Raw genomic sequence first — 72,089 nt, forward strand, 5'->3', positions numbered from 1 at the left:
TGAAAAGGTTTTCCATTTTTTCAAAAAAATTATGACTCCCCCACCTTAAAACGTGATTGAGATAAGAAAAACATTGAGATTTTTATTTTATCTCAACATTAACCATCGCTAGCCATGGGTTTTTTTAAAAAGAATTTAAAGTGAGGATATTTCTCCCCTTTAAAATCAAAACCATTTATCAATTCTTTTGAATACAGAGTCACAATCACATGTGATTGTGATTGCCGCCTAATAGGGGTGTGCAAAAAACCGACGAACCGAACAAACCGACCGAAACCGACCGAACTGTTGCCAAATTTTCGGTTCGGTTTCGGTTCAGTTCGGTTTCGGTTTCATTTTTTAAAAACCGAAATTTTCGGTTTCGGTTTCGGTGCTGGATTTTTTCACCCGAAACCGAACCGAAAAAACCGAATATATATATATTTATGTAATATTAATACATAACTGATCAGTGGCCTTAATGGTATGCTCCTTATGATTTAGCTAGCTGATCCCAGGTTCGAGCCTTCGCGCGGGACGTTTTGTATTTTTTGCTATTTAATTTTTTAAAACCCTAGTAGTAGCATAAATACCGAAATACCCCTGTTTAATCTTCCCTTTTCTTTCTTCAGCCGCCACTCTCTCCATTTTTTTCTCTCCATTTTTTCTCTGTTTGTCTCTTCCTTTCTCGTTTCAATTTTTTCTCTCTACCCTTCGTTCCTTCCCCAATATTCTCTCTGGTCTCTGCCCTTCTCAGTCCAGCCGCCTCATTCTTTTCTTTTCTTTTCGTTCTCTGAGTCCCATGGACCATGGCCATGCCTTTCTCTTCTCTCTAAGTCACATGTCTCTGTTCTTTCTTCAATTCACTACAGAGACATGGTGGTAGACTCAAGCATGGTGGTAGGCTCCTGCTATGGTGCAGCAACGGTAAAGTTCTGTCTGGAAATTTTTTGTTGGAATCTGTATGTAATACTGTAAATTGTTGAACAAATATTGTTGGAAATTTTTCTTTCTCTGTCATTCTGATTTGTTGAACAGCTCTCTCTCTGTTACTCTATTTGTTTTTTATATGTGATTAAATTTAGGGTTTTGAAAATCTCAATAACCCTCTCTTTGGAAAACCGAAAACCGACCGAAACCGACTGAAACCGATATACACCGAAACCGATGGTTTTCCAGCCATTTCAGTCGGTTTCGGTTGAGAATTTCACAAACCGAAATATTCGGTTTCGGTTGGCCATACCTATACAAACCGACCGAAACCGAACCGAGCACACCCCTACCGCCTAAGAAAATTCAGGGTTCCCACTAAATTATCTTTTGGTCTCCCACATGTGCTCACTTAAACAAAACACACACTCTCTCTCTCTCTCTCTCTCTCAGTCACGAAAAAAAAAAATTAGAGCTCACTCTCTCTAACTCTCCCTCTCTCTCCCTTGCCGATCAGCCTACCTTCGAATCACTGTCCATCACGCCGTCGCTTTCCTCCGATCTAAGGCTTTACACTGTCCATCTCGTCATCATCATCCTTCATCTCCACTGGGAATCGGGCCGATATAATCGGTACTACCGTCTGCCGCAGACACCAACAACCTCTACCACAGCCACCACGGCCATCCCCAGACTCTTCCCCTCCCTCAGCCGCCCAAAACGCTCCTGAAGGTATACGAATCCCAAAACTTTTTTGCATGTTTTGTGCTTTTATTTGCTTTGATTTTATTTAAGTTTGTGATATATTGATATTATACCTGAGGAATTGTGTAATTAAACCCCTGGCTCTGAAATACAATAATCAACAACATGAACGCACCCATAATCGGTGAGTCCCCACTCTCTCTCTCTCTCTCTCTAAAATATTTTTTATTTTGGCCAGAAATTTAGTCTTGAAATTATAATAATTTTTTTTGTATATACGTGTTTTTTGTGTAAAGATCCACTGCAAGGAGATTTTCCATGGGGTAATAGAAGAGTATTTGGAACATGGGGTCATGAAGTGCATTGCTTTCAATCGCCGTGGCACCCTTCCTGCTGGTATTCTTTTTTTTTTTTTTCACAAACTTTACCACTTACTACTTGTTTTTTGTTCCTAACTTGTTTGATTGTTTATTATTTTCATTGCAAATTTTGAATTTTGATAATGGGTGCTACTGAAGTTGTGATTTTGGTTACCTTGAGAAGAGTTTTGTTGTTTATGTTTCTGGGTTTATCCATATTCTTCTCCAAGTAGAACTGAAGAAAGTTTTTTAGTTTCGTTAGCTGCATTGCAAGTTTTTGCTTATGTTGTTTTGTTTTGTTGGGTTTCTTGTCTTGGGCAAAAAATTGTTGGGGAAGTTTGAATTAATTAACAGGAACCCCTTGTGTAAATTTGTTATGCACCCAGATCTTTAAACAAAGTGTGAAAGCAAATTCTGTAATTTTTTATTTTTTTGGAACATAACAAAGGGAGCTAAAATGGCACGGGCTTCCCTCGTAAGAGCTAGGTGGTGGGTGAGGTTGTGTATTCTAGACTCACTAGTGCGTCTGCAACAGTGCAACTTAACAGTAAAAAAAAAAAAAAAAAAAAAAAAAAACCTTCATTTTTTGGTAGCATTGGTAGTCACTGTTATGTTAGATTAAAGGGATGGCACTGATTAGGCCTCTTGACTGCAAAGTGGTGGTGGTGCTCTCTTCTCTCTTTAACCTCTGTCCTTGGTGAAGGAAGGCGTTGAGCCAGGTTCTTTGTGTGGCAGTAGTGCTAACAAAAATTTGACCATAGGCAATCTTGTTAAGGGGAGTATACCATTGATCACTTGGTGTTGTGTGTGTAAGGCAAGCACTCAGTGGGTCATCTTTTGCATAATTTTTATTTTGTAGACTTTTTGTACTTGTTATTTGTCACCAAGTATCTGATGCAATGAATTAGTGGGTCATCTTTTGCATGGATTTTATTTTGTAGACTATTTGTACTTGTTATTTGTCACCAAGTATCTGATTTCATCAATAGGCTATGATACTTTACAAGCTAAGTACTTTCTTTGGCAATGAATGTTGTCTGAGTCGTGTTAAGGATGTTTATACTCTACATGCTGTATTTTTTTCTAAAAAAATTTTAGGTACTCTATATGTATGTGTGACTATGGCTATGCTAGACATGACATGAAATTCTTTGAGTCAAAGGAAATGGGACCCCATAATGTGACTGGTAGCAATATAATAGAAACTTCAGGGATTAAAGGGTGGATTGTATTTGTTTATTGCAAAAAATAATATCCAATCTTAACTGTAGTCTAGCAAGTTCTCCTATCTCATTTATTTTTCTAATATTCCATTTGAGTAGATTTCATATATATATGTGCCATTAATGGCCTTAAATTACTTTCATACTTCAGTCTTATGTAGTGTACCTAGGAGGGCATTCACATAGACAAGACCTATGGATCTTGATGGTGTGACAAATTCTCGTTATGGTTTGCTAGGGTCTATCTTGGGGGAGGTAATAATTGTATACAACTCTACAAAATCTCTGGTTTTTAAAGTAGAATAGAAGTAGCAAGTTCTATTACATGTCTATTATTAAAAACATTAGGGCCTTCTATTGGATCCTTAGCTTAAATAAATGATTTGAAAATTTTGTCTTTTAACTTGCATAAGTTTGTCACATGTCTATTATTAAAAACATTAGGGCCAGTGCCACACCGTTGACAAAGGTGCTAGTCACAAGCAAGGTATTCACTTTTTCCTGATTTTTTTATTTATTTGTAATGATTTTTATATGTATTCGATTTGGTTGCGGCGCGTTTGGATTTGAGTGATAATTCAAAGTTTGTGACTTTAGCTCATGTGTATTGGATTTTTGTTGTGTGGTTTTGATCTTTTGAGATCTGTTTGGGTTGAATGAACTGTTTTTTGTTAATTATGAGGATGTAGTTGAAATGAAATTTGCTTAGATCTGACTGGTTTTGATTCGAGTGATCTGTTTGGCTACTTAGAAAGTTGAAGAAAAAAAATAAAAAAGAAGAAATTTTTATTTCTGTTATGTTATTCTCTGAATAGAAACAGTTTTTTGAGCTGGAATTTATTTTAGAAGGCTGTTTAGTGATATGGGAATTGTCAAGCAATCTTAAAAATATAATTTTGAAAGAGTTGGAGAAATAAAAATATAATTTTGAAAAAAAGAAAGAAAGTAAGATTGATTTTTGATTATTGTGTATATTATGAAGACCCAATAAAAATAGGTAGCTTAAAGGTGGCCACTTTTGCTTGTTGATGCGGGATGTTTATCGATCTTTGGATATGAGATTAATGATTAAACTCATTGTGTTTTATTGTTATACATATTTTATGTTATAACTTAAGTATATGTCACTTTATGGATGTGTAAGACTTTAGATTTGGAGTGATTCTTACCCGCAAAACTTACTCGTTGGTGGGTGTGTAAGGCTTTAGATGCTGATTTTAGAAGATATGGACTTTTCCATATTTGTTTTTATTTATAAGTAGAAATGAATTATGAAACTATTTTGTATGTTATTTGGATTTTTAAGTTGTTCTCTGATTTGTTGTTTAATGAGAAATTTCTTGTCCGAGCTAAGATTGTTGGACATTGCATTATTGGACGTTGTGATGGGTGTTGTGGAGAACATGTTTCAAGTTTGCTAAAATTCACAATATTTTGCTATTTCAAGGATTTCATTACTAGGTTGGGCACTGATTTAAATTGTACAAAAAACAAACTATCTATGGCTTTTTCTTTCTTTTGATGAATGCTCTGAGAAAAGTAACGTGTCTTATGGATATAACTACATGCAGATGCACTTGTTAGTATATTAATAAGTTTTGTAAATATGCTTTATAATTTTTTCTGCTTGCTTCTTTTTGAAAGCTATTGTGATCGCTACTCTCTTGAAAGTTTTGGAGTTGTGTATAAAACTGTTCTAAATTTTCAGGTCCCAATTTGAATGGATTGTTCGGAAGGCAATTTGGTACAACTTCGGGTACTCCTATTCAGCTGCTAACAAGAACATGGCTGTCAATTGGGAGGAAAAGACATCGTATGATTACTTGCTGAACCCCAAAAAGGTATGAATCAACTCAATATAAAAGACACTGCCATAATGTTAGAAAATGCAATGATCACCTTGCATGTGTGTGTATGCAATAGAGAGAGTAAACTGAAGATAGTTTATCTTACTTTGGGAATATCGCCTTGCATGTTTTAGAGAGCGGTTTTTCATTGGTGCAAGTATATGCATTTGTGTGTGATAAATTCTTTTGGTGTGAGTATATGCATTGAAGTGTTTTGTTGTAACTTTGATAAACCAAACATGGCCTAATTCTTTTGTTTTTTGTTTTTTGTTTTTGTTTGTGCAGTACATTCCTGGGACTAAGATGGTATTCCCCGGGCCGAAGAAGCCACAGGATCGGGCTGACCTCATTTCATATTTGAAGCAATCTACTGCATCTTAAATACTTCCAGACTTTTAGTTCCCCAATCCCATTTTGCAGTTCTTGGAGATCCATTTTGTTTTTTTGTTTTTTTTTTTTTTAAGGATGGTACTAGTAGAGATGAAGAGGACAACTCAATCAATAACATGAGGGAGGTTGAAAATAGCTTGGAGGGTAACTCAGAGGAAGACTAGTATAGATTTTGTCATAATTCTAGTTGTTTAAGTTTAAAACAAGGTTTAATTTCAGGATTTCTTTGTATATTCTATATTTTAAAGTTAGAACTTATATGAATTTTTATCTTTCAATTGATCAATTTTTAGTAACTATTGAACTATTGTAACATGATAGTTAAAAAAAATGATATAAAATAATTAAAAATAAATAAATAATAAAATATTTCAAAAATTATATAAAATATTATCATCGATGACATAAAAATTTGGTCATAAATAATTTTATAGTGACGACAAAGTCTTTCGTAATTTATAGAATAGTGATGTCACTTAATCCTTTGCAAAAACATTTTAAGCGATAGCTTAATGTCGTCACTATTATTCTTAATTAATTGCGAGGGGCTAAAAGCCCTCACAAATAAATTTTAAAGACGACATTATTTGTCTCTAAAAAGTATGTCGTTAATTTGAAATTTGCAAATAACTAATTGCGAGGGTATAAAAGTCCTCACAAATAGTTGTTAACGACAACTACTCCCCTTTGCTAAAAATAAATCGTTGACATTTTTCGTCATTTGGTAATATATTTGTGAAGGCGAATTTGTTCAATAACGACAGTAAATTGCTCTCGTAAATTATCTATTTGTGAAGGCATGGTCGCAAAATCTCGTTTAACAACAAGAGCAAATATGACGGCCTTCGAGGGTCACATGCTCTCGCTAATAGCCTTTTGCGACGATATTTGAATTTTTGCGAGGGCATTTTACCCTCGCTAGACTCTTTTTTTGTAGTGTACATGCTCATTATATATAAACGTAAACCTTTGAACTGATGGATTTTGAAAATAAAAACGACAAAAAGATTACTTAAAAAATAAGTTTTTATTACCATTAATGTCCTTAACTTTTACATTTTATACTCCCTAATGTTAAAATTGCGTTAGTTTTATCCATAACCTTTTGGTATTGTGTCAAACTAGTCTTTACCATTAAGAGATGGATAGAAAATAACGATGAGGTTAATGGTGGAAATAAAATATTATTTTATGCAACTTGGGTTTCACATAGACTACCACATTTGTTTTTTGAAAATAAAAAGACAATTTTTTTGTATATAAAATAAAAAATAACACGATGGGGGATTGAAATAACTAACCCGTTCCCCACAATGTCTAATTCATGAATTACTCCAATAATTATAAGATAAAGACACCAACCACTAGAAAATCTTAGCAATTATACCCTTGTCACTCACATCCTAACACCAATTTTACTAAGAACCAAATTGAGGTATTTCAATTTTACTAGGAAACCCAAAATCAATCAAACTCTGAGATCTCACAAATCCCATGAAAACAAATAAGGAGTATCTGATTTAACTTCAAAACATCGTTGTTATCCATCTCTCACTGTTCTTCACCTACAATAACCTCTATCAAGTTATTATTCATCTCTCACCATTCTTCACCTACAATTGTCATCCCAAAAAAAAAAAAAAAAAAAAAAAATGTATATAGCAACAACAATGGAGATGAATTAACAATTGATTGCATTCTTACTCCAACCTTTTCTAAAATTACATTTTGACCCCAAACGTGTTTTGTTGGGCTAAAATTAACATTGGTTAAATTAGTCAAATACCCAATTTAATTAATTAGTCAAATTATGCAACAGTCCAATTATATAAGTGATGAGCATAACCACATTACCAAAGTCTAAGTGAAGCGATAGTAAATTATGCTCTAAGGTGATTTGGTCATGATGGAGAAAACCTTGAAGAATCCATTACAAAAATTTGAAATAACAACTACAAGGAATATAAACCCCAATCACGAAGTAGCTACCTATTGTAGAACTTACTCATGCTATTTGAACGCAGCTCGAACCTAATTGGACTACTCTTTCATAGGATCTATTCAATGCATAAATACCTAATCCATGTATGACTTCACATAAAACACTTTTGATTGTTAAAGATGTTGATGCAGATTTTAATAGGAACACTTAATCTCCAATGCTCCAAGAACTCAACTTAGAGAAAAAACCTAGGCGAACAAATCCGTAGCTAGTTCTCCAAGTGTGTAATGTTCTCCTCTCAAATCTAATATGATGATGGCTCTTGAAAATACAAATGAAGTCAACGTAAATCCTAATGCACTGATACCTAGGTTGCCACATCATCAAATGAATTAGATAGAATTCTAAAAAACCATGTTTTTTTTTTTTTTTTTTTTTCAATCGAGTGGTATCGATACTGCTATCGAGGTTTAATGAATCTCTATCAATAAGTCGTAATTGAGTATGGTATAAAGACAACATATCTTCTATTCTTCTGAGTAGATTCTTGAGTTGTTTTCTTGTGTCTTCAATGTGAATACTTAAACCTAACAACTTAATTACAATAAAAATAAGTTTTGACTTGAATTAGCTAACACGTATAACATTTGACCTTAAAAATCCCTCTTCGGTAATCCGTTATGAAACCATAAAGAGTAGATGAATGACCTATGTACATTCTACTCAATTGCATAAAAAATCAGTCTAACTAAAACTAAAACTCTTGAAGACATTGCACAAATAGATCTCTTAGTTTTGATTGGTTTTAAATTTTCTTTCCTGAAATGCACTTAAATATGACACTTTAAAAGTACCATGTGAAATATAAGACAAGTTCCCTTAGGACATTTGTTAATATACCATTTTAAGAATGCTTTTGATACCCTTTTTTTGAGAAATATAAAAAATAAAAAAGTTAAAAAAATTAGTTACTTTTTTCATTTCCTATGAAAAATTTCTAGAATATTTCATAGATTAATGCTCTTGTGATATCTGTTAACTTTTCCCTTTAAACAATTGAGAATTTTAATGAAATATTTTTAAAATATAGGATTTAATTTAAAATTCAATTCAGTGTATTGGAAAAAATAAACTAATTTACTCCATCTTGATAGGCCAAAAACGAATTGACCCATTGTGATAAATTAATTGATCAATTAGCCAAGTTTATTAATTAATCAAATTAACATGCAAACATGTGGTAGCACAAACAAATCACCAATTAAACTAAGTATGTAGCGGAAAATAAATTAACACGGTAATTTGTTTACGAATGGGGAAAACACTCTTGATTATCACAACAAGCGGTTACAAGTAAAGGAATCCTAGTACCTTATACCAATCTACAATTGAACCTTTACCCTAATACCCAATTAGATTTGTTCTGTAGTGACAATTTCTCCTTTCGATGCACGACTCCTAGTACGTGACTAACCAATTGCGTGGATCCCAGTACGTAAGTTCAATCACCAACTAGAGAAGGTTATTGGCTACAAAGTTCTTCAGTTCATCCCAACGATGAAGATCAAGAAGATGCTTGGTCACAAAACCCTACAGTGCACAAACACAACAACTTCTTCAAGAACGATGAACTAGGACAAATTCTGTCTCCGGTCACAATTTGCTTGAACAAACTTTACTCAACATTTGTGCAACTTGTGAACACTTTGACGACCCTTAAAATAATCCTTTTATATGTCTAGGGTTGTGAGAAAAGAAAGCCCAAACACATAATCATGGATTGGAGTCAAAACAGAACTGGAATTCTGTTTTTCATAAAGCTCGACAAATACTTATCTGTCGAGATGCTGTCGAACAATTGTCGAGTCACGGGGCTAGAACAGCTTCTTAAGCTCGATGGATAGCTAGCTGTCGAGCTTTAATGACAAGCATTTCTTCAGCTTGTTTCTTGGATAGACTTGCATGTCTTCAACACTTGATCTTGAAACACAGTTTCTTAAAGTATTAAACACATCTTAGATCTACCCAAATACAAGTAAAGTACGTTTTGTCAAATGATTAGTCAATTACATAAAATAGTGACATATGTTCCTAACAAGTGAATCACATATGTCCTAACAATCTCCCCCTTTGGCAATCCATGACAAAACCACAACAAACAAATGAGATATGAGAGAAGTCATAAATCATTTAACTCATATTCACTTGTTGAATACAATAAAATATATCTTAACACAAACTCTTGAAAAACTTTGCAAGAAGAGAGTTTATGGCAAGTAGACTTTGAAAACTTGTATTTCTGAAACACTTTAAACAAAACTCATCAAGGCATTTTTGTGTGAAACAGAAATAATAGATTGCATACAAGTAATAAGAACCATGTGTATAAAGAAAGAAAAGAAATAACACATGTAAGGGTATGTGTAAGAAACATACATCAATATATAAAGAAAATAAGTACAATGTATATTAATAATGGTCACAAGACCTATGTACAAGAATAAATGTATCTAAAATAGAGAAAAGAAAAAGATACATGTAATCCTCACTACATCCCTCAAAAATATCAACACTCCCCCTAACAAAATGTCCTATACTAACTCTCTCCCTAAGAATGACTACTCTCATATCCCAAAACTACTTTCCCTTTTTGTCACGAGTGACAAAGGGTAAGAGTGTCAAGTAGACATCTCATCGGTAGAGCTAGCATCTCCTTCATCATCATCAGAAGCATCATCATCATCACCATCATTATCATCCTCATCCTTAGAATCGGAAGCCATTAGAGGAGGTGGAGGAGACGTCTCAAGAGCAAAGCCACCCATGGCCGCCTGCCGTCATGCAATACGACCAACACGAACGTTCACCTAATGCGTTGCAACTGCGACATGATATCCCCTAGTGTCACATCGCTCGAAGAAGAGGAGGGAGCAAATGTGGATGGAGCTGAAGGGGGGGGGGGGGGAGGAGTTGCTGAATCTGACTGCTATGACCTAAACTGAGCCTTGCTATGTTTAACGGTAGTGGCGTCTATGGCACACATGACAGAAAAACGGTCGGAAGAGGGAAAAGAAACAGAAAAGTGGCATAAAATCCGCGTGATAGCCAAATGAAAAATGAGCTTATCACGGGTAACTGCATCCCTATACACATCTATAATGGAAAGAATAAAATGTGAAGGAAAATCTATAGTGAAGTGCTCTAACAAAGAAAGCAAAAATCGAGCACGAGGCTCTGTGATAGAGTTATAGTGAGAGAGTGGGTGTAAAACAAAAGTCATCACTATGTTAATGAATCTAGGACCTTTAGCAAAGGCCTTACATGGTGTAAACTGATGATCACCCCAATCAGAAGGGTGCTCGCAGAAAACAGAGATCATCTCATCTTTGGACACAATCCTCAGACGATCACATCCGGGGTAGTTAGGATGCTCTACCCATGGAACATAAAGCACAACTGCAACAAGCTGCGGTGTGACACAAATGCCTGTACCTCGAACACGAGTGTGAAAGAGAGGAATTGAAGAATCAATTCCATGCATGTTGGAGTAAAACTCCTGAAGCAGCACGGAAGGACAAGTGACCAGGATGTCACATAGTGACTCCCAACTCCGACTGTGAACGACATCGGGTAGGTCAGTGTCGGCGAAGTCCGCCAAAATGACTCGGCATTCTGAATGAACACCTTGTCGAGAAAAGTTCTCCGAGAAGTCCTTTCAGGCATCCTCATCATGGAACCGAATAGAAGAAGGGGTAGGGTCAGAAGGTGAAGTGGAGGCCATAGAACGCAAAGGGTTCTGGGATGGAGCAGATTTAAGCTTTGGTGCCATAGACACGACTAACGTAAACAAGAGAGAGAGGGGGAAGAAAAAGACAATCAGAAAAGCTTTAAACAGTTCAAATATAGCAAGTATATTGAAAAGATAGTACGTATGCATGGGGAATGCATGGACATGTGACATGCAAAGGAAATTGCATCATGGGCTCAACCCAATCCAATCTTATCAGCACACAAACAGTTTAACATGTACAACACACAACTAAATGCATGAAAATACAGTTATAATGCATATGGAATGCAATTTATGAGATTTTAAACTCACATAAGCATAACCCAACCCAAAAATTTCAACAATAACTCATCAATTTTGAAAACCCCCAAAATTTTTCAAAAACCCCAAAACTTAGGTTTCAAAACATGAAATGCATGTAAAATGAGAGAAAAAGAGATCATACCAAGTGATTTGAAGCAAGGAAAGGCCAAAAATCATGTCGGTTGAAGGTTTGGAGTGAGAAGAAAGTGTTTGGAAGTTGAATAGGCACAGATAGATCGAGAGAGATCGAGAAAATAAGAACCGGATTGTGAAGAACATATATATAGATCCTCAGTAATTCTCGATAGATAAAGGTATCGAGAGGTGTCGAGCCATCTGTCGAGGAAGGTGTCGAGAAAAACAACGTTGATAGATATAGCTATCGAGGTACAAAGCAAAGACATAAGAAGAGAATCTTGATCAATCCACCAGCTATCGGGAAGCTATCGAGGGTCCAAGAACTTTCTTGATTGATCCACCTAGCTGTCGAGGATCTGTCGAGATTGTGATAAGAAAAAGCTTAAGAGCTCGACAGATAGCCAGGTGTTGAGGAGGTGTCGAGATTGCTTAAAAACCATTTTTCAAGAAGGGAAAAACACAGCATGCAACTTAACCAAGGATCCAATCAACATTTTAAGCTCTCAAAATCATCTCTCAACAACAATTTTAAGCACAATGATCCTAAAAACACACACACACACACACATTAAACACGTCTAACCAATTTTATATTTCAAAAACAAATTAAGACAGTTTAGTGAGCATACATTAACACATATAAAACCTTATGATGGCCAAATCACATTGTACCAGCACATGTATCAAGAGTAGCAAAGAATATTTCGTGTTGTGTGTGCAAAACATCGCAAGATTGCATAAGTGTATACATGTTATGACGATTTGAGATATGAGAAAATCACTTTAACTCACACACAATAATAACTGTTTGATGGGGACTATCACCTTCGAGGTACATCCTATAACTCTTACATCTCCTAGTATACATGCTTGCAATCATATTAAAAACATTTTGATTTTTTTGCTTTTTATTTTTCTTTGCATATTTTTCTTTTTAAGCAAATTATGCATGGACATATAAGAGATAGAAAAGAAATACCCAATTATGTTAAGCATTTGACATTACAATTTTCCTATGCCGAAGCACACAAATGTCATTGACATCACACTTTTGCTATGCCGAAGCATACAGATGTCATTTTATGATTGGCGGGTAACAGTGATGAGATGGTTATTTATGCTTTTCTCTTAGGATTTTCTAGTCCTTCCCGTCAAAAAGAGTGATACGAGTGTTAAGTATAAGAGATAACTTAATCTTACTCATTACAAACAAGAGCCACAAAGCTCATTTGCTTAGTTGTGTATAGAGATGCTCATCTAAGTTACAAAAGATACAAAGTTTAGAGAACTTTGTTTCAATGACCATCCAAGGTACACAAGTATCAATGTACACATAACACACACTGTTTTTGTATTTTTCTGATTTTTCAATTTTTTATTTATTTTTATTTGAAAAACAAAATAAAGCAAAACTGAAAAATAACCAAACAAAAACATGTTAAACAAAGAAAAGCATAAAACTAGACTGACAAACAAAAGCAAAACACACTGGTGTGCTGTCGTAGGCAACCAAAAATAAAACCTATACTCCTAAAAATATATGTAGTAGTGTGAGTGAGGATCGTTCTCACGGAGAATATTTAGCCTAGTTTTATGTTACGTGAACAAGGAGGGGGGAGGTGGAGTATAATGAAAAAAATTTTAAGGAAAAAAACAAAAAACAACTAAGGAACAATTCAAATTAAAGTATTGAAATTAATTAAAAGAACAAACTTTGGTTTAAGTCAACATCCACCATCGGAATTTTACAACTGATCATCGATGCAAGTATATATCAATTTACACTTTGAATATTCACCGTTGGAACTATTTTCCTACCTCTCCTTAGTCGTAGTTAATTAGAAAACAAGCGATCTAATTAACCCTAACTACTAAACAACCCAAGACAAGCGCTAAAGGTTCAATTTAGTAGCAGCCTTAAGAACTAGAGAGATCGATGAAGCTAAACAACACAAACACAAGCGGTTGCATTTAATTTAGTCGAGCATTCTTCCTAAGATCTAATAATTTATGATGCAGCAAATCATTAAATCTTGGTTGCTTCACAAGTTAGAGAGATCAAACAATTACAGATTTGATATCTAACCTAGCAGTAGATTGCAGCGAATAATAAACTAGTAGGCCTCCTAGTAATTAAACGAGACAATCATGAAATAGGCACAGAAGAACATCCGATATTCAAAGCATAAATTGAACAATAAAAAAAAAATTAGATCTCATAGTTTTATTGATTCTGAGGCTTCAGTTTCCTTCGACCAAGTATAAAAGTTTTAGCCACACAGGGCCATGATGAAAACTCAAAGGAGAAAATCAAAGAAGAGGGGAGAGAGAGGCGTGTGTGTGTGTGTCCAATTCTGATTTCTCCTCCCCCTTTTACACGTTAATTCCCCCTTTCCCAAGCCTACAAAATCTCCTAAAAATATTCTCAATAATAATATTCAAATCTAACTAATTAAGGAAAAATATTAAAAATAAAACAAAGTCCTAATATAACTAGGAAAGTGGTGTTTTTCAGTTGGAAATTTCGTGCACCAGATCTGGAAGCTTCCAAAAATAAACCGCATTAGATCCGCGTATTAGAATTTCAGGCAAAGGAACATTCCAGAACGTCAGCAATGCAGGTGCAGTAACTTCAAGCCCGATTTTGAACTTGATTCACCCAGTATCTCTCAAAACTCAAAGCATGAAAGTTGTAGAGATTTGTCTTGGTGTTCCACAGAATCTTGAATCATCTCAATTGGAGCTTGGATGAGAAAGTTATGCCTAGATTACGAAGAATTGTCAAAGCTATCCAGAATCGCCCAATTAACTACGTTTTGCACTTAATGCCTCCATTTGCATCCTAAATCAAAATATAAAAATAATGAGTACATTTAGGTACCAAATAAATATAAAAGACTAAACATTAAGGGATAAAAATATGACATTTTGCGTTCTTATCACACACAAGTTATGCAAAAACAAAAAACTCAAAGAGAGAGAAGAAAGTGATAGAATCACTTGGAACCCTTTTCCTTCCACACCTTGGAAGAACCTTCTTTTGATTAAATCCTTGAACCAGCGGTGAAGGGAAAGAATTAAAACCATTCAAGTTTGTATAGAACATGAGGGCTTTGAGAAGATCTCCAAGAGGAGCAAGAGAGGATTGAAGCTGATTCTGGCTTCCAGATGCTATCATGCTGTTGCTCTGTTGAGTGGCTAGCCACTTATAGCAATTTGGTCGAGTATGACAGGCAACTCCACAATGATGACAGAGATGCTGCTTCTTTTACTTAGGCTTTTGAGAGTTAGCCTTCTTAGCCCTAGGGTTCTTAGCTTCCTTCTTATCTTGCTTAGGTGGTGCTCCTAAGATAGATTTACCCTTGTCTATGTTCTAACTAGCTAAATCAATTTTAACATCATTGTTCTCAATTTCAACATTATTACTAGGAGGAACAAAACAATAGTACTAGTAGAAGCAGTATTAAAGGAAAAGAGACCATACCCTAAACCGGTTCGATTAGAAGCATATTTCTAAAGACTGAGCATCTCATCAAGCTTTGCACTTGAAGTCCTCTCCAATTGAACTTTGACTTGAAACAGCTTCGCTTCAAGCTTCTTAGTCTTCTTAGCCAAGAAATTATTTTCAAACCTCAATGCACCAATAATCTGATTAGCTTCATCAAACTTTGTGGAAAGCTCTTCTCGCTCAAGTTCCACATCACTAAGTTTCTTGGAGGCCAACCTATACATCTTCTCATGCTTCTCTAATACCACTTGATAGGCCAAAAACGAATTGACCCCTCGTGATAAATTAATTGATTAATTAGCCAAGTTTATTAATTAATCAAATTAACATGCAAATGCGTGGTAGCACAAACAAATCACCAATTAAACTAATTATGTAACGGAAAATAACTTAACACGATGATTTGTTTACGAATGGGGAAAACCTACACGGCAAAAGCCTCATCGGGTGATAAAATCACCACTCCTGAAATTCCACTATTATCACAACAAGCGGTTACAAGTAAAGGAATCCCAGTACCTTATACCAACCTATTGTTGAACCCTTACCCCAATACCCAATTGGAATTGTTCTGTAGTGACAATCTCTCCTTGCAATGCATTGCTCTCAGTACGTGACTAACCAATTGCACGGATCCCAGTACGCAACTTCAATCACCAACTAGAGAAGGTTGTTGGCAGCAAAATTCTTCAGTTCATCCCAACGATGAAGATCAAGAAGATGCTTGGTCACAAAACCCTACGGTGCACAAACATAGCAACTTTGCTCAACACTTGTGCAACTTGTGAACACTTTGACGGCCCTTAAAACAATCCTTTTATATGTCTAGGGCTGTGAGAAAAGAAAGCCCAAATACATAATCACGGATTAAGTCAAAACAGAATTGGAATTCTATTTTTCATAAAACTCGACAAATACCTATCTGTCGAGATGCTGTCGAGCCACGGGGCTGGAACAACTTCTTAAGCTTGATGGATAGCTAACGGCCGAGCTTTAATGACAGGCACTTCTTCAGTTTGTTTCTTGGACAGACTTGTATGTTTTTAACACTTGATCTTGAAACATAGTTTCTTGAAGTATTAAACATATCCTAGATCTATCCAAATATAAGTAAAGTGCGTTTTGTCAAAAGATTAGCCAATTACATAAAATAGTGACATATGTTCCTAACAAGTGAATTACATATGTCCTAACACATTTTTTATCTAATTTTTTGTATTCTTTATTAAATTTTCTACATGCTAGCTTGACCTTGAACTAATCATCAAATCACTTTCTTAACAAATGCAAAACTTAGATATAGTACTTTGTGTAAGTTAGGTTCCCTCCTAAAATTAAGATGTTTGGCTACTTCAACAGAAAAAATAAACTACGTTAGAATGCATTTGATTTCCCACACTGTGAGATACCCGAGCCTTTTCTCTTTCCCTTTAAGGCCTTCGTTGATGGATAGACATTGGAAGGTGGGAGAGGTGTACTAGTACAAGAATAATCTAGTACGATTTGCTGCTAGCATGATGTATTTGCTAGTTTGAAGGTCTACTGGTTCAATGATCTTTCTTGGTTTGAAGAATTTGAAGTAAACTAGGTTTGAATTGGTTGTTGGATTGTGTGGCCAAATAGCCCACAATATGGATGTTGAATTGTGTGGTTAAATAACCCAGAATGTGTATGTGTGTAATTCTCAAAAGAAATTACCTTACACAATATTGTATATGAGATGATTATTATTAATAAAATTGTTTGAATAATGGAATTGCATGTTTTGGCCATGATTGGCTGTGTGGGGATTGATATGGTCAAATATGCAGTTGAGATTTCTCAGGGATAATGAGTTGTGAGTGGGGGCAGTGAGGTGGATAAGAGATTTGATTTTAACGTTTAAATAAACGTTAGAGTCTTTAACGTTCATATCCTAATTTGTAGGAACTAAAATAAACGTTGGCAACTTTTGTGGATCTTTAAATATCCAACTTGAGATCTCTAGATAAGATAACCATACAAAAATCCTATAGAGTGAAAAACCCATTGCAACCCAAGCACTATTTCACTCTTATCTCTCCATTTGAATTTACGTTTTAGATTTTTACTCTCTTCGTGTTTTAGTTGAATAAGAGTTTTATTTCAATTTGAGTTCTATTTCAATTTTGCTTCATTGGTTGGAATTTGTCAATGGTGGTTTGAATCAATCACTTTCAATACAAATATTAGGAGGGTTAGATCGATTATTCTAGGTCTCGCGCTTTTAGGTTCTTTGATGCGTTCATTCCCTTGTTGGAAGCTTTGATTGCAATTATCTATTCATATTCCAAGCCCACCGCAAATTCTATCAAAGCAACCCTACCAAAATTATTTGATTTAAGTTGAAGGCGGTTTGGGTGCTTGATTTCTAGCAAATATAGAAGTAGGGGCCGACAAGGCGAGAAAGTCGTTCCTTGAGTTCAATGAAAGGGAAGAAGCAAGGGCCTTCTTTTTTTTTTTTCCTTTTTTTTTCTTCCTTCTTGGGAAATAGAATGTATCTTAAGTTTTAATGGTGTTTAATGCTTCCATTAAAGTAGCCAAATGTCTTAATTTTAAAAGGAAAATTTAAGGTACAGACATAAATTAGCCAGGTGTCTTAATTTTAAATGAAAAACCTAAGGTACAGACTGGGTCTAAGTTTTTCCCTTAACATATCTAAGCTTATAACTATAATCCCAAAGAAGGCAAATTGATTACCTACCTCAACAGCCCAATTGGATGACTAATAATAACTCCTCTTTGACATAGGTTATAGACTAACTTACTAGAAAATAGAGAAAAGCTTTAAAGAAAACAGTTCATAGAAAAAAAAAAAAAAAAAAAAAAAAAAAAGGGGACAAAGACGCAACACCAACTCAGTAAGAAATACTACAGTGATAAATTACATGACCAAAGCAATGACATCGTCCGCGTTGTGGAAGGATCAAGAAATTCAAACAAATTTGGGAATCAACTTTCTCACACATTCTTAAGCTCATAGATTGTAACAGGGGTACACTCATTTTTACATTGTTAATATTATTTTATCATGCATTAATGACAGTATGTCACAAAAACAATTTTTTTAAAGAAAAAGAAAAAAAAAGCAGTGAAAATTTTGTACCCTAGCCTTAGAGAACACAAAAGAAAAAGGAGGCAATTTTTTATTTGGGTTTTTGGGCTCTTTTCAGTTTCATTTAACAAAAAAGTTTCCCCTCTGTTATACCAGTAATCCCTTTTAATAAATTAAAAAAAAAAAAAGATATCAATTGATTTTTGTCAAGTTTTCTTTTAAATAAGACAAATTAACTCCCAACTTTCACAAAAATGTAGGAGTATCCAAATATATATATATATATATATATATATATGAGATAGGTTCAAGTTACACCTTTTGTGAACCATTAATTATTATTAAATTTAAGGATTAAAAAACACTCATAATAGTGTCATTATTACTCCCTAGAAATTAATGATTTAGGCATTAACTCTTCTTATTAAAGGGAGAAAAAAAAAAAAAAACAGCATTTATTTATTTGTTAGGAAAAAATGGAAAAACCATTTATTTATTCGAAAAAGTGGGTCACATTGACAATATTGGCTCCATTCTTCACTTTAGTACAATATCGCCTGTTGATTCTTTTTTCCTTCCTCGACAGGCATCTCTTTTATTCAACTTTATTGAGTTCATACTTCATATTCATAGTTCACTATTCTAGGAGCACTGCAATTTGAATAATAAAAAATTCAACTTTTCCTCTCGCCAATAGAAATCTTGAGTTCTTGACAATTCTGCTAAACCTACGTCTGTGTGTGTGAGAGAAGAAGAAGATGAGCGCAGAGCCAGAGGCAAAGCGGGTTCTCCCAAATCCAGAAGAGGAAAGGAATGTTTGTCTGAGCATTATAGAACAACCGGCGGACATAGTATTTTGTTGAGACTAATTATTTCTAAAACCCTCATGAAAAATTTTATTCATGGTATTGCCAAAACTCAAATGGATGAAAAAAAAATTTCTCCTTTTTTCATACCATATACTGTGGTTAAGTAATGGCAAAACGATACTCCCTCCATAATAAATGAATTTGCAAAATGGTAATCATGTTTATTAAAACAAAATAAAGATAGCTTGTATTTACAATTTAATATTGAGAATTTTACGAATGGTGGAGGCCTGAAAGTATAGTGCAAAATGAAAGACAAGAGGAAGAAGATGATGATATGGAAGAAAAAAAAAAAAGAGTTAATGCTGTTTTTTCTTTTCTTTAATAAGAAGAGTTAATGCCTAAATTACTAATTTCTAGAGAGTAATAATAACATTACTATGAGTGTTTTTTGACCCTTAGATTTAATAGTAATCAATGGTTCACAAAAGGTGTAACTCTTATGAAGTTACACCAGGTGTAACTTGAACTCATATATATATATATATATATATATATATATATAACAAAGGAGAAAATTGGCCTCTGCCCATTTTAAAAAATCAATTCAGTGTTTTGCCCTATTTTCCAAACTAATTAGGAAAATGCCCCTCTTTTGAAATTCAATTTACTCAAAATCGAGTTTAAAAAAAAAAAAAAAAAATTCTGGAGCCCTATAGTGGCGTTTTAAGAAGCCTATAGTGACATATTAAGTACCTATAGTGGCGTTTTGGAACTCAAGCTCCACGAACTCAAGTTACATGCAATTTGTTTTCTTTTTTTTACCTATAACTCGAGTTCATGGAGCTCGAGTTTCAAAACGCCACTATAGGTCCTTAAAACGTCACTATAGGCTGTTTAAAAATGTCACTATAGGGCTTAACTCGATTTTGATAAAATCGAGTTTCAAAAGAGAGACATTTCCCTAATTAGTTTGAGAAAGGGGGCAAAATGCTGGATTTTTTTTTTTTTTTTAAAAAGGGCATTTGCCAATTTTGTCCATAAAACAAATCCTATTCTCACACATGAATTTATATATCCATAAAAGTCAGGGTTTATTGTATGAAGCCTAGATTAGTGGTTCTCACTCTTCTCTCTACCTCACACTCACTCTTTTACTCTCTCTAAGGTTGATTTGAAAGTTTTTAGCTTAGGATTTTTGTGGATTTGATGTTAAGGCTTTGTTGATTGCTGGGAAATTTTGGATGATTTGATTCGGTGGTAGTGCTTTGCTAGTTGCTGGGTTTCTTTTCTTTTGCTTGGGTTTGATGTTCGTGTTTTTTGATTTGGTGGTGGTGATTTGGAGGTTTTTGTTTTTTTTTTTTTTTTTAATTTTCTCGTGGTATTTTGACATGATCTTCATCAATGATTCTACTAATCTAAGTTTTTGTGTTTGTTTGGCAAGAAGAAAATACATGGGTTTGAAGGCTAAGATTTGCTTTGCTAGAGCTTGGTTTGGTTGTTGGGTTTATGGGTTTGGTTGCTTTGCTAGAGATATGGGTATGGGGTTTGGTTTATATCTGGGTTTGGGGATTGGTTCTTTGCTGGAGATTGATTATGGGGAAGAACACAAAGAACATGAATATGTTCTTCTAAAAAAATAATGAAAGGAACTAAGAAAAAAAATGACAAGAAAGACATTTAATTATTTTATTTTATTTTGATGTGTTTGGTTGTAAAAAAATTACAAGAAAAACAAAGAGAATGATAAGAAAATAAGGATTAATTTGCTAAGAATAAGAATTATATTTTGAGGAAGAACACAAAGAACATGAATATGTTCTTCCCAAAAAAAAAATATTGGAAAAAAAATCATTTTAATTAAAAAAAAAGTAAAATTCTTTTTTGAAAAAAAGTAAAATTTTTTTGTTTGTTGTTTATTCTTTTAAATAAAATTGAGGAATTTAAATTTTTTTGTTTTAGTTTTTTAATTTTAAATGTTGATGTGGCATTTAAAAAATGCTAAGTAACTTTTTTTTAATAATATTTTAATAACTACATCAGAGTCATGTCAGCAAGCACAACACTCTGTTTGCCACGTAAGACTTTTCTATTAAGACTTTTCTATTAGTGAGTTGATAACATGAACTAAAATAGAAATTATTTTCTGTTTTTAGGGACTGGTAGGCATAAAATCAATTTAAAAACTGAAATGATATTAGACCCAAAAGGTAGGGAACAAAACATATTTTCGCCAAATTCTTAATATGAAACTATCAGTTTATTTCATTTAATTAATAAAACTTATCATTCATAAGATAGTTGGGTGAGTACTGGATAATTACTCCCAATGCTCTATAGCATTATTTAATTGAATCAATTGATTACTGATGAAAGCCAGACCAGCCGCCTCTGACTATAAATTAAATAAATCCTGCTCTCTTCCAAGTGTTTTTGCATTCAAAATCTCACTTCTTCGCTCTTCTTTCTTTGCCCTGCTTCTCTATTTGCTTCAAAATCTTTTCAGTTCTGTAACAATGGCCGACGAGGTGATTCTGCTAGATTTCTTGACCAATATGTTTGGGATGAGAGTCAGGATTGCACTGGCCGAGAAGGGTATCAAGTATGAGTAGAAGGAGCAGGATATATTTAACAAGAGCCCTCTGCTTTTAGAGATGAACCCCATTCACAAGAAGATCCCAGTTCTCATCCACAATGGCAAACCTGTGTGTGAGTCTCTCATCATTGTTCAGTACATAGACGAGGTCTGGAATGATAAGTCTCCATTGCTGCCCTCTGATCCTTACCAGAGAGCTCATGCCAGGTTCTGGGCTGATTTTGTTGATAAGAAGGTACCTTTGATGCCATTTCTTTTGTCTTTTATGTTATTTTAACTTCTTTTCGTTCAGAGGGACAAATTATGGGAGCGAGTAAAAGATGGGGTTCAACTTGCGTGGGATCTCGGTCTCAAAAGGATTATCATTGAAAGTGATTCACAAATTGTGGTCAACGCAATTCGTGATCAAAGCGTGGTACTGAGTAGCATCCAACACGTCATAGAAGGCATAGGAGTGGATCTTAGATGTTTTGATGCGTGGAAGGTGTCTCACATTTGCAGGGAAACAAACTCTGCAGCTCATATTTTGGCAAAGAAATGCCAAGTCTGTATTAGATAGGGTCATTTGGGTGGAGGATACCCTACCTATAGTCTTTGCACAAGTGCAGCATGATGTTATCTGTATGAATTCAGAATCAAAAAAAAAAACTTCTTTTCGTTCTGGGTTTACGAATTTCAATTTTCAAGGCGATGAATGTTGAAAATCCAATTTGACCAAACTTTTATTAAACTTCACGAAATGAGTAAATTTACTATGATTTTCACAGTTGTGGAGTCGTCTAAGGTATTGAGTCTTATAATTCTATACCAAAATCAATATTGTTGATTTACTATGGATTCATATATTTGAGTAAGATTTATAAAAATAAAAATAAATATTCAATCTGCTGTCTTAATATTCTGTCTCTTTTGTTATATCTAATTCTGCATTTCTAATTCAATTTAAATTTTTTTTTTTTCTAATTATAGCATAGTGAAGTTGGGAAAAAAAGTTAAACCCCTTAGGCCTCGTTTGGGAGGAGGGAATGGAATGGAAAGGAATAAAAAGAATAATTTTAGAATATTTTTCCCTTCCCCTTGTTTGGGAGTTTTAATGGAGGGAATGGAAAGCTCATTCTCTTGTTTGGGAGTTTAAGTAGAAGGGAATGAAATGAGTAGGAGGGAACATTCATTCCTCTCTATTCCCTTAAAACCTCAAATTTTCATTCCCCCCGAAATTGGGAGGAATGGGAGGGAATGAAATTAAATTTAATGATTTTTTTACTAAAACTCCCAAAATACCCCTGTATATTCAATTATTTATTTTAAAATAAGGGTCCAATAGTAATATTGTTATAAAATGAATCCATTCCATTCCCTCCATGTTGCTCCCAAACAAGATTACTTACATTCCATTCATTTTCATTCCTTTCCATTCCTTCATTTTAAAACATCCAATCAAGGTTACTTAATTCCATTCCATTCCATTCTTTTCCATTCATTTCTCTTGCTTAAATACATTCCATTCCATTCCATTCATTTCCATTCCCTTATGATAATTCTATTCTATTCCATTCCCTTCCCTTATGAACTCCCAAACGGAGCCTTGGCTTCGCTTGAGAGGAGGGAGTGGAATGGAATGGAAAAGAATAAAAAGAATAATTTTAAAATATTCTTCCCTTCTCTTGTTTGGGAGTTTTAATAGAGGGAATGGAAAGTCCATTCCTTTGTTTGGGAGTTTAAAGTGAGAGGGAATGGAATGGGTAGGAGGAAACACTCATTCCTCTCTATTCCCTTAAAACCTCAATTTTTCATTCCCTCTGAAATTGGGAGGAATAAGAGGGAATGAAATTAGATTTAATGATTTTTTTACTAAAACTCCCAAGATACCCCTATATATTCAACCCTTTATTTTAAAATAGGGGTTTAATAGTAATATTGTCATAAAATGATTCCATTCCATTCTCTCCATGTTGCTCCCAAACAGGATTACTTACATTCCATTTATTTTCATTCCTTTCCATTCCTTTTTTTTTTTAAAACATTCAATCAAGGTTACTTAATTCCATTCCATTCCTTTCTTTTCCATTCCTTTTCCTTACTTAAATACATTCCATTCCTTTCCATTCCCTTATGATCATCTCATTCCATTTCATTCCATTCCCTTATGATCATCTCATTCCATTCCATTCCATTCCCTTATGAACTCCCAATCGGAGCCTAACACCGAGTCTAATTCATGAATTACTCCAATAATTATAAGACAAAGACACCAACTGCTAGGAAATCTTAGCTATTATACCCTAGTCACTCACACCCTAACACTGATTTAACTAAGAAACAAATTGAGGTCATGACACTAAGAAACCCAAAAGCAATCAGACTCTGAGATCTCAGCATTTAATTAAAAAAATAAAAAAAATAAAAAAACCACTGGACCATGTAATTAAATAACAAAAAAAAAAAATTGTTCAAAATTAATATAACAATTTTTTTTCTTACTAAACAAACATTGAATCAAATACATAAACCCAAAAAATTCAAACCCACAGGCAAAACCAAAACTGCCAGATAAACTTGATAATAGCTTTGCACCATATCCACTCTCTCTCAACTCAAATCTTCTTTCTCTCTCCGTTGGTTTCGCACTAGCCCACTCTCTCGCTCAAGAAGTTGATTTGACCTTAATAGTTTCCTTAGATCCAAATCTCTCTTTGCCATTTGTGAAATCACCAAGAAGCCTATCTAGCAAAAGTTTTTCATTTTTGAACTTTCTTGTCTGATATTTTGCTTTAATAGCTGATTTTAATTTGGCTTATCCACTTTTGGGTATGCGAATACTAACAGCAAAAATATTGATGGGCGGATCAAATGGTAGCATAGGGCGCTTGATGCCAGTTGTGCTAACTGCTAAGTTTATTTTTGACACAGATGGAGGGTTGGGTATTTGTTGGGTTTGATGGTATTTTTGGATTCCAATTTTTCTTTGTTTAATTGTCAAGAAAGTACAAGCTATGCTAAGAAACAAATAAACATGGTGATTTTGTTGTTTTGATCTTGTGTTTGGGTTTGATTTTCCGGGCTTGTGTGTGTTTGTTTCCTAAGAAAAATATATAGAAAATGAGAAGGTCTTGTTGAATTTTTTAAGGAATTATTTTTATTTTGTATTTTTATTTTGTTATTTAATTATATGGTCTAGTGGTTTTTCTTTTTTAATTGATATTGAGGTGTAATTTTTTAATGTTGATTAAAACTTTTTAACATTATTTTATTAGCCACGTTAGCATCAATTATGCCAACTTTTCCACGTAAGCATTTTCCATTAGTAAGTTAACGGTATAGACCAAATTGACTACAAATTGAAAATAACAAGGACCAGATTGACTGCAATCAAAATGTAGAGACCAAAATTAAATATGATTAGACTAAATTGATATTTTCGCCCAAAAAAAAAAAAAAAAAAAACCACTCCTATTTAGAACACCATGTAAGAAAACAATTGATTATTAGGGGAAACCATTAAAAAAAAAGGTCAAAAAAGACCAAGAGTCCTTGTCTAAGCGGAAACTTAAGCAATCAAGTGGGCTACTTAGCTTACTATAGACAGGCTTGTTTAACCCACTTGCTGGACTGACCCACCTACCTAGACTGACCAGACCGACCCTAAAACTGTTGGATTTGAGGCTTGTGACTGTAGGTGGCAGGCTTAGACCTCTAGAAACCGATTTTGGTGGGTCGGTTGGCGGGTTGTTGCTTCAAAATTTGACTCCAACCAACCTGACCAATCTCCATCAACAAAAAGCTACCGTCCGCAGTCGTTTGAAGCATTATTCAATCAAATCTCGCCAGATCCGCACAAGATCTCGACAAGATCTAGAGGATTTTGGCCAGATTCGGCTAGATTTCGGCCAAATCTGGCGAGTGCTATCCAAATCTCCTCGTCCCTTACCTAATCGAGACCGACTGCCACTCCGACCCGAGTCCTTCACCAGTCAGCGATGGGTTTGGAAATTGCACACCCGATTTGATAAGGTCAGTTCTGCGTTGGGCACAAACCAAACCCGGACTGACCTGTGGACACTCCTACTTTGGACCAAATTTTTAATAATGTGACAATAGAAAGCCACTCAAAGATTTCGGTGGATGCTCTTGTATCACCAGGCAGCTTAGAATCATGGGGGATTTTTGTTCTTTCAGATTGGCAGCATTAATAACAAATTGCAGTTATAGTTGGATTCCTACTTCCTAGAGAAGCTAATGTTGCGTTCCACATTTTAGCATCTCGGTCACTATGTAACAGACTAGCTATTTACTTTGGTTTAGGATATGCTCCTCAATCCTTTTGTAAAGTCATATTTTTTTGGAGCAAGCCAGTATTTTCTATTTTGTAATTTCTCAGTTTCCTTCTCAATAAAATTCATATGCATTAGAATAAAAAAAATAAAACCGAGTCAAGGACGCAACACCCACTCTGTAAGCAATGCTACAGTGTAAAATTATATGAGCAAAGCAATGACATCGACCGGATTGTGGAAGGATCCAGAAACTAAAAACGAATTTGGTAATCAAAATTATCATTCATAAGATAGTCAGGGGAGTACTAAATGCTTTTTAGTCAAAGTCATACTTTAGCATTCTTTATTTGTTTATTAATGAAATACCGAGCCGACACTTATGACTATAAATCCACACTCTCTTCCAAGGGTTTTTTGCATACCATCTCTCTTCTTTCTTTTCCCTGCTTTTTCTATTTGCTTCAATATTTTCAGTTCTGTGAAAATGGCAGATGAGGTGGTTCTGCTAGATTTCTGGCTCAGTATGTTTGGGATGAGGGTCAGGATTGCACTGGCCGAGAAGGGTATCAAGTATGAGTACAAGGAGCAGGATATATTTAACAAGAGCCCTCTGCTTTTAGAGATGAACCCCATTCACAAGAAGATCCCAGTTCTCATCCACAATGGCAAACCTGTGTGTGAGTCTCTTATCATTGTTCAGTACATAGATGAGGTCTGGAACGATAAGTCTCCATTGCTGCCCTCTGATCCTTGCCAGAGAGCTCATGCCAGGTTCTGGGCTGATTTCGTTGATAAGAAGGTACCTTTAATACCATTTCTTTTTTCTTTTATATTATTTTAATTTCTTTTCATTCTGGATTTACGAGTCTTAATTTTAAGGCGATGACATTTGAAAGATTCACTTTGAAATGAGTATATTTTCTATCAATTTCATAGTTGAGGATTCGTCTAAGATATTGAGTCTCATTAGTTATTATTCTATACCACAATCAAAAACCATTTTAATATTCTTCTACCCGAACAGATTTGATTTTAAATTTATTACTTTGTTCACCCTTTTATGTAATCTGCGGAAAATACAGGTTTATGAAGTTTCAAGGAAGTTATGGACCACAAAAGGAGAAGAGCTGGAGGTAAGCAAGAAGGAATTCTTTGAAATCTATAAGACATTGGAGGGCGAGCTTGGTGACAAGCCTTACTTTGGGGGTGAAACATTTGGGTTTGTGGACCTTTCTCTTATCACCTTCTACAGCTGGTTCCATGTCTATGAGGTATTTAGCAATATCAACATAGAGGCAGAGTGCCCCAAGATTATTGCATGGGCAAAGAGGTGCTTGCAGAAGGAGACTGTGGCCAACTCTCTTGCTGACCAGAAGAAGGTTTATGAGGCTGTTGGACAATTGAGGAAAATACGTGGCTTGGAGTAGAGAAATGGTTTAGCCCAAATCTTGGAGTACTTAGCATATTAGAATGGTTTTGAGTGCATTCATTTGGTAACGTTCAAGTTTCAGTTTTGCTTGCTTTCAAAAACTAGTTTGGGTTTGTTTCATCTGGGTTCATCGAACTTGTTAGACACTTTGATATTTGTCTGCTGAGCTTTAAATCGAATGGGCATGTATTGGACCATGAATAAGAAAGACAGTTTGTTATCTCTTCTAAATGTTACATCATGTTATGCCTTTATTTTTATTTGGGGTATACAAAAATTTTGGTAAATATGTGTCTATGTAGGGAAAATTTAAGAACCATATATATATATATATATAGATTGTTGATAAAAGCACCATATTTTTAATTAGCTCACGCAATAGTTAATTTTACCGTGTACCTATAGCTTTAAATATTAAAACCTCACTCCATTTTGAGGATTAAAATTAATTTATACAATGAACCGATTAACAGATGTCCTTAGAACATTTATTATTAAAAATGGTTCTAACCTAAAGTACCATTTGGCACCTAAGTCTAGAAATGGTCTTAACATTTTATATGGCTATTATTTCCTGTATAACTTCTCATATTCTCTAACACAATGTACGTATTATTTGAGAGGTATCATTTATATAATTGATTTTTCATCGTAAAAGGCATTATCAGCACAAGGTCCAAGATAGCTTCAAGTATGCAATATTTGCTTTAAAAATGATGAATTGTTTTCATTAATTACAAATTAGACAAAATTTAGTTACAAAACTGGTTATAGTTTTAGGCTATAACCTTACTCAATAAAATGAAAATTATTATATATTTTAAAAAACTAGCCGTTGAATTGCATATTCTTCACGCTATTAATACACATGTTCTTAAATTTTCTTTTTAGCTTACGATTTTTGTGGATTTGATGTTAAGGCTTTGTTGATTGTTGGGAAATTTTGGAAGATTTGATTCAGTGGTGGTGCTTTGCTAGTTGCTGGGTTTCTTTTCTTTTGCTTGGGTTCAATGTTCGTGTGTTTTGATTTGGTGGTGGTGATTTGGAGGTTTTTGTTTGTTTAATTTTCTTGTGGTATTTTGACATGATCTTCATCAACGATTCTACTAATTTGAGTTTTTTTGTTTGTTTGCCAAGAAAATACATGGGTTTGAAGGTTAAGGTTTGCTTTGCTGGAGCTTGGTTTGGTTGTTGGGTTTATGGTTTTGGTTACTTTGCTGGAGCTTGGTTTGGTTGTTGGGTATGGGGTTTGGTTTAAATCTGGGTTTGGGGATTAGTTCTTTGCTAGAGATTGATTATGGGGAATAACACAAAGAACATGAACATGTTCTTCTAAAAAAATAATGAAAGGAACTAAGAAAAAAAATGACAAGGAAGACATTTAATTAATTTATTTTATTTTGATGTGTTTGGCTGTAAAGAAAGTACAAGAAAAACAAAGAAGATGATAAGAAAATAAGGATTAATTTGCTAAGAATATGAACTATATTTTGAGGAAGAACACAAAGAACATGAATATGTTCTTCCCAAAAAAATATTGGAATAAAAAAATCATTTTAATTAAAAAAAAAGTAAAATTCTTTTTTGAAAAAAAGTAAATTTTTTTGTTTTTTTTTTAATTCTTTTAAAGAAAATTGTGGAATTTAATTTAATTTCTTTTTTAGTTTTTTAAATTTAAATGTTGACGTGGCATTTAAAAAACACTAAGTAACTTTTTTTTAATAATATTTTAAGAGAGACGCTATGTCCACAACATTTTTACAATATTTTCACAACAAATCATAGGTGGTTAATTGTTATTGGTTCAAATTTGAACCTAAGACTAAGATTATTTTTTTGCCCCAATAATAACAACCAATAACAACTTACCACTTAGGATTTGTTGTAAAAATATTGTGAAAATGTTATAGACATATTATTTCTCATATTTTTATAACCATATCAAAGTCATGTTAGCAAGCACAACACTCTGTTTGCCATGTAGGACTTTTTTGTTAGTGAGTTGAGGACATGAACTAAAATAGAAATTATTTTCTGTTTTCAGGGATTGAGTTAGGCATAAAATCAATTTAAAAACTAACATGATATTAGACCCAAAATGTAGGGACCAAAACATATTTTTTGCCAAATTCTTAATATGAAACTATCAGTTTATTATCATTCATAAGATGGTTGGGTGAGTACCGGATAATTACTCCCAATGCTTGCTGATTACACTTTGCAGTCAAGTCATACTCTATAGGATTAGTTCTTTTATGTTATTTTAACTTCTTTTCGTTCTAGGTTTACGAATTTCAATTTTCAAGGCGATGACTGTTGAAAATCCAATTTGACCAAACTTTTATTACACTTCGCGAAATGGGTAAATATAGTATGATTTTCACAGTTGTGGAGCCGTCTAAGGTACTGAGTCTTATAATTCTATACCAAAATCAATATTGTTGATTTACTATGGATTCATATATTTGTGTAAGATTTATAAAAATAAAAATAAATATTCAATCTGCTGTCTTAATATTCTGTCTATTTTGTTATATCTGATTCTGCAATTCTAATTCAAGTTCAATATATATTTCTAATTATAGCAGAGTGAAGTTGGGAAAAAAAGTTAAACCCCGTGATTACTACATGTATCTTTTGCCAAAAAAAGAAAGATGAAAGAAATAGGAGGGAAAAAAAGAAAAAGAAAAATGATGGCTTGTGTTCGCTTTGCATTAACATGTTGAATTTATGTAGTTTTTAGGTACTGATTCAAACCTTCGTTCTGCCTACTCTTAGAAATTTAGAATTTGTCATGTTATATTTTCGAGAGAGTTCAGTAGCACACTAGCATGTGATACTATGTTTTTGAGTGTTGTAGTCTGTCTCTTATCTCACACGCAATCCTCAACCATGTCATGTGCTGGACTGTCACCTAGTTTAACTTGTAAAGTTTTTTGTCATGAAATAATGGTGTATCGGCATAATGATAATGAACAATCATGATGGAAAATATGCCAATAGGTTTAGATCCTAACTTAAAAAATAAAAATAAAAAATAAAAAAATCTTACATGGACCGGCCCCCCCCCCCCCCCCCTCCCTTGCCCTTTCCACACATGCTAGAGGTCTTCGTCTCATAGGATACATTTTCCTTTAGATTCAAAGAAATATTCTTCTACCCAAATAGGTTCGATTTGAAATTCATTAATTTTTTCATTCTTTTATTCAATTTGTGGAAAGTGGTAAGACAATGTGCGTGGAAAATACAGGTTTATGATGTTTCAAGGAAGATAAGGACAACAAAAGGAGAAGAGCTGGAGGTAAGCAAGAACGAATTTTTTGAAACCTTCAAGATATTGGAAAGGGAGCTTGGTGACAAGCCTTACTTTGGGATGAAGTATTTGGGTTTGTGGACCTTTCTCTTATCACTTTCTGTAGCAGGTTCCATGTCTTTGAGGTATTTGGCAATATCAACAAAGAGGTAGAGTGCCCCAAGATAATTGCATGGGCAAAGAGGTGCTTGTAGAAGGAGACTATGGCCAAGTACCTTCCTGACCAAAAGAAGGTTTATGAGGCTGTTGTGCAATTGAGGAAAATATGTGGCTTGGAATAGAGAAATGGTTTAGCCCAAATCTTGAAGTATTAGCATATTAGATGCTATGTTTTGTTATGCTAGACCTTAGGTTGCTTTAGTGGGCTGTTGGTGGGCTGTTGCCAATCTGTCAATAAATCCCTATTGTCAAGGGTTAGTTGTTTAATTGAATTAGTCTTACCACGTTATTAGGAGTTGTGAAACGTGGGCTGTTATTTTTCTTGTTTTTCAAGTGTTGCTCTGTAAGGCTATAAGATAGCCAAGTTTACTTTTCAATCAATAACAGAGATTTCTCCCAAATTTCCTTATTTGTTTCATAAGTTTTTCTGATTCCTAACATTAGAATGGTTTGAGTGGTTGTGTAATAAAGTTCATTTTTTTTGGAATGTTCAAGTTTCACTGTTCCAGGTTTGTTTAATTTCATAAAATTGTTTGGGTTTGTTTCATATGGGTCCATTGAACTTGTAAGACACTTTGATATGTGTCTACTGAGCTATAAATCGAATGGGCATGTATTGGATCATGAATAAGAAAGACAGTTTATTGTGTACGTATGTGGGTACAAATTAAGCACCGTATTTATAAATTCAATAACTCATGCCATAGTGAATTTTACCTTTTATGTATAGTTTTAAACGTAAAAACCTCACTCCATAGCGAGGATTAAATTAATGAATTAAGACCAAAACCCAACAATCACCAAAATGCAAGTCTCTTTTAAGATTGTATTACAAAAAACACCTCAATCCCCCAAAACAAACTAATCCAGGAATCTAACACCGTACGTTCTTTTAAAGTAAATCTACCACTTCTCACTGCAGCCATTTCATTTAGTTAAAAAAAAAATGTCAAATTGATCTTGAAGATAAGGATATCTTGAAGCCCACTTTACCCAAAGTGTTCCAACGACCCACCCCCACCCACCACCAGAACCAATCGACCACTGTGATCAACCGGTGAACAGATTAGACCACCAACAACCAGAAATCTTGAGGTCACGGTGGACAGATTAATCCAATTTCTGATCAGAATAAAAGAGCTTTTTTTCCATGCATTTCCCTATTTTCTTAAGTTTTAAAAGCACAGTTTTGTTTTTTAGGACTTAGACCGGTGGTTTGACATGCTAATTGAGGTCAAACAAAACACTATCAACACTCATGGTCGTACTTTATTCATCTTCTAATCTCATCCCATTTGCTGGTATGAATTTGGGCCAAAAAGAGAATTTCTTACTGATTGGTGCAATTCTTGAAACCTTCAAGATATTGGAGGGGGAGCTTGGTACAAAGCCCAACTTTGGGGGTAAAACATTTGGGTTTGTGTACCTTTCACTTGTCACTTTCTACAACTGAATCTGGTAATGAAAGTGGAAGAACAGAAGTTGGGGAAATGGGAATAAAACAATCTGAATCAAAAGAGGAAAGAATGAAAGGATCAGAAAAGGGTTCATTTGAAGTTGTAGAGGAAGTGGTATGGAAAGGAAAAATGGATTCATGAAAATGAGTATCTCTGGAAACAAGAATGGAATGAATAGTAAGATCCATAACCTTATAGCCTTTTACACCATGAGGATAGCCTAGAAAGACACACTAGGTAGCTCTTGGTGCAAACCTGTGCCTATTATGCGCAAGAGTAGACACATGACAAAGACAACCAAAGACTCTTAGGTGATTGTAATCGGGGGGATGACCAAAAAGAACTACATATGGGGATTTGTTGGATAGAACAGAAGAAGGAAGTCTATTTATCAAGTAAACAGAAGTAAGAACACATACTCCCCACTAAGATAGAGGTAAATTGGACTGAAATTTGAGGGCCCTAGCTACATTTAATATGTGCTGGCGCTTTCTTTCAACAATTGAGTTTTGTTGAGGGCTTTCAACACAACTCAATTGACGAAGAACACCCTTAGTTTTGAAAAAATTCTTTCATCAGAAACTTAGTTCCATTATCTATTTTCTTGTTGAATTGAGTTTCAACCATTGTATAAAACTGTGTCAAGAGAGACTGAGTTTCTGCTTTGAGTTTTAATAGATAAACCCAAGTGCACCTAGAGTAATCATCCACAATAGTAAAGAAATATTTGTCACCATTAACAGTAGCAACATAAAAAGGTCCCCACAAGTCACGGTGCACAAGATCAAAAGGAAACTCAGAAATATGATTGTGAAAGATAGTCTTTTCTACTCTGCAATTGGACATACATCATAATGTGCAAAGTAATTACGATTGACAAAAGGGTCAGTTTTATTCAAATGAGCAAGTTTACCATTTGAAGGATGCCCTAAACAAAAATGCCAAAGATTAGGTACATTATAGCTGACAGACTGACAAACAGAAGCTGAAACAGAAGGCTTGAACTCCAGCAAGTATAGGCCATTTAATTTTGCTCTCTACGCAGAACAATCGTGCTCCAATTAGCTAGGTCCTGAATGAAAAAAATATGCCAAGAAAAATGAGACAACAATTCATGACTTGATTTCCCAGAAACCTGATTGGCTGCAAATTTCCCTTTGAACTTGAATCCAAGTGGAAAGCACAGTGGCTGCAAATAGGGCCATCTTTCTTGGAATTTCCCCTTCCACCATGATTGACTTTGGCATTAGAATTAGCATTTAAGTAAAGAGTTGTTGCCTCAATTGGATGTCCCATAACAGAATTCATTGCACTACCATTCTTTAAACTCTGCTCTTCTTCTTGCAATACCAAAGAAAGAACCTTGTTGATGTTAGGCAAAGGCTCATATAGTAAGATCTGACCCCTAATAGCAGCATAAGAGTCATTCAGGCCCATCAAAAACTTCATGTCCTGATTTCGATCTTGAATATCTGAAGAATTCCTCTGAGCTCAACAAACACAAGGTCATTTACAATTTGGAATAGATTGATAATTGGAAAGCTCATCAATCAAAGCCTTGAACTTCATATAGAAAGTCTCAACAGAAAATTGACCTTCTGTGAGAGATGTAGTCTCTTTCTGCAGAAAATTGGGTTCGTCTTATATTATGTGTTGATACGTACGTATTAAATATATATATATATATATATATTTAAATAATTTTATAAAGTATATATTAAATTTTTATTTGTGAAATATAAATAGACTATTTTGTAGTAAAAATAAAAGAGAATTTAAAAAAAAAAATACAAACTTTGTAATCTTATTTTTATAACTTCGTGAAGAAAAAAAATTGCTATATTTAATTGATTCTAATAACATAATTTCAACTATGCATTAGTGATTAATTATTAATATAGATTTGTAAAAGAGTAATAAAAATTTAATCATAGTGTTTACTATATCCGGAAATAGAATAACTTAATCAAGTAGTTATAAACAAGTTTGAATTTGTTCAAAATAGAAATGAATCAAACTTTAACTTATAATCTAGTTCATGAGATTGGTGAGCAAGCTTTGGCGTTGGTTCATGAGTTCTGGGAGGTTCACAAACAGGAAGCAAGGAATCTGGTTCGACGGATACCAGTTCGTTGGTCTCCACCGCCTAACACATGCTTCTAAGGTAATTTTGATGTCGCCCTTTTTGATGGTTCGAATTGTGCTGGAATTGGTGTTGTGCTTAGGGACTCTTCAGGGATGTCATTGCTGCTTTAAGCCAATGGATTGATCACACTTCTTCGGTTGAATTGGCTGAAGCGTTGGTAGCTAGGTTGGCCGTGGTTCTAGCTAGAGAGTTAAGTTTGTTTGATGTTATTTTCGAAGGAGATTGTCTTCAGATTATTCAGGCTTTGAAGAACTCTGGTTCATGCAAGACTCTGTTTGGACATGTCATTGAGGAAACTAAACGACTGGGATGCTCGATGCGGTTTTGTCAGTTTCAACATGTTCAACGAGAGGGGAATATGTTGGCTCATGGCCTAGCTAGAAGAGCAGTTTTATTTGCTGACACTAGCGTATGGGTAGAAGAACTACCTAGTGATTTGGAGGATATATTTCAATCTGATTTATAATTTTTTAATAAAATTTTGCTTACCTTCTTCTCAAAAAAAATAAAAATAAATAAATAAATAAAAATAAAAAATAAAAAACTTATAATCTAGTTAGGTAGTATTCAAAATAAAATTTTTTAAATTATAAACTTTTAATAAATGCAATGGAGTTGGGATTTTTCTTATGAAATTTAAGAAAAATGAAACTCTGCCTTGTAATAAAATGACATTGCCAATTTAAATTAGATTGGCAGTCATGTGTCTATCATTTAAAAACGTGTAACACACAAATTCGAAGTAAAGCAGGATGATACTAGGAAGAGCGTAGTTTAGAGTTTCGTGACCATGCATGCTCCAAAAGAAAAGAAAAAGGTCAACATTAGTGGAAAGGAAAAGTTTGATGTTGAAACATGGGCTACCAAACGTATAAACTTAAGTTAACATGTTTTAGTGAATCCTATTTAGCTTAATTAGTAAAAACTTGTTAAATAAGACATTTGGAATTGAAATCCAGCTTGCATCAAAACATATATATATATTAGAAAGAAAACTTTGAATTTCATTAAGAAACAGGCATATTCGCCTGATAAACAGCATAAGAGTGAAGTGGATCATCCTTCATCCAAACAAAAAACCAGTGACATAACATGCATGTCTAGCTAGGTTGTGAGTTACAGAATTACCATCTCTCCCAGAAGAAAATGGGCAAATGCCCCTTTAAAAAAAAAAAATCCGGCATTTTGCCCCCTTAGGGAATTGCTCCTCTTTTGAAACTTGATTTTCTCAAAATCAAATTATGAAAAAAAAAAATTCTAGAGCCCTATAGTGGCGTTTTAAGGAACCTATAGTGATATTTTAAGAACCTATAGTGGCGTTTTTTAACTCGATCTCCATAAAGTCAAGCTACATGCAATTTTTTTTCTTTTTTTTACCTATAACTCGATTTCATAGAGATCAAGTTACAAAATGTCACTATAGGTCCTTAAAACGTCACTATAGGCTTCTTAAAAACGTCACTATAGGACTTGACTTGATTTTGAGAAAATTGAATTTCAAAAGAGAGGCATTTCCTAATTAGTTTGGGAAAGAGGGAAAAATATTGGATTGTTTTTTTAAAAAGGGCAAAGGCCAATTTTTTCCATCTCTCCCAACATGTGAAAAGCTGATGTAGTTAAACCCATTTGCAAACAATTGAGCTTCCTAAATTAAAAGACCAAAAGAAGCTAAGGAAGGAGAATCATCCTTTAGAGCATTTATAAGAATCTTCATTCTCTGTGTCACCCTTAAGAATAGCTTTTTTGAAGCCCAACACAAGACTTAATTCAATAATAAAGAAAGATCATCTTGGAGTGGATGCCAAAAGTTATATTAATCACTCACTTTTATCATTATTAATATTTAATGTGAGAATTCACTTAAATATGTATGCACAATATTTATATCTTTAGTTTCGATAGTTGAATATTGTAATTCATTTTTCTAAAAAAAAAAAATTAAAATCCCCTAATTTTTAAGAAGAATTTAAAATGAACCTAACATTCAGCCGATGAAGCTGATCATGTTTTATCCAAATTTTGAACAAAAGTTGACATTGGGAATTCATAATTCTTTATTAAAAAGAAGAAGAAGATAATATGAAAATACAAAAGAATCAATCTTGTGCCATCCAACTTCAAATCAATACACCTCAAATATACATCCTAAGCTATGCGTGTTGCACTGTGGACAACCGTTTTGCCCCTATGATTGACCTTGGCATGGGTTGGTGTTCATCAGTTTCAAGTTTCAACCTCACTAAGTCTTAAATCAAACCAATCACTAGTTATGCTTAAGTATTTTATCATGAGGATGCTTAAATATAATTTGAGAGATGAGAGAGGGAGAGTTTGAATGAAAGGATTATAATTAACATGCACCGACGAAATTGAAAATATTAAAAGTCAAATCCATCTATTTCCAGATATATCTCACTGCAACTACTGAAAATATTTTCTCTTTAATTACATATGAACGTAAACAGAGGATAAAAAGTTTAACGTCATTATCGTTTACAGTTAATCTCCACATAATTAATATGATTTTATTTAGTATTTCTTATGTTGGGTACTTTTGATGCTTGTTGCAAAACAATTAACCAAATTTATGTGGGACTTTTAGTTTTAATGGTTAAATAAGAGATCTAGAGTTCAATATCCGCTTATGCCAAAAACCGACTAGTGTCTAAGTCTGATGATATAAAACTATCATCAGGAGCGGATTCCATAAGTTGAAACTCTTTTTCAAAAAAAAAAAAAAAAGTCACAAACCAATATCACTAAGTTAACCAAGTGAAGAAAAGAAATAACACAAATGTTTACAAAGTGAAAACCCTAAGAGATAAAACTTTACGGGTTTACCACCATTCCTCAAGGAAACATATCCACTATATTGACGTGATCACATGCAATTTCAAATTCTTGCACTCTTCTACCACAAACTATGTTCACACAAACACTTTGACTGTGACCTCAAGAACTTTCTTGAAATTTTCACAACAATCTTTATGATTTCAGTGCAACAACTTCACCTTGTTCACTGGTTTTGACGATATTGAGAACTCAGTCGGGAAATTTTGATCCCAATCAATTTTTATCAATTATATCAAAACGATTACTTAAAAAATAAGTTTTTGTTACCATTATATATGGTCCTTAACTTTTGCATTTTATAGTCCCTAACATTTCAATTGTGTTAGTTTAGTCCATAACTTTTTGGCATTGTGTCAAACTAGTCCCTACTATTAATTAAGAGATGGATAGAAAATAATGATGTGGTTAATGGAGGAAATAAAATAATTTTTTATGCAACTTGGGTTTCACATAGACTACCACATGTTTTTTGAAAAAAAAATATATAAAATAAAAAAGAACACAATGGGGGGATTGAAATCCCTAACCTCTTAGCTATTATACCCTCATCGCTCCCACCCTAACACCAATTTTACTAAAAAACAAATTGAGTTCATGACACTAAGAAACCCAAAAGCAATCAGGCTCTGAGATCTCAACATTTATTATTATTATTATTTTTTTTTAAAAACACTAGACCATGTAATTAAATAACAAAAAAAAAAAAAAGAGTTTACAAAATTAATATAATAATTTTTTTTTTTTCATTTTCTATTTGTTTTTCTTACTAAAAAAATATGGAATCAAATACATAATTCTAGAAAATCAAACCCATAGGCAAAAGCAAAACAACCAAATCAACTTGATAACAGCCTTGTACCATATCCACTCTCTCTCAACTCAAATCCTCTTTCTCTCTCTATCAGTTTCACATAGGCCCACTCTCTCACGCAAGAAGTTCATTTGACCTTAAGAGTTTTCCTTAGATCTAAATCTCTCTTCGCCATTTGTGAAATCGCCGAGAAGCCTAAGTAAAAGCTTTTCATTTTTGAACTTTCTTGTTTAAGATTTTCCTCAAATAGCTGATTTTACTTTGGCTTATCCACTTTTGGGTTTGCAAATACTAACCACAAAAATATTGATGGGAGGATCAAATGATAGCATATATAGGACCCTTGATACCAATTGTGTTGATTGCTAGATTTATTTTTGACACAGATAAAGGGTTGGGTATTCGTTGGGTTTGATGGTAATTTTGGGGTGTGATTTGATGAGGGGAAATTAAAAGATTCCAATTTTACTTTGTTTAGTTGTCAATAAAGTACAAGTGATGCCAAGAAACAAACAAGCATAGTGATTTTGTTGTTTTGATCTTGTGTGTGGGTTTGTTTTCTTGGGCTTGTGTGTGTTTGTTTTCTAAGAAAAATAAATGGAAATATGTGAAGGTCTTGTTGAATTTTTTAAGGAATTATTTTAAATTTGTAAACTTTTTTTCTTATTTAATTACATGGTCCACTGTTTTTTTTTTTAATTAAATGCCGAGGTGTTATTTTTTAATGTTAATCAAAACTTTTTAATATTAATTTATTAAACATGTCAGCATCAATTTGGCCAATTGTGTACACCATTTGCACGTAATCATTTTTTGTTAGTGAGTTAACGGTAGGGACCAAATTGACTTCAAATTGAAAATAATAGGGACTAAATTAACTACTATTATAATATAGGGACTAAATTAATTGTGACCAAGACTAAATTGATATTTTCGCCCAAAAAAAAAAAATTCCACTCCTTTTTAGATCAGCATATAAGAAATCAACTGATTATTAAGAGGAAAAAAAAGTCAAAAGAGACAAAGTGTCCCGTCCAAACTATAACTAAAGCAATCATGTGGGCTATTCCTTGCTCTTGACCAAAGTTTTAGTGCCCGTTTGATAAAAGTTTTTTAGTAACATTATTTAAGTTGTATGGAAATATATATGAGTGAAAAAGTGTATGAAAATATGTATTATGGCGTTTAAACAATAGTTTTCGTTATTTAAACACCGTTATCAAATGGACCTTAATTGTATGACAATAGAAAGCAACACAAAGATTTCCGTGGATGCTCTTATATCACCAGGCAGCAAAGAAACATGGAAGATTTCTATTCTTTCAGATTGGCAACATTAATATCAAATTACAGTTATAGTTGGATTCCTAATTCCTACAGAAGCTAATGTTGCGTTCCACATTTTAGCATGTCGGTCAATATGAACCAGACTAGCTATCGACTTTGATTTAGCCATATTTTTTTGGAGCAAGCCAATAAAATTCATACGAAGTTAAAAAATAAAAAAATAAAAAGAAGTCAGGGACGCAACACCCACTCTGTAAGCAATGCTACAGTGAAAAATTATATGAGCAAAGCAATGACATCGACCGGATTGTGGAAGGATCCAGAAACTAAAAACGAATTTGGTAATCAAAATTATTTCACAAGATAGTCTAGGAACTACCAAAATACTTTTTTAGTCAAAGTCATACTTCAGCATTATTTATTTATTTATTAATGAAATACCGAATTAACCGCCGCCTATGACTAAAAATCCACGCTATCTTCAAAGCGTTTTTTGCATACCATCTCTCACTTCATCATCTCTCCTTTCTTTTCCCTGCCCTTTCTATTTTGCTTCAATATCTTCGGTTCTGTGACAATGGCGGATGAGGTGGTTCTGCTAGATTTCTGGCCCAGTATGTTTGGGATGAGGGTGAGGATTGCTCTGGCTGAGAAGGGTATCAAGTATGAGTACAAGGACGAGGACTTGAGGAACAAGAGTCCTCTGCTTTTAGAGATGAACCCCATTCACAAGAAGATCCCAGTTCTCATCCACAACGGGAAACCGGTGTGTGAGTCCCTCATCATTGTTCAGTACATAGATGAGGTGTGGAAGGACAGGTGTCCATTGCTGCCCATTGATCCTTACCAGAAAGCTCATTCCAGGTTCTGGGCTGATTTTGTTGATAAGAAGGTACGTTTTCTGCGATTTCTTTTCACTCTCTTTACTTTTGTACGTTCTGTTTTTGTTTTTGTATTTCATTTAGGATTAATATTAAAAGCTAGATTCACCAGATTTCTCAGAAAAAAAATAAAAAAAAAATAAATAAATAAATAAACTATGATGTGTTTAAATGTTTAGATTCTATTAGAGTTTAGTATTTTGCGGGTCTTATAATGGCTATGATATTTGTAAGATTCAATTAGACATGATGACTCTAGTACTTAATTTGACATTTTGACCAAACATGATTAAAGTTTGCGAGTTCTAGCAGATCATAGAAAGTGTTGAGATTAAAAAGAAAGAAAAAAAAAAGATATTTTAAGTCCAATATACTGAGTCTTGTTCTTCTATCCCACCGTCAATAATGTAAGTTGATTTACCACGGATTTAATATATTTGAGTAAGATTAATGTCCTGCAACTAAGAGCATCTTATATGGGCCTTCCGCCTTTGCTAAGGTTTAAAGAAATAATCTCCTAGCTCAGTGGACTTGATTTGAAGTTCACTACTGTCAATGTCATTGTTCATGCACTATGTGGGAAGTGGTAGTAAAATGTGTGGAATATGTAGGTTATTGAAGTTTTAAGGAAGATATGGACCACAAAAGGAGAAGAAAAAGAGGCAGGCAAGAAGGAATTCTTTGAAATCTTCAAGATATTGGAGGGAGAGCTTGGTGACAAGCCTTACTTTGGGGGTGAAACATTTGGGTTTGTGGACCTTTCTCTTATCCCCTACTACAGTTGGTTCTATGCAATTGAGACCTTAGGAGAATTCAATATAGAGGCAGAGTGGCCCAAGATTGTTGCATGGGCTAAGAGGTGCTTGCAGAAAGAGACTGTGGCCAAGACTCTTCCTGACCAGAAGAAGGTTTATGAATATGTTGAACAAATGAGGAAAAGGTTTGGCAATGGTTAAGCCCAAATCTGGAAGTGCTTGCATTTCTTAATGGTTTTGGATGGTTGTGTAATCTTGTTGGTTACTTTTGTGATGTTTTAAGTTTGTGTTTGTTTTGGCTAAAAATAAATAAATAAATAAAAGATGGTTGTGTTTCATATGGGTCCGTGGAACTTGTAAGACACATCGGTGTGTCTGCTAAGCTTTGAATCTAAAGGGGTATTGTAATACGAATCACACTTTGTAGTGTCTGCTATGTTTTAGATGAAATTGTATCCTTATGCCTTTGGTGTGTGTAGACTATCGATGTAGAATATTTGTGATATGAAATGACCTTTTTCATCTAATTATTGAGTATCTCTATAACAAAATAAAGATTACTCTGCTTTAAGTTTATATGCATAAGAAAGAAATATAATTTCACAATAAAAAGATAGTTCTACTATATATCGTTAAATGTCATATATAGAGATAGTATTTACTTGCATCCATATAATGCCAAAACCTAAAAATTAACACTATTGAACAATGTTATTAACCTTAGTGGGATCATTCCTCCTAAAATTTCTAGGTTCAATAGTGTTCTTAGAATAGAATATAGTAGAACTTTATTTCTAGGTTCTATGGTTCAATAGTGTTCAATATGGATGCCAAAACTTAATTAACACTATTGAACTTTATTTCTAAGCGTTTCTAGGTTCAATAGTGTTCTTAGAATACTTGCATCCATATAGAGATAGTATTTCAATAGTGTTCTTATAAGAAAAATTAACAATATCATCAAGCTTAGAATAGAATTCATCAAAAGATTTATCATCAAACATCCTAATGCTTTCAAATCTAGAAGTTAATTGCTGCAACTTATTAATTTTAACAGCCTTTGTGCCTTCATGTACAGTTTGGAGGATATTCCAAGCAGTATGAGCAACCTCAACATTTGAGATTCTCTTAAATTCCTCCACAGAAACAGCATTAAAAATAGCATTCATAATTTTGCTATTGAAAGCGGCTGCTTCTTTTTGAGAAGTTTGCCATTCACTAACAGGAGCAATGGGCTTCTCCCATCCGTATTCAACGGAGTTCCAGACTCTCTTATCAATATATTTTAGGAATGCTTTCATCCTTACTTTCCAATAAGCATAGTTATTCCCATCAAAGTAAGGTGGAATAACAAAAGAGTGTCCTGTTCCATGACAATCGTGGTCAAGGATCAGCTCAGAGATCAAAGGATCTACAACAAGAGATCTACCTGCTCTGATACCACTTGTTTGTTTTTAGACCCCTTAAAACACACTTCGATTAACCTAGTAAATTAGCAAAGTGATTACTTAGTCAAATTTCAGATTTAGGTTAACACAAATATATCATATCAATGTAAAGTGCGAAAAATAAAGACCACAAAGATATAATGACTCAGGAAACCAAATTAGTAAAAACTTGGGGAGGATTTAACCTAACTATTCTTAAGGTAAAACTGAATCTACTATGAAAGAATTGAAGTTTACACAATAGCAACTTAGACCACTAACATCCTATTGCTACCTCGAGTAGGAAACTTACTACCATGACCATGTGACGGCTCCAAGTCCACGGACTACTTCTTTTTTGGATTCCCAGCAAGTACAAGTACTCTTGCTTGTGTAACTTTAAGCTCTTATTGCAGTAACTGAATCGATCACCAAGCTCTTGACATAATCTTGAATCTTGGAAACCCTAAGTATGTGTGAAGGCAAACACCTCTTGATCTCACAAAATATTCACACACATAGCATAAGGAGCAACATAAAAATGTGGCTAGGGTTTTCTCTTTTATACTTAAGACAAAACATAAAACTCTACATGTCAAACAGGCTTGGGGTAAATTGGAAATTCTATTGAAAAAACAATCTGCACGACTTTCGATTGGTCGAGTCTAATTCTCGATCAATCGAGGTAGGCAGATTTAACCAATAAATCCTACAGTACACTCGATTCCAACTTTACACATAAACACACTTTGAGCGAGTCTAAAACAAGAATAAAACCTGTTTTGATCATGGTTTGCCAACATTACAAATTAAAGTTCTAATACATTAGTCCCTAATTACTTAGAACCTAACAAAAGTGATATGATTAAAGAGTGGAAGAAGAAAAAAAATTGACAAAGTAGAACCAAAAATAACTTTACTAAAGGTAATAAATAAAAGGGTAGAAAGCATGATTTTAGATATAATAGAATAAAGTAGTAGAATATATGTGTGACTTTGGACGGTTTTATTACTCAGTTTCCCATATATATGTGGTCACTTTTTTATTTTTTTGCTGGTGCTACATATTTAAATTATTATAGGTTAGGATTATTAGAAGTTCATTGGACTCAATTAAAAAAAAAATTTGTGGGAGAGCATAGAACAAAAATGTGGGTAGCACTTTTTTAGCCCTGCAAAAGGTATTAGCCAACCTTGATTTACCAAGGAGAGTCCAATATTCATATTATATTTTGAAGAGTAATATTATGTAAATTTTTATTAGGTTGAAAATTTTTTAATAGTTCTTATATGACTCATCATTGATCACTTGTTTACTTACCACAACAGTCTACCACATTAATAGGTGTTAAAGTTTTTTGTCCATAGACCCTCTCTTTGGAGTCTAGTAGGTTGTTATGTTTCTTTTTAAATAGAGTCCTGTCATCATGTTACCATTAAGTAGAGGCAAGTACTCCCTCTCAATGCCACCCGCAATCAAGAACATCTTATATGGGTCTTCCCCCTTACAAAGATTTAAAGAAATATTCTTCTAGGCTAGTACACGTAATTTAAAATTCATTATTGAAATTACTGTTATTGTTCATCTTGTTATATAATCTATGGGAAGTGTTAATAGAGTGTGAGTGGAATACGTACGTAGGTTTATCAAGTATCAAGGAAGGTATGGACCATAAAAAGAAAGGAGCTAGAGGTAGCAAAGGACTCTTATCCCCTTCTACACCTAGTACTATTCTATTGAGACCTTAGGGGGTTTCAAAATTAAGGCATACTGCTCCAAGATTGTTGCATGGGCTAAGAGGTATATGCAGAAAGAGACTATTGCCAAGACCCTTCCTGACCAGAAGAAGGTTTACAAGCTTCATGGGCAGTTCAGGAAAAGGCTTGGTTTGGATTAGACTAATGGTTAGTCCCAAATCTAGAAGTGCTATCATATTAGTGAGGTTTTTTATGGTTAATTTTTTTGGTTTCATGTTGTAATGTTTAAGTTTGGGTTTGTTTCTCTTTCCAACAAAAAAGTTTGGGTTTGTTTCATTCTTGTAAGTTGTAAAACCTGATGAGTCAAAAATTTATGATCGTCACTATGCGAAGATTGTCATTTTCCTAGAGAAGACTTTACGCATTTATTACAATCATTGATAACGAAATGTAACGGACGGAGCAATGGTCACAGAATGAGCTATGAACTTCAGAAAAAGATTCTGTAACACACTAGCTGTTGAGCATAAATACAGTGATTCATTGCCCATTGATGAGGCAATCAACTATAAAAGGGAAAGCACTAGAAACCCAAGGTACAAAAAAATCACATAGACAAATACTCTACGAGATCACTCTCCACTTGTTTTCTCTTAATAATCTTTCTCCGTTACTAACTTAAGCTTCAGAGTCGGTTTGGATGATGCCACACCAGTGTGTTACTCTTCAACCCAGATCATTTTGTAGGTTTTCCATCTACAAAGACAACCCCAGTCACAACATCATCCATCCTCTACGACGAGGAGCTCAATTGTTGATTTTTTGCATCATCAATTTGGCGTCGTCTGTGGGGACGTTAATCATTCAAGCCATCTTTCCCAGTGACAAAAGAGTTCCTCGAAGTACGAGATGGAAACAGAGACTACACCTCAGCCAGATGCTATGCAACAACAAATTTCTTAGCTAATGTGGAAGAGCTGACTCACCATAACGAAGAACTGCGAAAGACAATGGAATCCCAAAACGCAAAATGTCGGAGAACAGGTGAAAACCAAAATGAAGAAGAATCAAACTTTGAAGTCAACATAAGGAAGAAGATGGATGAACTGAAAAGTGCTATGGAGGACAAAGGCAGAGAGAATCTGGATGGGATGATTCGAATGACAGACTCACCATTCACTACTAAAGTACTGAACCATCCCCCTCCACCAAAATTTTTTCTCCCACGGTTGGAGTCGTATGACGGTTCCAAGGATCCCTTGGATCACATCAAATCATTCAAGACACTGATGCTATTACAGATGACCCTAGACGAGGTGATGTGTAGGGCATTCCTAACAACACTAAAAGGAGCAGCCAGGGTATGGTTCAGCAAGATACCCCTAGAAACTATTGTAGATTTTGAACAACTTAGATGGGTTTTGTTCGTCATTTCATTAGGGGGGCAAAGACACAAGAAGCCAATTGGCCATCTTCTCAATAACATTACTGATAGGAGATTTCTTATTCTCAATCACTAAAAGTCCACCAAAAATAGTTGCGGAGTTGCTCCGTAAAGCTCAGAAGTACATGAATGCAAAAGATACAGTGCTCGCAAAAGAAATGAAAGAAAAAAGGAAGAGAAACAATGGAATTAGCGACAATCGCGATAGGAAGAACGAGACACGAAGTGTTGGGCAGACCACAGGGAAAAAGAAGGAACTTCCAGATAGGAAACCCATGATCACTAACTTCACTCCTTTAATAATGTCAATTGAGCATGTCCTTATGTAGATAAGAGACGAATACTCCCTACGATGGCTGAAGCCAATTAGCACTCTAGTAGAAAGAAGAGACAGGAGCAAGTATTGTAAGATCCAGCAGGACCATGGGCATTATATTGATGAGTGTAAGCATTTGAAAGACCAGGTGGAGACTTTAATCCGGCAAGGGAAGTTACAGAAGTATGTTAGAAAGATGGAGCCCCATAGATACCAAAAGAAGGACGACTAGGACAGAACTTCGGAGGTAAGGGATAGAAAACCACTTGTAGGAGAAATAAAGAAAATCTTGAGAGGACTAACGGCAAGCAGAATGCTGAAGTCCCTGAAAAAAGCACAGGAGAGAGAAATAAATAGCGTCCATTCACAGCTCCCTCTAATGAAGATGCCAAAGAATGATGAGCTTGATATTGTCTTCTCAAAGAGAGACGGCCATGGCATTAGGCAACCCCATGAAGATCTATTAGTAGTCATGCTTAGAGTAGAAGAATTCAATATCCACTGGGTGCTCATTGACAACCGAAGCTCGGTAGACATCATTTACTTGCTTACATTTCAGCAGATGAAGCTGGATAAGAAAAGGATCAGGCCTTTTACCTCACCTTTGGTAAGCTTCACAGGGGATAGAATCGTCCCTAGAGGCATCATCACTCTAACTGTAATTGCAAGAACTTACCCAACACAGGTCACCAAGGAAATTGATTTCCTCATAGTTGATTGCCCTTCAACATACAACATCATCTTGGGAAGACCTGCACTTAACGAACTAAGAGCAGCGATGTTAACTTATTACTTGAAGTTGATGTTTCCAACAGCCCATGGAGTAGGAGAAATCAGAGGAGACCAAGTTCTAGCAAGAGAGTGCTATCAAGCTGCATCAGCATCGAGAGAGAATCACATGTGGATGATCGATGAACCGGAGCCCATCCCCGAACCATCAGAAACACCATAAGAAGTTGAGATCATCCCAGGAGATTCGACAAAGGTATTGAAGATAGGAGCTGCACTCCCAACTTCAGAGAAGAAGGAAACGATTTCCTTCTTAAGGGCAAACCAAGATGTTTTCGCCTAGAAACACAAGGATATGTTTGGAATTGATAGGAAGATCATACAACATCGTCTTAACATCAATTTGGAATGTAAACCTGTGTAGCAAAAACAGAGAATATTTGCGCTAAAACGCAACAAAGCTGTAACTGAAGAAGTAGAAAAACTATTAGAAGTTGATTTCATCAGGGAAGTCTTTTATCTAGATTGGCTAGCAAACATGGTAATGGTAAAGAAGAGCAATGGCAAATGGAGAATGTGTGTTGACTTTACAGACCTAAACAAGGCCTGCTCAAAAGACAGCCTCCCCTTGCCAAGGATTGATCAATTAGTAGACTCAATTGCTGGACACAAGCTCTTGAGTTTTATGGACACATTTTCTGGATACAACCAGATTTTTATGGACGAAGACAATTAAGAGAAGACCTTGTTCGTTACTAGCCAAGGGTTATACTACTACAAAGTTATGCCATTTTGACTGAAGAACGCAGGAGCCACCTACCAATGATTGGTGAACCGTATGTTCTCTTACCATATTGGAAGGAATGTGGAAGTTTATGCAGACGATATGCTAGTGAAAAGCAAGGACGAAGCCAACCACTTCGACAATATAAAAGAAACCTCCAACACATTATGTAAGTACAATATGAAATTAAACCCTGCAAAGTATGTTTTTGCTGTTGCTTTAAGAAAGTTCTTGGGATTCATAGTGTCCCAACAAGGTATAGAGGAAAATCCCGACAAAGTAAAGGCAATAATCGAGGTCAAGTCATCAAAAAAAGTAAAGGAGGTGCAAAGCTTGACAGGAAAGGTTGCAGCCCTAAATAGATACGTATCTAGGGCAACAGACAAGTGTATACCATTCTTCAAGGTATTGAAAAAAGCCTTTCAATGGATTGACGAATGCAAGGACACCCTTGCCAAGTTAAAGGAGTACTTGACGAAGCCACCTCTGTTAAGCCTTTTGATGATGGGAGAGAAGCTATACCTCTACTTAGCAATATCTAACACTGTAGTAAGTTCAACACTGATCAAAGAAGAAGGGAATGTTCAGAAGCTAGTTTATTATACCAGCTAGGCATTCCAAGGAGCAGAGGCAAGTTACCCAAGGATGGAGAAGATAGCTCTTGCATTATTGGTCGCCTTCAGAAAGCTCTGTCCATATTTCCAAGAACACCCCATCGTCGTCATGATAGACTAGCCCATAAAAAAGACGATGAACAAGATAGATGCAACAATGTCAGTTTTTAGACCCCTTAAAATACAATTGGATTAACCTAGTTAATTAGCCAAGTTATTACTTAGTCCAAATTCCAAGTCTAGATTATCACAATCAAACAATCATATCATGTATAGCAGCGGAAAATAAATAAGACAATGTTATGATCACCCAGGAAAACCAAACTGGTAAAAAACCTGGGGAGGATTTAACCTAGCTATCCTCAAGGTAAAAAGCAAATCCACTAGAAAGAATCGAAGTTCATACAATAAGACTTACAAGCCCCCACGCTCGACTTCTTATTGCTACCAACCAGTAGAACTTACTGACACGACCACGTGCAAGCTCCGAATCTACGGACTCCTTCTTTCTTGGATTCCCACCAGCTACAAGCACCTCCGCTTGTGTATTCTTTAAGCTTTAATGGCAGCAACTATTTTGATCATCAAGGTGTAGAGAATATCTCCTCCTTGATTACCCTAAGTTTGTGTAAAGGAAAGCTCCTCTAGATCTCACAAGAGATTTACACAAACCGCAATATGAGCAACACTAAAACGTGGCTAGGGTTTGCCTTTTATACTTAGGACAAATAAGAAACCCTAAAAACGTTTTAAAACAATTAGGGCTGAGTTGGAAAATTCTGTAGAAAAGCAATTTGCCTGACGTTCGATCGGTCGAGCCTAAGCTTCGATCGATTAAGCCAGGCTGAAAGCCACACTGCTTTCTGCTTTACACTCGATTCCAACTTTACATTGACATACAACTTTGAGCTAGTTTTAAACACTTCTAAACACATTGTTTTGATCATGGTTTGCCAACAATACAAATTAGAGTTCTAAATACATAAAGTCCTAAACTTTAGAACCTAACAAACTCCCCCTTTGGCAATCTGTGACAAAACACAACTTAGAAGCTCAAAGTTTACAAAATAAAAAGCCCTTTTCAAAATAATGCTCATAAACAAAAATTCAATCCTAACTACTATCCATCAGTTGCAAGTGTAGACAGCAGCTCAATTGAATCAACCTGTATATTTCCTGAAACACTAAACAAAATGCATAACCGCATGTGTGGAAATAATACATGTAAACAAAATAACGTCTTGATTTCAAACAACACACAAATAAAGACATATATCAATGAATAACTAATAAATATAAATCAATAAGCAGTTTGAAACAAGAAACAAATAAAATACCAACAAAAACATAAAACTCCCCCTAACATGAATATCCCATAAAAAACAAGGTAAGAGCTAAAAATGTTAAGTACACAATGAAGTACCTAGATACAATCTAAAACTCCACATGCTCCAACCAAAAACAAAAAGTCTCCCCCTAAAAGAAAAAACTCTACGAGTACTCCCCCTTTTTGTGACGGAATGCCAAAGGGTAAACAAGATATCCATCATCAAAAGGGAGGTGGTCTAAACTGTGCCAACTCTGCATGCAAGGCACGGATCTCATCAAGCACGTCCACCAAAATTTGTCCTTGAGCCGCCTAAACGGTCAAGACATGATCCAACGTGCGACGAATGTCTGAATCATCCGTAGTAGTCGGTGGAGGAACAGTAGCATCAGCATCAGCAGTAGCACCTGAAGGCTCAGCAGCAGCTGTACCTGTAGAAGAGGGAGGAGGGGGAACACTACTAGATGACGCACCTCTAGGACGAGAAGGAGGAACTCTCAACTGAGCAGCCCTCTGACGAAGAAAGGTGACACCTATGGGAGCTATCACATGAACAGGCTCACCTGACGGAAAACCATCTAGACCCAAATAGAGCAGAATCCTATGAATGAAAATAGGATGAATCAGCGCATGCCCTACGGCAGAACTCCTATGAACCTCATTCAAAGAACGAAGGAAAAAGTGAGGAAAACTGATAGACGCTCTAGAAGCAAAGGCGTACAAAAACACACATCGCTCTAAAGGGATGGTATGGAAGTGAGAGATAGGCCACAAGGAATGACATGCAATCCTAAAGAGGAGATAGGCAGTCTCGGTAAGCTCAGCGGATGTGATCCGAGGATCAGAACCCCACTGGATAGATGACCCAGTGATGTAAGACATGACAACATCTAAAGAGGGTGACTCATCATAGGGATAGACAGCATCCCGAACAACCGGCACCCCAAGAGCCTCAGCCACCACCCGAGGGGTAATGGTGAACTCTACACCTTGTATCCAACTCCTAACAAGAGTGTTGGAATCACAGATGTGGCAAGAGAGGTTCGAGTAGAACTCTCTAATCAGGGCAGTCGGAGGTGGATGATCTATCTGTACGAGAGGCAACCAACCCCTAGACTCAAAATTGGCCCTAATGGCCGGATCAAGCGCATCTAACACAACAGCTTGCTCAGACCAGATCTTATGCCTACAGTTTAAGGTGTCATAGGCTTCTCTACACTTATCATTCTTAAACAGCTCTACTCTAGGTGGAGACTCAGAGGAAGTGTAAGTGGTCCTATTAGCTCTAGTTTTCCTAGGCATGGTGCTAAGATAAGGATCAAAACACAGAGCGAAAGAACAAAAATCACAACCAAAACCAAAGGCAGACTGCAAGTTAGCATAAAAACAAAAAATAGAAACAAAATCTATATGATGCATGAACAAATTTAAATGTCATGATGCATGTGCTAGTGCAGTGAATTGAGTCAAAAAGATTCAAATTACAAAATTGGCTTGCACATAAAGGTTTTTAACACAAAAGCCCCAAAATATAGAAACCACTTGATCAATTTTTAAAAAATTGACGAATTGATCATTACACATGATAGAATAACAACAATAATGACCAATTACATCAATTGGAGAAGCCAATTTCATCAATTTAAGCCAATTTGACAAAATCCCCAATTCGGATCAAATTCAAAACCCTAGAATTTTCAATTTTTCAAAAACCACCAAATTGATCAAATTAAACTATAGGGAACATCAATATAACATCATGGAACAAAAACCCATTGATCAATTACACAAGAATAGTCTTGAATCATCAAAAACCCCAATAATTTTCAAGATGCCGAAAATAGCCATGAGAATGCATGAAAAATGCATGAAGACAAGAAATAAACTTGAAAAAGAAGGGCAAAAGGGTCTTATCGGCTTCTAAGGACAAAAACCTTGCAAAAATCTTGAAGGAAAACGACAAAAATTGATGGTGGAGCCAAGAGCCAACGCGGAGAGAGAGAGAGAGAGAAGCTTGAAAAAGTTTGAATAGTGACTTTAAAAAAGTCCTATTCTGCTTTTTAAAAAACCTGATACACGAGTTTCGATCAGTCGAAAAAATAGTCTCAACCAGTCGAAACAGACAGAGGCTCCCTCTCTTAAAAATTTTAAAATTTTAAAAATTTCGATCGGTCGAAAAACAGACTGGACCGATCAAATCAGGCATAGGCTTACCATATTTTTCAGGAAAAACACAATTTTTGGAAAACAAATTGATTTAACTCAAGGCATTGAAATTCAAGAACAAAAATGCATGAGTATGAGATGATATGATTTTCCAAACAAGAATTTTAAGCCCAATATTCCCAAAAACAAAATTTTGCATTCTCCACAAATTTTCAAGCAACAAATTTAGTTTGCACATAATTCAAAGTGATTGCAAAAACTTGGTTGGTCAGACCATAAACACACACAATAACATGTACAATGTTTAGCAACGAGTAACTCGTGTAGTGTGTGCGACTAGCAAAGACATGAGGTATATGTGAGGTGATATGTGAATAGCAATCAATCACAGAGTCTACAAAATTCATCACAAAGAATTTAAAAGAAACTATCACCTAAAGAGTTACATCATATAACTCCCACATCTCCTAAATCATAAGCTTGTAATCATGTAAGTTTCTTGTATTTATACCTCATAATATACATTCCAATTTTAAGTTTATGTGAGTTTGGCATCAAGCCTAATAATACACACCAATTAGATTTTAAGAATTAAGCACTTTTACCGAGGCTTTACCTTATGTTCTTTTTGTGCATGTGCTACACTTTTTCGAGTACAAAATCTTATGATATGCACTAAGGTGTTCATGATTGGCTAGTGAACAGTGGTGAGATGGTTATTTATGCCTTTCTCTAAAAGTTCAAGTCCGACATTTAAAAACAAGTGACTTCAAGATTAAGACATAGTAATCAAAAACCATACACATCTTTCCCACACAACATGCACTACAAATCTTGAACTAGTAGAGTGCAATAAATAAGCTCATCAAAGCTAAACAAGGTACAAACAACATGTTATGTGAAAATAAATTGACCAACCTTGTTCTCAAAAACCAAGAAGAATAGTGCAAAAACAAAATGTGCTTCCTTTTTCCCTTTTTATTTTTTTATTTTATTTATTTTTTTATTTTATTAAAAATAAAAAAACCTAGAATGAAATGCATGAATGTTATGCTTATGCAAATCCTAGACACAAAAAAAAAAAAAAAAAAAACCAAAGAACAATGGTCACAAAGGGTAGAGCAATGAAGCACATGGATCATGTCAGAAAGACTCAGTTAGGTCGAGTCTTTTGCATCCAAAACTTTTTAGATGCACCACGAGCATTGGAGTTCTTATTCACTTGAGAATGATTACCAACTCCAGGATTGGAATAAAGGTTTAAAGCCTTTACCAAATCACCAATAAGTACCATAGGATCAAGTGCTTGAGGCACAGGTACTTTTGGTTTGTTTGCTCTCTTTGCAGCTTGCAGCTTGTAGCAATTTGGACGTATGTGTCCAGTCTTTCCACAAAAATGACAAACCCATGTAGGTTTATCATGTGTCTTGTCCTTAGATAGGGTAGGCTTCTTAGGCTTAGATTCTTTCAGATCAACCCTAATCTTCCTAGATGATGAACCTTCTAAGGGTTTAGCAACCTCACTCACAGGGGGTTTGACAGTTTCACTCACTATCTCACTCACTGAAGGTTCAGAAGAAGAAGATGAAGGAACAAACTTAGTGGAATGGGGAGCGGACACACAGATGCTATCAACATAACCTAAACCAGTTTTGTCAGAAGATGACTTTTGAACACTCAGCATTTGATCAAGTTTAGAACTAGCAGATCTAGCAATAGATAAATCAAGTTCCAAAGATTTAACTTTATCAAGCAAAAGAATGTTTTCAGTTTTCACATTGTTCAAAAGATCATTAGCATCAAACAATTTAACAAGCAAATTTTTCTTTTCAAGCTCAAGAGATTCAATTTTCTTTAGGCCAAGTTCAACATTCATAGCATCCTTTGCAGCAACTTTGCAAAGTTTGTTATAGGCCTCTTGAAGATCTGCATCTTCAGAGAGTTCCCCATCAGAAGGGTTCTCTTCAACAGATATGCTCTCATCAACTACAGCAGTAGCAGTGAAAGCAATGAAGTTTCCATCCTCATCACAATCAGAATCATGATCAGAAACTTCACCATCACTAAGGGTTACAGCCATAGCCTTACCCATAGACTTCAAATAAGTTGGACATTCAGATTTCAAGTGTCCATACCCTTGACATCCAAAACATTGAGAGCCCAAATAATTATTGGAAGATTGACCTATTCTTTCTCTAGGTTTATCATTGTTATTAACCTTAGTGGGATCATGCTTCCTAAAATTTCTAGGTTCAGCAGTGTTTGTACCTCTTGCCTTTCTATTGTTATTCCTGAGAAAATTTCTAAAATTCTTGGCAAGATAGGCAATCTCTGTAGGAGAGAGCTCATCATCAAATCCACCACTATCAACATCATCAACTGACTTAAGAGCCATTGATTTGGATTTGGAAGTTTTGGGTAGATCTAACTCATAGGATTGAAGAGATCCTACAAGCTCATCAACAGGGATGGAGTCCACATCCTTGCTTTCAGTAATGGCAGTCACCTTGGGTCTAAAGTCTTTAGTCAAAGATCTAAGAATCTTCCTAACAATTTTAGGTTGATCATAGATTTCACCCAAGTTAAAGGCAGAATTAACAATATCATTCAGTTTAGTATAGAATTCATCAAAAGACTCATCATCAGACATCCTAATGCTTTCAAATTTAGAAGTCAATTGCTGTAATTTATTTATTTTGACAGCCTTTGTGCCTTCATGCACAGTCTGGAGGATATTCCAAGCAGTATGAGCGATCTCAACATTCGAGATTCTCTTAAATTCCTCCATAGAAACAGCATTAAAAATCGCATTCATAGCCTTGCTATTAAACGAAGCTGCTTCTTTCTGAGAAGTTTGCCACTCGCTAACAGGAGTAGTGGGTTTCTCCCATCCGTATTCAACGGAATTCCACACCCTCTCATCAATGGATTTCAAGAAGGTTTTCATCCTTACTTTCCAGTAAGCATAATTATTCCCATCAAAGTGAGGAGGAATAACTAGAGAGTGTCCGTGTTCCATGACAACAGGGGTCAAGGATCAGCTCAGAGATCAAAGGATCAAAAACAAAAGAGCTACCCGCTCTGATACCACTTGTCAGTTTTTAGACCCCTTAAAACACAATTGGATTAACCTAGTTAATTAGCCAAGTTGTTACTTAGTCCAAATTCCAAGTCTAGATTATCACAATCAAACAATCATATCATGCATAGCAGCGGAAAATAAATAAGACAATGATATGATCACCCAGGAAAACCAAACCGGTAAAAAACCTGGGGAGGATTTAACCTAGCTATCCTCAAGGTAAAAAACAAATCCACTAGAAAGAATCGAAGTTCATACAATAAGACTTACAAGCCCCCATGCTCGACTTCTTATTGCTACCAACCAGTAGAACTTACTGACACGACCACGTGCAAGCTCCGAATCCACGGACTCCTTCTTTCTTGGATTCCCACCAGCTACAAGCACCCTCGCTTGTGTATTCTTTAAGCTTTAATGGCAGCAACTGTTTTGATCATCAAGGTGTAGAGAATATCTCCTCCTTGAAAACCCTAAGTTTGTGTAAAGGAAAGCTCCTCTAGATCTCACAAGAGATTTACACAAACTGCAATATGAGCAATACTAAAACGTGGCTAGGGTTTGCCTTTTATACTTAGGACAAATAAGAAACCCTAAAAACGTTTTAAAAAAATTAGGGCTGAGTTGGAAAATTCTGCAGAAAAGCAATCTGCCTGACGTTCGATCGGTCGAGCCTAAGCTTCGATAGATCGAGCCAGGTCGAAAGCCACACTGCTTTCTGCTTTACACTCGATTCCAACTTTACATTGACATACAACTTTGAGCTAGCTTTAAACACTTCTAAACACATTGTTTTGATCATGGTTTGCCAACAATACAAATTAGAGTTCTAAATACATAAAGTCTTAAACTTTAGCAAACAAGATGACTCATTCAATGTGCAATTGAATTAGACCAATTTGACATCAAATATTGGCCTCGAGTAGCAATCAAAGCCCAAGTGCTAGTGGACGTCGTTGCAGAATTCACTTACCCCTATAAGGAAGAAGCACCCCTCCCATGGAAATATGGGCGGTCCAAATGGATGGGTTAGCCACGAAGAAAGTGGGAGGAGCAGGAGTAGTTCTCACATCTCCAGAAGGAGAAACGTTGAAATATGTAGTCAGATTGCAATTCCCTGTAACAAATAATATGGTAGAATACAAAGCACTGCTAACTAGGCTAAGTCTAGCAAAAGCTCAAGGAGCAAAGAGTCTTATCATCCAAGATGATTCTCAACTAATAATTGGGAAAGTGAAGGGAGATTACGAAGCCAAAGAAGAAAGAATGCAGAAGTACTTGAAGATCGTCCAATGACTATCACAACATTTTGACAACCTAGACTTTGTGCAAATCCCTCGGGCCAAAAACATAGAAGCTGACTTCCTAACAAGATTGGTCTCATTAGATAACTACAATGCAACCTCCAAACTATGCATAGAGATAAGGGGCCAACCAAGCACAGAAGGTGAACAGGTTTTGAAGATAAAAGAACTAGACGAGTGGATGAATCCTATTGTCTATTACTTGAAAGAAGGATGGCTCCCTGAAGATAAGGCAGAAGCAAGGAAGATACTGATCAGGGCAGCCTGCTTTTTCATCATTGATGATGTGCAGTATAGATGAGCATATTCACTTCCCTATCTAAGATGTGCCAGCTCAGAAGAAGTGGATTATGTGCTCCGCGAGATACACGAGGGAATCTGTGGAAATCACACTAGGGCAAGATCTTTAGCAAGAAAGATGCTTAGGGCAAGATATTACAAGCCAACTTTACAGAAAGATGCATATGACATCGTCAAAACATGCGATATGTGTCAATGTAAATGTCCAGATGAGACTAGGAAAGATGATGACACCCGTATCTTCACCATGGCCCTTTGCCCAATGGGAAATTGACATTATGGGCCCATTCCCTTTAAGGAAGAAGCAACTCAGATTTCTGATCATTACAATTGATTATTTCACAAAATGGGTAGAAGCAGAACCAGTGATGATGATAACGGAGGCTAAAGTCACAAGCTTTGTTTGGAAAAACATCATTTGCAGGTTTGGAGACCCACATGTCATAATATCAAACAATAGAAACCAGTTTGACAATCCCAAGTTTAGAAAATTTTGTCAAGACTTAGGAGTCAAGAACCACTATTCTTCTCTAAGACACCCTTAGGCCAACAACTAGACAGAAGTAACGAACAGAAGCTTGCTCAAAATTATCAAAACTCGACTTAAGGGGGCAAAGGGGGCATGGCCTGAGGAACTAAAAAATGTGGCATATAGGACGACCACAAGAGTTCCAACATGAGAAACACCATTCAGGCTGACAATTGGTACTGAGGCCATCATACCTGTGGAAGTGGGACTGACGAGCTTTTGAGTCAAAACTTACGAAGACCAGAAGAACCGGCAGGAGCTCAATGGCAACCTGGACCTAATTGATGAAGTCAGATAAGAAGCTATGAAACGAATGGCCAAACACAAGGAAGCAATGACTAGATACTACAACAAAAAGGTTAAGGTAAGAAGGTTCAACATAGGAGACCTCGTCCTTAGGAAGGTATCACAAGCAACAAATGATCCATCCCAAGGAAAATTAGGACCAGCCTGGGAAGGCCCCTACAAAGTAATCCGTCACTCCAAAGAAGGCTTCTACTACCTAAAGTCTTTAGACAGCCAAGAATTGCCTCGACCATGGAACTTAGAACACTTGAAGAAATACTACTAGGAAGGAATGCTTTACATTTTAAGTTGCCTACTCTTCATATCAGTATGTATGACATTCATTACTTTCGTCATTCATAAGATCAATAACACATGAAAGCATTATCCATGTGTATTTATCATTGATTATCCATGAGTTATTTATCAGTGAAAATGTATACAACACCAAGGAGTTATCCTTGGGAGACGTCCCAAGGATCTCCGTCATTAAAATTTCAAATCAAAAGCTGTCCACTCATAGCCAATGGCGTTATAGCCAGCCACGTTGTTAATGCACAACTACCAAAGTTGACTAAATTAGAGCTATTTAAACATAGCTAATATGATCATCACTCAAGAACAAATAAACAAAAAAAAAAAAATGGTTAACCTAAAGACGCTCCAATACCACGACTTTAAGTCACGAGTACAGTGCAAAATCATCATTCTAACATGACTCAATAAAAAGATGTTCAAACACAGCTAAAAAATGTTAAGTTGTTCAAATACAACTAAAAAATACTAAGTTGTTCAAACACAACTAAGATCGTCATCCAAACATGACTCAATAAAAAGCTGTTTAAACATAGTTAAAAAATACTAAGTTGTTCAAACACAACTAAGATTGTCATTCAAACATGACTCAATAAAAAACAGTTCAAACACAACTAAAAAATGTTAAGTTGTTCAAACACAACCAACATCGTCATACAAACATGATTTGACAAAAAGCTGTTCAAACACAGCTAAAATGCTAGATTGTTCCGAACACAACCAGAATTGCCATTCAAACATGATTGTTCCAACACAACTTAAGAAGAAGAGTTTTTTTAGCACAACTAGCATCGTCATAAAAGGTTGTCCGAACATAACCTAGTGGAAAAGGGTTTGTTTGCTACTACTAAAAGCACAAGGTCCCTAAACCTATCTATCATTGTCAAAGAGATTGTGCAATTGCCTAAAACAACGAACCCAAAGAAATTGTTCAATTGCCCAAAAAAAAACGAGCCCAAAAAGAAATATTGTTCTTGCCTTACAATAAAAGAAGAAGAAAAGAAAGAAGAACTGGAAGAATGAAAAAACATAAAAATTACTGCTCATTCGGTATAGGATCTGTAAGGGTTGTAATTGTGGCCTCTTCCATTACCTTAGCAACGTTTGTGGCTACCTCCATCACGTTCTCTACTGTAACCTTGGAGGGACGATCAGCCAATAGCTCCTTCTCAACCTCATCCATAACCAGACTAGAAAGGTCCAAGTCAGGGTGATGCTTTGCCATCCACTTCCTAAGAAGGTCAAAGCCATCCATGTAGTACCCACAGAGCTCATTAGAGTACTCATTAGAGTCCTTGAACTCCTTTACTGCCGTGGCTTCAACCTTTTGCGACTTCAACTCCAGATCACCAATCTGCTTATCCTTTAGCTTACAAAAGCCGTTCCCCACTTGTAGGCTCTTCTCCAAGACTACCACACGCTCCTTGTCATTTTCAACTTCAACAGTGAGAATGGCAACCTTGTTCATGAACATCTCATTCTTAGCAGATAGAGACTTGATCATAGGCTCAAACGTGGCCACCTTCTTCAACAAGTCAAAGAGTTTTCCAGAGATGAACAAAGACTCCCCCAAAACCTACAAAAAATTTTCCTTAACAGAAGTAAAGTGAAGGAAAAGAAGAAGTAAAAACAACATACGGTGCATACCTGCATAAGCTTTTGAATGTGAGACGACATCACCTCATTGGAGGACTTTGCCATCAGAGGACTTAGGTCATCCCCAAAAAGTGCCTCATGAGCCTTCAAAGCTGCCACGTCAGCATGATCCCAAAAGGTAGGAAGAAAAGATTTACCATGCTGTGTTAGCATCATCCCAAAAGTAGGAAGAAAAGATTTACCACCAACCTTCTTCTTCTTCCTAACCTCCTCTCCAACAGAAGCAATCCCCTCCAGTGACGAAGTGGGAGAAGCAGGGCACTTGGCAGGCGAATGGGCAGAAGGAGGAGTTACCAAAAGATCTTTCTTAGAAATGTCACCCGTCTTTTTCTTGGACAGAAGACCATTGATGATGCTACCCTTAGCCCTCTTCTCTTGGGCCTCAGCTAATTTCTGCTTACTAAACCTAATTGTCATTCCTGGAAGGAAGAAGACAACATATATATATATATATATATATATATATAATTAAAAAAAAAAAAAGAAGGAAAAAGAGAAGAAAACAGAAGCTCGGTATTTCAAGAAAGGAAGAGGAGTGCTTACTCTTTTTCACAACTTCCAAATTCTTCCAAACCTTAGTAAATGGTTCCAAACCCAAAAAATGAAGAAATAAAGATTGGGGAGAGATGAGCTTGTCAAAATCCTTGACAGACTCCAAATATTCCTTTACTTTTTTAGCATGACGCTGATACCTCTTCTTTAGACAAGGACACTGGGAAATTGCAAACAAAAACACACAAGTATGTCACATATCATTGTCACTCATAAAAGAAAAGAAAAACAATAGAAAGACGAGAAAGATTGTTAGGACATATGTGATTCATTGTTAGGAACATATGTCAGTATAGTATTGGCTAATCCTTTGACAAAACGCACTTTACTTGTAATTAGGTAGATCTAGGATGTGTTTAATACTTCAATGAACAAGATTTCAAGTTCAAGTGTTAAAGTCATGCAAGTCCATCCAAAAAATAAGTGGAGAAGTACTGGATTTTAAAGCTCGATAGCTAGCTGGACAGCTAGTATCTATCGAGGTTTAAAAAGTTGTTTCAACCCTGTTAGGTTCTAAAGTTTAGGACTTTATGTATTTTAGAACTCTAATTTGTAATGTTGGCAAACCATGATCAAAACAATGTGTTTAGAAGTGTTTAAAGCTAGCTCAAAGTTGTATGTCAATGTAAAGTTGGAATCGAGTGTAAAGCAGAAAGCAGTGTGGCTTTCGGCCTGGCTCGATCGATCGAAGCTTAGGCTCGACCGATCGAACATCGGGCAGATTGCTTTTCTGCAGATTCGTCCAACTCAGCCCTAATTGTTTTAAAACGTTTTTAGGGTTTCTTATTTGTCCTAAGTATAAAAGGCAAACTCTAGCCACGTTTTAGTGTTGCTCATATTGCAGTTTGTGTAAATCTCTTGTGAGATCTAGAGGAGCTTTCCTTTACACAAACTTAGGGTTTTCAAGGAGGAGATATTCTCTAAACCTTGATGATCAAAAAAGTTGCTTCCATTAAAGCTTAAAGAATACACAAGCGGGGGTGCTTGTAGCTGGTGGGAATCCAAGAAAGAAGGAGTCCGTGGATTCGGAGCTTGCACGTGGTCGTGTCAGTAAGTTCTACTGGTTGGTAGTATTAGGAAGTCGAGCGGGGGTGCTTGTAAGTCCTTTTGTATGAACTTCGATTCTTTCTGATAGTGGATTCAAGTTTACCTTGAGGATAGCTAGGTCAAATCCTCCCCAGGTTTTTACCAGTTTGGTTTCCTGGATGAGCATATCGTGTGTTATTTATTTTCCGCTGCTTTGCATGATTTGACCTTTATTATTGTGATAACCTAGACTTGTTTAATTGGACTAAGTAACAACTTGGCTAATTACTTAGGTTTAATCAATTGTTTAAAGGGTCTAAAAACTAACAAGTGGTATCAGAGCGGGTTGCTCTTTTGTTTTAGATCTTTTGATCTAAGAGCTGATCCTTGACCCCTGTTGTCATGGATAATTTGAAGTGTCTTTCTGATCATGTTTCTGCTCATGCTTCTGTTGATTTTATTGATGCCTGTGAAACTCTTCGTAAGGAATTATTGAAATCTATGAAAATTGCTTAGAAATTCAAGAAAGAGTTAAAATTGGCTAATCTTGAAAAAGAGGAATTGGTTGTTAGATTAGATGAATCTAATAAAAAGAATGAATTTTTGAGAAATCAAATTTCCTCTCAAGATGAGAAGATGAAAAGCTTGGAACAAGAGTTAGTTGAATCTAAAGCTAAAATTGAAAATTTGACTTGTACCAAGTTTGCTGTTGATAACAGAAGTATTTCTGTTTCTCTTAAGCCTAAAACTGAGAAAGTTTATATCCCTCCTTTCAAGAGGAATAATAAAGAAAAGGCTTATTGTGCTAGGTTAGACAAAGGTAAAAGTTCTGATGTTGACGCTGAAGTTTCTAAACCTAAGTCTAAATCTACTGCTAGAGAGCATAATAAATCTGTTTTTGTGCCTACCTGTCACCTTTGTGGTGTAGTTGGTCATATTAGACCAAATTGTTCTTTGTTGAGGCAAAAACCAAAATCTGAGACTAGACTTGTTGTTAGGAATACTGATGTTCCTAAATTTGTTCCTGTTTGTCACTTTTGTGGTGTCTCCGGTCACATTCGTCCTAATTGTCATAAATTGAAATTTAAGCATTCTTTGTTTCAATCTAGGATATGTGATGATATTTCTCCTGCCATTAGTCCATATAAATTTTTTCATATTATTTTGAAAAATTTAAGCTTGTTGGCTTGTGAAAGGAATTTGCAGGATTTTAGTCTTTCTCAGAAGATTGGTGTAATCCCTCATATACACTCTGCTTTACATGGATTTTCACCTACAAAGTCGAAGACTCGTGCTATATGGGTGAGAAAAGATTCTCCAAGGTGAGTGTTGTTAACTTGTCCCTGAATTAATTCTTTCAATTGTTTACGGACATGTTTTGTTTTTGTTTTTGGTTGTTTTGTTTTTTAGATTGGTTTTTATTAAAAAAAAAAATCCAAAAACATTGAAAAATTTCAAAAAGACAAAAATATTTTATTTTGTGTCTAGTTTTATTTTTCTTGAGGATTACATGAGTTATGATATCTCTCTCTTGATTTAAAACATGCTTGACATTGTAGAGAAACTTGAATAGTATGTCTTATATAAGTGCTAAGCTATTTTGATTTTATGTGAGTATGTACTAGTTTGTACATGTACTCATGGGTTAATTAAGAAATTGAAATTTCTTGTTTGTGTACCCTCTATAGCTTAGTTAAGTACTGTCATGCATTGCATTTGCATTGTTCTTTTAGCATAATATGTGCTTTTTTGTTTTTGGTCATTTTTTTTACCAAAATGATTATTGTGTTTTGTATTTCACATTTTGGATTTATAATCAAGGATTGACCATATTATCTTTACATAACAAGTTTATGTATCTTATTTAGCTTTGATGAGCTTATTTATTACACTTTACTAGTTGAAAATTTGTAGTGCATGTTGTGTGGGAAAGATGTGTATGGTTTTTTATTACTATGTCTTAATCTTGAAGTCACTTGTTTTTAAATGTCGGACTTGAACTTTTAGAGAAAGGCATAAATAACCATCTCACCACTGTTCACTAGCCAATCATGAACACCTTAGTGCATATCATAAGATTTTGTACTCGAGAAAGTGTAGCACATGCACAAAAAGAACATAAGGTGAAGCCTCGATAAAAGTACTTAATTCTTAAAATCTAATTGGTGTGTACTATTAGGCTTGATGCCAAACTCACATGACTTAAAATTGGTATGTATATTATGAGGCATAAATACAAGAAACTTACATGATTGCAAGCTTATGATCTAGGAGATGTGGGAGTTATATGATGTAACTCTTTAGGTGATAGTCTCTTTTAAATTCTTTGTGATGAATTTTGTAGACTTTGTGATTGATTGCTATTCACATATCACCTCACATGTATCTCAAGCTTTTGCTAGTTGCACACATAACACAAGTTACTCTTTGTTAAACTTGGTACATTATATTGTGTGTGATTTTGTTGTGGCCATCCAAGATTAAAAGTTCCTTGATTTTAATGCAAAATGTGCTTAATGTTTGAGTTTTTTAGGAAAATTGGTTGAAAAAATTGTTTTTGGAAGATCTAGGTTGAATTCAAGTTTTTTTTTAAAACTTTTAATCTCATACTCATGCACTTCATTCATGAAATATTGTGCTTTGAGGAGTTTCTGCATTAAATTGCTCTGTTTTTTAAAAAAATTTGATTTTTCCATGCATCATTTATGTTTAGGATTCACATGCATTGCATTGTTTTTGTATCCATCTTGCAGTTTTGCAGTCATATCTCTCATTGTTTTCACACATAACATGCATACACTTTGCTACATTGGGTACTCAACTTGATCAAAAAATTGATTGATTACTTTTTGAGCTATGTACTTTCTAGTATATACCTTTTTTATGTGTGAACTGTAGAAAATATTTTTCTTAAGAGATATGGTGGATAGTCAATGTGCAAATATTTTCTCTACTCATGCAACTGTTTATGGGTCACATAGTGTCATGTTTGCATTTTATTGAAAGAGAGAATATTTTTCTTCATGTGTATCCTCAACTTAGTTTTTTTTAAACTTGGTTTGTGTCTTTTTCTTTATCCCTAACCCCTTTATTTTTCCCCAAAACTTGTTTTGTTTTTCCTATTTTTATAGGGGGAGAAGCTTGTTTTTAACCTTTGTTGTTCATAGGGGGAGTTGTCTCTATTTCCTGTGGAGTTGAATTGTTTTGTGTTCCCTTCTTTCTCTATTTTCTCTTACTCTGTTGCGTATGTTTTCTGTCAACTCTTTGTTTGAGTTGTCTTTGTCAATGCGTGACAAAAAGGGTGAGAGATTTAGATGAAATGTGTGGAAAATACAAGAATGTTCTGTTTAGGGGGAGTTAACATTGTTTTTGATGTATCTAACTTAGGGGGAGGGTTAGATTGCATATTTGTTGATTTACTATTTTTGCTTTTCTGTCACACATGTGGTTATGCATTTTGTTTAGTGTTTCAAGAAATATACAGGTTGATTCAATTGAGCTGCTGTCTACACTTGCAACTGATGGATAGTAGTTAGGATTGAATTTTTGTTTATGAGCATTATTTTGTAAAGGGCTTTTCATTTTGTAAACTTTGAGCTTCTAAGTTGTGTTTTGTCACGGATTGCCAAAGGGGGAGTTTGTTAGGTTCTAAAGTTTAGGACTTTATGTATTTTAGAACTCTAATTTGTAATGTTGGCAAACCATGATCAAAACAATGTGTTTAGAAGTGTTTAAAGCTAGTTCAAAGTTGTATGTCAATGTAAAGTTGGAATCGAGTGTAAAGCAGAAAGCAGTGTGGCTTTTGGCCTGGCTCGATCAATCGAAGCTTAGGCTCGACCGATCGAACGTCGGGCAGATTGCTTTTCTGCAGATTCGTCCAACTCAGCCCTAATTGTTTTAAAACGTTTTTAGGGTTTCTTATTTGTCCTAAGTATAAAAGGCAAACCCTAACCACGTTTTAGTGTTGCTCATATTGCGGTTTGTGTAAATCTCTTGTGAGATCTAGAGGAGCTTTCCTTTACACAAACTTAGGGTTTTCAAGGAGGACATATTCTCTAAACCTTGATGATCAAAACAGTTGCTGCCATTAAAGCTTAAAGAATACACAAGCGGGGGTGCTTGTAGCTGGTGGGAATCCAAGAAAGAAGGAGTTCGTGGATTCGGAGCTTGCACGTGGTCGTGTCAGTAAGTTCTACTGGTTGGTAGCATTAGGAAGTCGAGTGGGGGTGCTTGTAAGTCCTTTTGTATGAACTTTGATTCTTTTTGATACTGGATTCAAGTTTACCTTGAGGATAGCTAGGTCAAATCCTCCCCAGGTTTTTACCGGTTTGGTTTCCTGAGTGATCATATCGTGTGTTATTTATTTTCCGCTGCTTTGCATGATTTGATCTTTATTATTGTGATAACCTAGACTTGTTTAATTGGACTAAGTAACAACTTGGCTAATTACCTAGGTTTAATCAATTGTTTAAGGGGTCTAAAAACTGTCAAACCCAATGCTTGACAACTGCTCGACAGATAGGGTATCTATTGAGGTTTATGGAATTCATTTTTTTCAGAGCTAATTTCACTCCAATCTGTGAATAGATGTTTGGGCTTTCTTTTCTCACAACCCTAAACATATATAATAATTGTTTTAAGGGTTGTCACAGCTAATGCAACTCAATGCAAAAGTTTTTCACAAAGCATATTGTGAACCGGAGACATATGCCCTAGTTCATCTATCTCTTCAAGAAGCTGTTGCGTTTATACACTGTAGGGTTTTGTAACCAAGGAGTTTCATGATCTTCATCTTGTTGATGAACTGAAAAACTTTGTAGCCAACATCTTTCTTAAGTTGGTGAGTAAACCATGTACTAGGATCCGCGCATCAAATTGGTTAGTCATGTATCGGGAGCTGTGCATTAAAAGGAGAGATTGTCACTACAGAACAAGCCCAATTAGGTATTGGGATAAAGGTTCAACTGTAGGTTGGTATAAGGTACTGTGATTCTTTTACTTGTAACTGCTTGTTCTAATAATAGTGAATTCTCGGGAGTGGTGACCTTAAAATCACCCGGTGGGGGGTTTTTGTTATGCAGGTTTTCCTCATTTGTAAACAAATCACCGTGTCAATTTATTTTCCGCTGCATTTTAACTTAGTTAGTGATTTATTTGTTATACCACACTAACTGCGTACAAATTGAATTAATTAATTAACTTGGCTAATTAATTGGTTAATTTATCATAAGGGATTAATACATTCTTGGCCTATCAAGTGGTATCAGAGTAGACACACTCTGATTAGGTTTTAATCTTTGCTGTGTGATCCATTAATCCCTGTTTGTCATGGATAGAGGACAGTCTCTTATTATACTTCCTTTATTTGATGCTACTAACTATGCATACTGGAAAGTACGCATGAGAGCTTTCTTGCAGTCAATAGATGAAAAAGTGTGGCAAGCTGTGGAAATAGGCTGGACCAAGCCAAAGGAAGTGCCAGCTGATTGGGATGATGCTAAGATTAAGACAGCTAACTTCAATAGTGGGGCATTGAATGCTTTATTCAGTGCGGTCATGATTGAGGAGTTCAAGAAGATATCCTCTACTGTAACTACGAAGGAAGCATGGACCATCCTCTAGACAACCTATGAAGGAACCAAGGCTGTCAAGGATTCAAAACTTCAGAGGCTTGCTATGAGCTTTGAAGAGATTAAGATGGAGGAGGATAAGTCATTTGATGAGTTCTATACCAAGCTCAAGGACATAGTGAACTCAACCTTTAATCTTGGGGAAACCATTCTCAAACCTAAGATTGTCAAAAATGTGCTTAGATCTCTACCCAAGAGATTTCATGCCAAGATCATTGCAATTGAAGAATCAATGGATATTGACAAAATTCCTTTGACGGAGTTGGTTAGCAATTTGCAGACCTATGAGTTGGGTTTGACAAGGATAGGGAAATCTAATAAGGGAAAGAGCATGGCATTGAAGGCCAAGAGCAGTGACACTGATGAGTTTTCAGACAATGAAGATTCTAAGATGAAATCCTATATCATGAGGTAGTTCAAAAAGCTTATGAAGAATGCCAATGCTAAAGGATTTGATATAGACCGCAAGTATTTAGCTCGTCTTAGTTCAAGAACTAGGACAAAGGAAAGAAGGATGCTAGGGATCGCGAACAATACATTGTTCCCTTAGGACCAAAATGCCTTGGATGTCAAGGCTTCAGACACATGAAACAAAAGTGCCCTACATATCTCAAAACCATTGGAAAGAGCAAGGCACTTGCTGCAACTTTGAGCGACACTGAGCCTGAAGATGACTCCGACAATATGAGGATGATGGAATCCTAAATGCCTTTACTGCCATTGTAAATCCTACTGAAGGAATTATTGAAGATGTGGATGAAGAAGAAGACTTGGTGGAGTCTAAATTTGAGAAGATGGATGAACAAGATGATATCCACACAACCTATGCAAAATTATACAAGGTCTCCGAAAAACATGAGAAGTTGTATAGGTTGGCCACCAAGAAGCTCAGTGAAGTGGAGCTTGAATGAGAAGAAATTTCCACAAAGTTTGATGAAGCCAATCAGATCATTGGAGCATTGAGATTTGAAAATAATCTCTTGGCTGAGAAGACCAAGAAGCTTGAGGCAGAATTGTTCCAAGTCAGAGCTCAGTTGGAAAGGACTTCAAGTGCAAAGCTTGATGAGATGCTTAGTCTTTAGAAATCTGCTTTTGGATCGAACTGATTTAGGGTATGATTTCTCTTCTCCTAGTATTGCTTCTGCTAGTACTACTATTTTTGTTCCTCCTAGTAATAATGTTGAATCTGAAAACAATGATGTGCAAAATGTGTTAGCTAGTGAGAACATAGACAAGGGTAAATCTATCTTGGGAGCACCCAGGATAAGAAATAGATCAAAAACCCTAAGGCTAAGAAGGGAAACACTTAAAAGCCTAAATAGAAGAAAAAACATCTTTCATCACTGTGGAGCAGCTGGACATACTTAACCTCATTGCTACAAGTGGTTAGCAACTCAACAGAGCAACAATATGATCTCATCGGGAAACCAAAATCAATTTCCATCCTCTTTTGCTCCTCTTGAAGGTCTTCTTCATGTTCCTTTCGAACTTGAATGGTTTCAATTCTTCCCCCTCACCACCGGATCAAGAGTTTGCTAAACGGAAAGGTTCTTCTCACCACCACACTTGTTTTGAGTCAATCTAGTTTTATGCATTGCTTTGTCTAACACGTTTTTGTTTGTTTATTTTCAATTATGATTTATTTTGTTGTTCATAAAAATTAAAAAAAAATTGAAAAATCAGAAAAATACAAAAACAGTATGTGTTTGTGTACATTGGTAATTGTGTACCTTGGATGACCACTGAAACAAAGTTTTCTAAACTTTGTATCTTTTGTAACTTAGACGAGCATCTCTATGCACAACTAAGCAAATGAGCTTTGTGGCCCATGTTTGTAATGGGTAAGATTAAGTAATCTCTTGTACTTAACACTCATATTACTTTTTTTGATAGGGAGGACTAGAAAATCCTAAGAAAAAGGCATAATAACCATTTCACCACTATTACTCGCCAATCATGAAATGACATTTGTATGCTTCGGTATAGCAAAAGTGAAATGTCAAAAGCGTAACATCATTGGGTATTTCTTTTCTATCTCTTATATGTCCATACATGGTTTGCTTAAAAGAAAAATATGCAAAGAAAAGTAAAAAGCAAAAAGAATCAAAATGCTTTATATATGATTGCAAGCATATCTTTTGGGAGATGTGGGAGTTATAAGATGTATCTCGAAGGTGATAGTCCCCATCAAACTGTTATGATTGTGTGTGAGTTAAAATGATTTTCTCATATTTCAAATCGTCATAACATGTAGACACTTATGCAATCTTGCGATGTTTTTCACACACAATACGCAATATTCTTTGCCACTTTTGATACATGTGCAAGTACAATGTGATTTGGCCATCATAAGAAATACATTTGTTAATATATGCTCACTAAAATGCTTTAACTTGTTGAAACATGAAATTAGTTAGACTTATTTAGTGTGTGTGTGTATTGGATCTATGTGCTTGACAATTTTCCTATTGAGAGATGATTTTGAGCACTTAAAATGTTGTTTGGATCTTTGGTTGTGTAGCATGCTTGATTGCATTCATATCTATGTTTTTCTCTTCTTGAAAAACTGTTTTTAAGCAATCTCAACAGCTGCTGGACACCTCTCGATAGATAGGCTATCTATTGAGCCCTTTTAGCTTTTTTTTTTTTTTATCGCATTCTCGATAGCTTCTTGACAACTACTCGATCCATCGAGGAACTTTCTGGATGCTCGATAGATGCTCAATAGCTTCTTAATCCATCGAGCATGTTTTGCTATAGACACCTCTTGACAGATCCTCGATAGCTATTTCTCGCATTTTTATTCTCAACAGATCTCGATACCTCTCGATCAATCGAGAAACTGGAGTTCCTATAAATGGGGTCTGCACGATGTTTTCTTCATTTCTCCTAGATCTCTTCCGACAGAAAATGTCTTCTCACCTTCCTAATCACCTCTCCCTCTCACTCCAAACCTCATTCCCAAGAGATTTTCGGCCTAGATTGATCTTTCTTCTTCTGGTAAGATCTTCTGTCTTTCAGTTTTTCATGCATTTCATGTTTCTAACCTAACTTTTGGGATTTTTTTGACAAACTTTGGGTTTTTTCAAAAAAAATGGAGTTTTTATGAAATTTTTGTTACGGGTTTTTGTTTAAATGAGTTTAAAACATCATGCATTGTATCACATCTACATTATAACAATGTTTCATGTATTTTAGATGTGTGTTTACTTTGTTACAATGATGTGTGCTGGTAGGTTTGAATTGGGCTGAGCCCATGATGGTTTTAAGTTTGCATGTCATATGTTCATGCATATGTACCTTCATTTTTCTTTATTTTGATATTTATTTGTGTTGGTGCTTTTCTACGTGTTTCTCTCTCTCTCTCTCTCTCTCTCTCTCTCTTTCTCGGTTAGTTGCTCTATGGTACCTAAACAAAAATCCACTCCATCCCCGAACCCTATTCGTTCTGGGGCATCTTCCTCTAATTCTACCCCCTTCCATGTTAGGTTTCATGCTGAGAAAGCCAAGTCGAACTTCTTGGAGAACTTTCCCCAACGTGGCATTCATTTGAAATGCCAAGTCGTTCTATCAAATTTTTTCGATGCTGACCTTCCCATTGTCATCTACAGTCGAGGTTGGAAGTCACTGTGTGGCATCCCGGTCACTTGTCCCTTCATGATCATATAGGAGTTTTACTCCAATATGCATGGATTCAATACATCAGTACCTCATTTTATTACTCACATTCGAGGTATGCGCATCGTAGTTACTTCAGATATTGTATTTGAGATGCTATATGTTCCTAGGGTAGTGCATCCTGATTACCCTAGCTGCGATCGTCTGAGGACTGTGTCCAAAGACGAACTCTCGTCTCTATTTTGTGAGACACCTTCATCTTGGGGTGACTATCAAAACACCCTTTGCTTAGGCTTTGTGAAAGGTCTGAGATTCCTTAGCATGGTGATGACATTCGTTCTCCATCCATTATCTCATTATAACTCCATCACAGAGCCTCGTGCTTGATTTTTGTTATCCCTTCTTAAGGAACTTTCTATTGATTTTCCCTCTCACATCATCCTATCCCTCATAGATGTCTATAGGGATACGACGACTAGTGATAAGCTCGTTTTTCCTTCGGTTATCACGCAGACCCTTCACCATTTTTCTATCTCTTATCCCTCGTCTCCTCATTTCTCGATCATATGTGCCACAGATGCAACTACCGTCAGATGGATAAGGCCCAGCTTCAACTGAAGTGGCCACGGACAGAGACAGCAACTCTTCCAGCTTCTTCCGTTCCTTCCACATCCGCACCTTTTTCATCGGCAGGTGGTGTGACCCTCGAGGTGGTCATGGCACAGCTACAACACGTGGATGCTTGCCTTGACACACTCAATGATGAGTTGTGTTAGGTGAACACCCATGTCAGTTGTATTGCTATACAGCAGGCTCGCCTTGGTGGCTTTGTGGAGTCTCCCTCTCCTTCTTTAGAGGCATCTGAGGACGAGGGCAATGACCGTGACTCCGACGACAATGATGATGATGAGGATAAGGATGCTAGCTCACCTAGTGATGATGAGATGTCTACTTGATTTACTTACCCTTTGTCACTTGTGACAAAAAGGGGAAGTAGTTTTGATATGAAAGTAGTCATATACATAGGGGAAGAGTTAGTATAGGAGATTTTTGTTAAGGGGAGTGTCTATATTTTTGAGGGATGTAGTGAGGACTTATGTATTTTTTTGTTTTCTTCTTTTAAAGATACATTGTTCTTACATTGTGATAGCAAACCTTGTATTTATGATGTTATATATATGATGAGGTTGTTATTACAATTCTTTCGCCTATCTTTATATGTGTTGTTTCTTTTCTCTCTTTATGCACATGATTATTATATATTGTATGCAATCTTTTATTTCTGTTTCACACTAAGATGCGGTGATGAGTTTTGTTTAAAGTGTTTCAGAAATATAAGTTATCAAAGTCTTCTTGCAAAGCTTTTCAAGAGTTTGTGTTATGATAGATTTTATTGTATTCAACAAGTGAGTATGAGTTGAGTGATTTATGACTTCTCTCATATGTTCATTTGTTTGATGTGGTTTTGTCACAGATTGCCAAAGGGGGAGATTGTTAGGACATATGTGATTCATTGTTAGGAACATATGTCAATATAGTATTGGGTAATCTTTTGACAAAATGCACTTTACTTGTAATTGGGTTGGTCTAGGATGTGTTTAATACTTCAAGGAATAAGGTTTCAAGTTCAAGTGTTAAACCCATGCAAGTTTGTCCAAGAAACAAATGGAGAAGTGCTCGATTTTAAAGCTTGACATCTAACTCGACAGCTAGTATCTTTCGAGGTTTAAAAAGTTGTTTCAGTCCAATGCTCGATAGTTGCTCGACAAATAGGGTATTTATCGAGGTTTATGAAATTTAATTTTTCAAAGCTAATTTCACTCTAATCTGTGAATAGATGTTTAGGCTTTCTTTTCTCATAAACCTAGACATATATAAGGATTGTTTTAAGGGCCGTCACAGCTGATGCAACTCAATGCAGAAGTTTTTCACAAGCATATTGTAAACCGGAGACATATGCCCTAGTTCATCTTTCTCTTCAAGAAGCTGCTGTGTTTGTACACCGTAGGGTTTTGTAACCAAGGTGCTTCGTGATTTTCATTGTGTTGATGAATTGAAGAACTTTGCAACCAACATCTTTCTCAAGTTGGTGAGTAAACCGCGTATTGGGATCCGTGCATCAAATTGGTTAGTCACATACTAGGAGCTGTGCATTAAAAGGAGAGAATGTCACTACAAAACAAATCCAATTGGGTATTGGGGTAAGGGTTCAACTGTAGGTTTGTATAAGGTATTGGGATTCCTTTACTTGTAACCGCTTATTGTGATAATAGTGAATTTTCGGGAGTGGTGACCTTAAAATCAGCCGATAAGGTTTTTATTGTGTAAGTTTA

At 35.4% G+C, this 72,089-nt stretch overlaps 2 protein-coding genes and 2 pseudogenes across 2 annotated transcripts; all 4 read left to right on the forward strand.

Moving 5' to 3' along the window:
- The first annotated feature begins 1,313 nt into the window (after positions 1 to 1,313).
- Positions 1,314 to 5,713, forward strand: LOC126720821 (cytochrome c-like; annotated as a pseudogene).
- A 15,718-nt stretch (positions 5,714 to 21,431) lies between these two features.
- Positions 21,432 to 31,099, forward strand: LOC126720824 (probable glutathione S-transferase; annotated as a pseudogene).
- On the forward strand, positions 26,275 to 27,526 carry LOC126720822 (probable glutathione S-transferase). Its single transcript, XM_050423636.1, has 2 exons — positions 26,275 to 26,665; positions 26,949 to 27,526. The coding sequence occupies exons 1-2, from the start codon at positions 26,351 to 26,353 to the stop codon at positions 27,291 to 27,293; spliced, it is 660 nt and encodes a 219-aa protein (XP_050279593.1). The 5' UTR covers positions 26,275 to 26,350; the 3' UTR covers positions 27,294 to 27,526.
- An 8,680-nt stretch (positions 31,100 to 39,779) lies between the features above and the next one.
- Positions 39,780 to 41,435, forward strand: LOC126720823 (probable glutathione S-transferase). The gene is made up of 2 exons (XM_050423637.1): positions 39,780 to 40,213; positions 40,814 to 41,435. Exons 1-2 carry the CDS (start codon positions 39,899 to 39,901, stop codon positions 41,156 to 41,158), a joined length of 660 nt encoding a protein of 219 aa, XP_050279594.1. The 5' UTR covers positions 39,780 to 39,898; the 3' UTR covers positions 41,159 to 41,435.
- The last annotated feature ends 30,654 nt before the right edge of the window (positions 41,436 to 72,089 follow it).

Source organism: Quercus robur, chromosome 4, assembly GCF_932294415.1.
Source record: "Quercus robur chromosome 4, dhQueRobu3.1, whole genome shotgun sequence".
NCBI lineage: Eukaryota > Viridiplantae > Streptophyta > Magnoliopsida > Fagales > Fagaceae > Quercus > Quercus robur.

Excerpts from the sequence above, each read along its gene's own strand:
- LOC126720822 (XM_050423636.1), top strand. The coding sequence starts at position 26,351 with ATGGCAGATGAGGTGGTTCTGCTAGATTTCTGGCTCAGTATGTTTGGG. Across the intron at positions 26,666-26,948 it reads CTGATTTCGTTGATAAGAAG|GTTTATGAAGTTTCAAGGAA; the intron begins GTACCTTTAATA and ends CGGAAAATACAG.
- LOC126720823 (XM_050423637.1), top strand. The coding sequence starts at position 39,899 with ATGGCGGATGAGGTGGTTCTGCTAGATTTCTGGCCCAGTATGTTTGGG. Across the intron at positions 40,214-40,813 it reads CTGATTTTGTTGATAAGAAG|GTTATTGAAGTTTTAAGGAA; the intron begins GTACGTTTTCTG and ends TGGAATATGTAG.